This window comes from Sphaerodactylus townsendi, linkage group LG03, assembly GCF_021028975.2.
Source record: "Sphaerodactylus townsendi isolate TG3544 linkage group LG03, MPM_Stown_v2.3, whole genome shotgun sequence".
Lineage (NCBI taxonomy): Eukaryota > Metazoa > Chordata > Lepidosauria > Squamata > Sphaerodactylidae > Sphaerodactylus > Sphaerodactylus townsendi.
This window is the reverse complement of record NC_059427.1, coordinates 86,138,342-86,210,430: the sequence shown is the minus strand read 5'-3', so window position 1 is coordinate 86,210,430 and position 72,089 is coordinate 86,138,342. Positions and strand designations below refer to the sequence as shown.

The following is a 72,089-nucleotide window of genomic DNA, read 5'->3' as shown; positions in this document are numbered from 1 at the left end:
CAAACCAGACTTTCTTAGGGTGGCTGCAGGAGGGCCTCCCTGGTAATAAAGCACTCAAGGCTTTGGAGCCCTTTGCTTCTGGGGGTTCAATTTTATGGGCCCCCAAAAGACTTATTTTGTTTCCCCACTCCTGCACATGAAAGCTGTGTGCTAAGTGTGCTAAGGCAGGTGTACTAAGGTGTACTAAGACAGGCGTACTAAGGTGTACTAAGGCAGGTGTATTAAGGTGTATTAAGGTGTACCAAGGCAATGTGTAATACGTGCGTATTAAGGTGGGTATCTGCAAAGCAGGTGTATTAAGGTGTAACTCAAGGCAGGTGTATTTCAAGGTGTAATTTTAAGCCGCAGCAGTGTATTAAGGTGTACTTACGTGCACTAATTCGCGCAGGTGTATTAAGGGCGTGGTATTAAGCGTACAGGCGGTAGCTTAAGGTGTATTAAGGTGCACTAAGGTGTATTAAGGTGCACTAAGTACTAAGGTGTAGTAAGGTGTACTAAAGCTGTCTCCTGATGATTCGCTGTACTAAGGCAGGTGTATTATGGTGTATTAAGGTGTACTAATGCAGGTGTACTTTCATAGTATTAAGTTGTACTACAAGCGCAGCAGGAGCTATGTAAGGTGTATTCCCTTTGGCTAAGGAGATGGGGTTGCCACCTTTGAGGGTCCATAACTTTGGACCCTGAACCAAACTGCACTTCAAACATGGGGTGCCATCATGACAGTCTCCAGATGATACCCTGAAAATCTGGTGCTGATACATCCAAAAATGCCCTCCCTGCAAGAACATCCCGAAAGTTGCCCAAGAATATTGATTCTGCATTGAGTTTTCTGCTTTGCCTCATGTCAATGGGGGTTGCAGGCTGGGGGGGGGGCACATTTCTGAAGGTACAGTCTCAAAACTTTCAGGGTATCATCAGGAGACTGCTCTAGTGATAACTGCCAGGTTTGGTGCAGTTTGATTCAGGGGGGCCAAAGTTATGAACCCTCAAAACTGTAGCCCCCATCTCCTATTAGCTCCCATTGGAAACAATGAGGGATAGGGGCACCCACTTTGGGACTCCATAACTTTGGACTCCCTGAGCCAAACCTCACCAAATCTGGAGGGTAGCATAAGGACAGTCTCCTAATGATTCGCTGAAATTTTGGTGCCACTATCCTAAAAACTGCACCCCCTTGCAGGCCAAAAATGGAAAACCACTAAAATACCCAAAAATGAACCCAGCATTTTGATGCCCCCCACAAGGTGATGCCCTGGGTAGCTGCCCACCTTGCCCAATGGGCATTATGCCAGTGATGAGGTGTGACCCAACCCGGGGGTCTTCTAGCCCTACAGTGCTTTGATGTTTATCATTTAAAAAGGAGAGGTATACCAGTTGTTACGTCTGTTAACTAGCACACAGCTAGGGGGTAAAGAATAGCAGGGGAAAGCGATGGCAAACTACCTGACAAAAATGGCTTGCCTATGAAATCACTGCTTGCAGTCGTACCCCAGGGTCAGACACGACTGAAGGGGAAACTTTACCTTTTTTACTTTTGTTTTAAAAAGTTTAGACGTCGTTATTTCAGTGAAAAAGTGTGCTGTGGTTTTGTAAATGAATGGCTAAATGGTATGCAGAGATTGATCTGGCAAAATATTTGTTAATGAAGAACATACATCATAATTGAGTTTTGAGCCACTGGCACAGTTAATATTACATATCTCTACAGGTGCACCTGCCCACATTTTACATCATGACCCACCTGGAGTCTGGCATCCCTACTGGGACCCAGCCTGGGTATTCCACAACATAGAGGCACGGTGAAATTGCTGACAGTTCATCCACTAGCCACACTTACTCTGGCTTTCTGAGGTTAAAAGATCTTCTGTGGGTCCAGGATTTTTTTTCTGAAGTTCTTTCCTGCAGGCAGAGTCAGTAGTTACTCAGCCCCTGATACCCTGCCCTACACCCTCGAGTCCAGGGACATCCACAACCTGTCTCCTCCAGATGTCTGCACAGGACTATGATTCCATCCGGATTAGTATTGGAGGAGGTGGAAGTCGGTTTACCACTGCCTGCTTCCACGTGAACTGAGAGAGTTCTGTGAGAAAGCCCTATATCCTCTAGTCCAGGGGTATCCAACTCTGGCCCTCCAGATGTTCATGGACTACGATTCCCATCAGTCCCTGGGTGTGAGGGTGGCTTGCCACTGCCTCTTCCACATGAACTGAGAGAGTTCTGTGAGAAAGGTGACTGGTCCAAGGTCACACAACAGGCTTTATGTGCAGGAGTGGGGACTCAAACTTGGTTCTCTAGATTAGAGTCTGCCACCTGTTCTAAGTCACTGCAGCATCCTGGCTCCCAGCGTAAGCTGGGATTCTTTAAAAATGCTTTTCTGAAGTGAAGACAAGTGCCCGCTGGGAGCCACAAGCTCCTGAAAGGAAAGCCACGATAAAAATGGGGTCTGATTAAAAAATGTGCGCGGCAAATAAAACAGAAAGGACACATATACGTTGTTTTCTTCCCAGACGGTTGTATATTAGGGAACATCATCACGTATTGAAAATCAATAGTCTGGGAGAGCTGTCCCAAACAAACGTGAAGGTACATGTGAAGGAGAGCTGCGAGCAACAAACTAACTAAATTGGTAAACAAACTAACTAAACTAACGGTTCTCCAGTTGCACAGTGGCAGATAGGAAGGCGCTCCAAAGGGTGATCACTACTACACAGAGGATTATCGGCTGCCCCTCCGTGGAAGAAACCCCTAGAGCAATTCCTGAAGCTTCTAAAAGAAAGCCCAAACAATTCTGGAGAGACCCGTCCTGATCCAAAGCAGCACTCTCTTTTGAACTGTTACCATCCGGCAGACGATAAGCAGGTCTAATGTCAAAACTAGGACAAAGAGGCTTTGAGACAGCCTGCCCTCTAGAGCTGGGGCCATGCCAGTCCCCGCGCTTCATAGTTGATGTGTGGTGGTTTGGGGCTGTGTAGGGATGGGTGGAGGAAGGGTAAAGCTTTTGAGGACGGGCATGAGTCTGAAGTTCGTGCATCGAGGAATGCTGCCAAATGTCAAGCAGGCGTGCACAATGATACAAAATCGCTTATAATTGTAAAATTGACTGGAATCTGTGTAGACCAGATTCACTAAAGTAATCTCAACAAGTCACATTCTCTGTTCCTCAACTACCTCATAAATGTTCCCCTGAGGGGAAAAAAGCACAGAATGATGTAAGTTGCTTTTGAGTTCCATTGGGGAGAAAGGCAGGGTATAAATGAAGTGAATAAAACAGAAAGAATCCAACAGGAGTGGCAATTAAATTAATTGTCTCCCGTGGACGTTCCTGCCCTCCATAGGATTCACTCCCAAGTATCGAGGAGTTTCCCAACCCATATATGACTACAGTATCCACCATCCACCACCAGTGGCCAGGGGAAAAAAGTCCACTGCCTGTTTCTACATATCATGTGAAACCCGTATTGTATGGGACTCTACTGTAGCATCTGGCCCCCCCCCCCCCCCGGAAAAATACGATAGGGTCGTTTGGTTCATGGAATGAACTTGCTGGCATTTTGATCTAAATGCCAGAGCAATATGGCTTTTATAAAGAAGAAGAAGAGTTTGGATTTATAGCCCCCCTTTCTCTCCTGTAGGAGACTCAAAGGGGCTTACAAGCTCATTTCCCTTCCTCTCCCCACAACAGACACCTTGTGAGGTAGGTGGGGCTGAGAGAGTTCAGAGAGAACTGCGACTAGCCCAAGGTCACCCAGCAGGAATGTAGGAGTGCAGAAACTCACGTCGGTATTAGCAGCACACAGATTTTAAAAAGGGTTACATAGTTTAAAATTAATTTATAAAACTCCAAAATACAATATTATTAAGAAGGAGGAGGAGAAAGTGGTGGTGATGGAGGTGGAGTTTGGATTTATACCCCCACCTTTCTCTCCTGTAAGGAGACTCAAGGTGACTGACATGCTCCTTTCCCTTCCTGTCCCCACAACAAACACCTGGTGAGGCAGGTGGGGCTGAGAGAGTTCCAAAGATCTGCCAGGCTCTTCAGCAAGTTCTGTGGTGGGAAAAATTACTTTTCCCACCATAGACTTCAATGGGGCTTTCTGTTATGCCCAGATGGCTCTGTGGTAGAGGTTTCAACAGGAGGCACTGTGGCAGGGATCTTGCTGTGGGTGGGGGCATTTCCTGTAGCTGCTGGTGTGAGTCTCCTGAAAGGAACCAGCCAAATTTGCTAAAATATGTGTGGAAGAGGAACATGCTGTGGGCACCGAGTTGAAGGTGAATCTGATGCCCACAGCATCTGGCCATACGGCCATCACAGAACCCAAACTCTTTAGCAAAGTTGGCTGGTTCCTTCAGGAGAACTCCACACCAGCAGCCCTGCAGGAAATAAGTGCCCCGCCTGCTAAAGAAGACCACTACCACTAGTTGCCTCCTGTTGTCCTCAGTACCATAGAGCTGGTGATGCATAATAGAAAGCTCCCATTGAGGGGCCTCTTAAGTGGTGGGAAAAATAATTCTTTCCCACCATAGAACCTTTGCTGAAAAGCCTAACAGATTCTTGGGAATGTCTGAGTGTTTAAACGAACATGACCCCGCCAGCCACATTTTTTTTTTTGAAGATAGAGGTGCCAGACTTTCAAGGTGGCTCCAAGAGGCCTTGAGTAATAGCATCCAAGCTTGGTGAGCTTTGCTGGGGGGGGGCACTGAGAAGTTCTGAGATAACTCAGCCAGCAGGCTTCATGTTCAGGAGCAGGGAAACAAAATAAGCCTTTTGGGGGCCCATAAAATTGGACCCTCAGAAGCAAAGGTCTCTAAGCCTGGATGCTTAATACACCTTAATACACCTTAATACACCTGCCTTAGTGCACCTTAATACACCTGCCTTAGTACACCTTAATTTCCGCCACCTTAATCACAATTCCATAATAAGCAATCCTTAATCACACCTGCCTTGTAGTACAATCAACCTTTTAATACACCTGCCTTAGTAGCTAATCCTTAATCACACGCTTAATACACCTTTCCGCCTTAGTACACCTTAATACACCTTAATACACCATAATACACCTTAATACACCTGCCTTACTGCAGCTTAATACACCTGCCTTATTACACCTTAATACACCATAATACACCTTAATACACTCTGCCTTTAAAGTAGACAATCTTTTAATACGCAGCCTTATCATACACCTGCCTTAGTAATAAATTCCTTTTGGAAGTACGCCTGTCTTAGTAATGAACCTTTTAGTTAACACCGGTGCCTTAGCACACTTCTAGCACAACAGCTTTCTCTCATGTGCAGGGAGTGGGGGGAAACAAGAAAATAAGTCTTCTTTGGGGGCCCATAAAATTGGAAACCCCTGTGAAGTTAAGCAAAGGGCTTCCGCAAACCTTTGATGCTATTACTTCAGGAGGTCTCCTCCTGCATGCCACCCTGAAAGTCTGGTGCCTCTATCATTTCAAACAAATGTGCAGCCTGCCTCAGAAATTCCCCACTGGCTACAATGCTGGAGCAAAAGCTTTTCACTGCAAAACAGGAAGAATCTTGGGCAAATTTCTTAGAAGGGGTGCCTGGAAGGGAGATGTATTTTTAAAGTTAGTGACATCCAAAATTTCAGGGTATCATCCGTTAACTATTCTTATCATGCCACGCAAGTTTGATAAAGTTATGTTCAGGGGGGACCAAAGTTATGGTCCCTCAAATGGGTAGCCCCCATCTCAGGTTGGCTCCCATTGAAAACAATGGGGATGGGGGCATTCCATTTGGACGTCCATAACTTTGCTGCCCCTGAACCAAACATCGCCAAACTTGGGTGGTATCATCAGGACAGTCTCTGGATGATGCCCTGAAATCATGGTGCCTCTAGCTTTAAAAATGCGCTCCCTGCAGGCAAAAAACCCACCAAAAATACCCCCCCCAAACCCAAATACCTTGTCTTCGCATTTGTTCATTTTTGGGCACGACATAATCGGACAATTTTTGTCCGAATGTGCCCAAATTTGCCCAGATTCCAGCCAAATCTGCTATTTGTTTCATCTGAATCTCCAACCCTCAAAAGTGATGCTGTTTCTGGGTGGGAAAGAATCCACCCCCAAACAGCATCATTTTCAATGTTGTTTTAAATGGGGACCCCAGACTCTCCCTTTAAGGTAGATTTAAAAGAAGAATCTAGACTCCCTAAACACCATTGAAAGTGATGCTGTTTGGGGGTGGATTCCACTGGAGGTGTTTTGTGAGAGATGATGCTGACATTTGTTTGGTAAATGTTTTGCTGTGGGTGATTTGTGAGAGATTTACATGCTTAATACCCACCTGCACTGGCTTGGAGTTGTTTCTCAGGCTAACAACCTACCTCATAGGGTTGTTGTAATTAGGAAATTAGGAAAAGAGTTGGTGGGGAGAGAGCCATGTATGTTTTGATGGGAGTGGGAGGTGTTTTGTGAGCGGGTACAAAAATCATTGTTTGTTCATGGTGGGGGAGGGTGGCCGCCCATATGCCAGGTGGGGGGGGGGCGCCAAACTCAGGTTTTGTCCCCGGGCGCCAGTTTGCCTAGGTACGCCCTGGGAAGGGGTATAGGTGTGAGTGTGCAGAGAGACTGAAGAAACAGGGAGTGGGCAGTTATATAGCAAATAGAACTATAACTGAAAAGTACTTAAATGAGGAAATGGCCCTAGTAATTTTTGTGGGGAAAAATTCACTAAGGCTGTTGGAAGCTGGCACATAATGGTGGGCAAGACTATTTTCTTTTCCTTTGGGCACTTGAGAACTCAAAATACTGGAGGGTGGGGTCAGGTGTACCATGGAAATTGCAGGAAAGGATGTTTTCTAATTAAGGAAAGGCTTTCTTTGATGTAGCATTGTACTGGGTCCCAAGTGAGGCAAAACTAGTATCAACAGAAATTGTTTACAGTAGCTAAATTAGCAAGCATCTCATACAAATCTAAGACAAAAATACAGCTGCAGTACTTATTTTTAAAACTCCAGTTGAATGTTGATCCCCAATTTAGGCAGCAGGGACAAAGGAGGAACAGAGATGGGAGTCATAAGCCCTCTGGACCATACCATGTTCTGAATCCAAGGAGAATCTTTTCAAACATTTTCCTGTAGAAATTAAAAGGCATACAAGATGAAGGGAAACAAAAGGAACTCCATAGAATAATTTCAGTGGGACAAGAGTTAATGTCTCTTAGTAATGTCCTATGAGATATGGGTAGAGTTACTACAATGCAGATCCAGAAGGATACACAGTTAATGCTACTAAAAGCCAGTGAGAGGAATAAATATTATAAATCTTTGTTTGTTTATTAGATTTCTAACCCACTTTCCCTACCAAAGCAGGCTTAGAGCAGCTTCCAATAGTTATTGATAAAAACACATACAGGATGTTATGACACTGTTAAAAACTCCAACCAAGGGTGGAACACTTTAAAACGTTCACCTTGATTTCCATTCCTGAAAATTCAAGGAAAATCTTGAGTTCTGGCTGACAAACTTTTTCAACACAGTTAGCAAGGTCTGCAATGGTACTAGCATAACTTTCTGGTAAGGAAAATCAGATTAACTGCTGGGCAATTATTTCAGTTTCATTGAGAAGAAAAATTAATTTTGATCTGGAAGAAAAGCCAATTTATTTCCAAAAATCCATTTATCAAGTAGATATGAAGGAGGATATTGCCTCTGGGGCATACAAATGTGCATGTTCTAACATACCTGGAATTATATTCAGTGGTTGAAACTTAATACCACATACATTGGTTCATGTTAATGCCCACCATACCACAAATAATCAAATCCCTAGCAGATAAGGGCTGAAAACTGAAACCGTCCTCCACTATTTCTGTCCCCCCTTTGTTCCTTTCATCTGCTGTTTTGGTTGTGGGATATATATTTTTATGTAATCACTGTGCTGAAGGTGTTTTAGGACAGTGGTCCTCAATTCATGTGTGTCCTGTTTCAGACTGAGTTCCAGGAATCGGGTTGTTTGAGCAAACTGTGGGATATATGTTCTAGCAAAGCCTGAAGGTGAAATGAGACCTTAAATGTCCTTAGAAGGAGGTAGAAATACAGTTCTGTCCCTCCTGGAGCAGACTGCCAGTAGTTAAAGGTGGTTATGGTGGGGAGTACTCTGATGTGACTGAGGTAGTTCAGCACTTTAAGAAGCATGAGGGGTAAGTTGAGGAGTGACCTCTGGTTCTGGGGCAGGGTCTGAAGTGGAAGGTTCAGGGTCCAAGTCCAAATCCAAGCCAGAAGACAGGGCTGTATCCCAAGGGAAGCAGGATGGCTCAGAGTATAGGGGTCCTCCTGCATATCAGATGCAGCTCCTGGAGGTGTCTCAACTACCTGCTTCTAAGGTGGTCTTAGCTGCCCAGCTGCTTCCTCCTCTATGTCTTTAGTCTCTTTACCTGATGAGGAGCAGCCTATACTCTGCTCCATGACATCAAGACAGAATTCATAGGTTGATAATAGTCCCTCCTTTGCTGAGTTGAAAGCCCCTGTAGAACTACTATGCACATAAAAACAGGTGTTCCCAGGCACTATTTGCACATTCACTGAGAGAAGCAGCAAAATATCACGATGAGTTCATGCAGCAGTTGAGAGGGATCCGTCTTAGGGCTGACAGATTCAGAGACCCTTCCATCCACTCACTTTTCTGCAAAATCTCTGCCTTCTCTCTCCTCTCCAGCCCTGCCAAAAGCTGAGCAGCTGCATGAAAGCTCCTGCTGCCAGAGGCAGAGCAAGGGAAAACTCCGCCCAGGGAGCATGCCCTGCGCCCCTGCTGCAGCAGTGCCCGACCCCGCCACACCCGGTCATGCTCCCTCCGTGGCCTGGCCATGCCTCCGCCCAGGGCTTCGCACCCCACCCTGCCCTGTTGGCCTCTGCCTGCTGCCACTCACTAAACTAGATGAACCTAGATTTTCTGTCTACAACCATTCAAAAAACTGTAGCAATAATGTCTTCTGGAAAGTCAATCTGATTCTGTTCATTACATGGAACTTTCTTCTAAGCGTGCCTGCTTAGAATTGCTCCCTTTTGGCCTACTTGAACATCGTTCCACTTTCCCTATCCTGGTAAAAACAAATCTGAAATGGCATTCTGTTTTAGAGTTTTCCACCTTTTCTATTGCACCGTAGAAGAAACAGTGCAGTCAGGGTGAGGGCTGACTGAATATTTCATATTCATGTAAAGGCTTTTAGAAAAAAAATCCTGCGAGCTCATATAGATGGAAAAATCATACCACAATGCGTTCTCCTTATCTTATGCTTCTTCACACAAAATCATTTCAGAAAAGTTACATGGATGTATCCATTTTGTTGAATCCTTTAGAGATGTTTAGTCACATACAAGATCACTTTAAAAAGTCATCAGATAAGTGGAAACTATTAAGGAGAAATGAGCTTTGAGTTTCTCATTTACACCTAATTATAAGTATCTGCGTTGCTCCAACAGGCCGAAAGGGACTAATGAGTTACCCCAGTCACTTCAAGCCCAACCTAGAAAGTTCTTAGGTACAAATGAATGTAGAACTATTAAGTCCTAATTGGAAAGTCTGTTGCTTCCCCAAAAGGATGTAACTGTTTTAATTAATCTCAAGACTCTCTGTCTTTCTACTTTGCTAGTGAGCAGCATACCAAATTAATTCATGTGCTATAATTTTTCATGGTATCTTGGTTAGATTTCTCAGCAAGCTATGGACCAAATATAAGATAGGGAGTCTTTATTTCTTCTATGAAAAGGACATGTAGTCTTCAGAGGTGCTACATAATCTAGCTAATAAATTAACAATTAAATTGACTGGAGCCAAGCTTTTACTAAATGACTAACATTACTGATATGGCAAAGGTTCAAGTCTTCACACTAAGGTTGTTTCAGTAAAATGATGTTTATTTTAGTAAAATACATGCAATTTTACCCTCAGATCTATGTTGGCTATAAAATCTTTCACTGTCAGATGGCAATGAACTCTCCTTTCATGGTGAGAAGATCAACTATGATCCAATAGTGGAGCAAGCTGGTTGATGAGATTCTTGCAAATAATGACAGAGCTTCATCCTGCTTTTTAAATATACTTTACATTTTAAAACAAGAAATGCATCTTCAGGATCACTTTACTCAGATTAGGAAGGTGGGATATAAAATGAATACAATAAAAATAAATGAAATAAGTAAGTATTTTTGACTTTTAATTTAAGTAAATCAACCATAAGGATTCTGGGAAAACAAAGACCAAACAAGATGGAAATCAAGTTATTTTAATGAATGATTCTTAACAGTCTTCAACTTCATGATCGATCTCTCTGTATGACAGTGGCAGACTTTCTCCTGGAAATTACTAAATACCAGTAGATTTCCTTCGTCCTAACATGTATATCCTGTATTGTATATGCTTTTTAATCTGTTTTTTTTATTGTTGTACTGCTGTCTATGCCAATAAAGGCTTGCTTATAGGAAAAAACTTCATGATCATCTTAAGGTTGATTTACCTGGTCTTTGGACAGATACAAATTTGGAGAAGAAATAAAGATGTTATTGTTATGAGAAGAAGAGTTTGGATTTATACCCCACCTTTCTCTCCTGTAAGGAGACTCAAGATGGCTTACAAGCTCCTTTACCTTCCTCTCCCCACAACAGATACCTTGTGAGGTAAGTAAGGCTGAGAGAGTTCCAAAGAACTGTGACTAGCCCAGGGTCAGTCATGCTGGCAGGGGCTGATGGGTTTTGTAGTCCATGAACATCTGGAGATCCACAGGTTGCAGACCCCTGGACTAGCCCAAGGTCACCCAGCAGAAATGTAGGAGTGCGGAAACACATCTGGTTCACCAGATAAGCCTCTGCCACTCAGGTGGAGGAGTGGGGAAACAAACCCAGTTCTCCAGATTAGAATTCACCTGCTCTTAACCACTATACCAAGCTGGCTCACAGAAGGGGAGGAGAAACAAAAAAATGGGCAACATCACATTTGAGATTATCATAAAGTGATTGAGATCTCATCCCCACCCAACATACACTGTTCTGCAAACTTTAGTTAAAGTTCCTCAGTTCTGTGAATATAGAGCTGCCGGTGCCAATGGGGGAAGCTGGCACGCTCTGTCCCTCTGCTGGTGCTCAATGGAATGGCAAGGAAGGAATGGTGTGCACATCACATCTGGAAGTGACATAGTGTTGTTATGCAGCTATGTTACTTCCAGTTATCCAGTTAGAAGTGGCATTGTTGTGTCCAGTAAAACCATTTTATCAAGTCTCCGCATTCCCTTCTTTCTCTTGCTGGTTGCGATTGTGCACTGACAACCCTATGAATAGTATATATTGCCTTCTTGTCTAATAAATTTTAAATGTACTTTTGCTTTATTACTGTTTTACCCAAAGGCACCCAAATTTTAAATGTACTTTTGCTTTATTACTGTTTTACCCAAAGGCACTTCTATATAATTATTTCTCCACAGCTTTGATATGTTGTAATAACTCTGTATATGCTGTAATTATATTACCTTGATGTACATTTATTTTAAGGTCTAATGAAAAATCATGACTGACACTAAGATTATGAATAACAGAAAGAAAAATCCTAACTATAAAAGACATTAGGAGTAGAAAAATACCCTTAGTGGCTTACACACATACACACACAGTCAATCAGCTCTCACTTCTTTGACAGTTGGTTAAAAGGTTGATTTTAACTGAACAGTTTCTCACATGTAGTCAGTCAGTAGCATGTTGCAGCTTTGAACCCCAACCCATGATGCACATTTATCTGACTTAATGCCAGGGATGTTGTATCTGTGATACTAAATAGTGATTACGGTAGTCATCTACTTAATATTCCTTAAAAGGTTAGTACAACATTCTGTAGGACACTACTAAGAATCACTTTCTCCAGATTAGAAAGGTCAGCTACAGCAGTTAAGAATTTGAAGAATGTTTCAATTTATACTATTTATATTATGTATGTCACATTTTCTACCGTTTTTTTTTCTACCTTTAGGGGTAGAGCGGTCTATCAAATCGACTATACAAATACAAAATGTATCATCACAACAATAACTTCTATATGTTTTTCTACATAAAGACCCAAGGGCTACTGTGAATTAATGCGCCACCACTTCCCAGTGGCATAGCGCCAAGCCGGTGGGGGGGGGGAGGGGGGTGCGTGATGCACCGGGCACGTGCTGATGCAGGGGCATGTTGTGGTGGGGCATGTGTGGGCGTGGCGGGGTCACAGGGTGCATGTGTGCCCCAGGCACAGTTCCCCCTTGCTCCGGCCCTGCCACTTTCTTCCGAGCCTTCTTTTAATGATTTCCACAAATAAATTTCAATATATTTCTGCCATGCCAGTGGTTGGAAATCAGCTTCACAATATTTTGCCCCACTCCAAACCTCCTCCTTTCCTGTTCCTTTTCATCTATAAAATTGGTTGGGGGTGTTGGGATACACCCCCTGGTTTATTTTGGTGCTTTTTCAAACCTGAGCCCCAAGCAACTTATTATAGATTTCATAATCCTCAAATATCACTTGTTTGAAGGAAATTAAGTAATACAAGACTGAATGTAATCTCCATCATAAGAGGCTGGAGGAACTGTTGCGGGGAGAAGGGAGCAGAAACTTGTCCATAGAAACTTGTCATTTTGACTGAAAGTTGCAATAAAGGACAAGTTGCAGGGCTCAGTAGTGACATGAGCCCTCTCTGGAATCCTCCCCTGCCCCAATGTGCAAGACTTTGTGGTGTGTATGGACATAAAAGTGTGTGTTTTTTAATTCACATTTCTATCATACAAGGACAGGCCCATACCCAGCCTTGGGTGGGGGGGACCACACACCACCTTTTCAGATGGGACTTAATTGGAAATCATGTCTTTATAACCATTAGAAATACCTGCATCTTGGGACAAGTATCTGTTTTAAAGTCTAAACATTGTTAGAGGAAGAATTGGGTTTCCCCTGCCATCGCTTTTCTCTATCAGAAGTCTCAAAACAGCTCACAATCATCTTCTCTTCCCTTCAACAGATACCTTGTGAGATAGGTGGGGCTGAGAGATTTCTGAAGAACTGTGATTAACCCAAGGCCACTTATCTGGAATGTAGGAGTGTGGAAACAGATCTGGTCCACCAGATAAGACTCCACCACTAATGTGGAGCAATGGAGAATCAAACCTGGTACTTTAGATTAGAGTTCACCATTCTTACCCCCTATGTCACATTAGCATCAATAACTACAAGTTGACTAAGACCAGTTATTTTAAATTCAAATGCACTCAGGTCAGCTTACTTTGTACCATGGGAGAGCACGGCGATGGACAGCAGCCCTTGGTTTGGGTTGCTTCGGCTGTCATCTAATCTTTACCAAAGAATGCTACCCATTTAGCAACAGAGCACCTATATATAGGCAAGGGAGTAGCCTCAGGGGCTCCACCTGCATGAGCTATTGATATATATACATCTTATGATATACTAGCATGGCGCGGCCATGCGTTGCTGTGGCTTATTGTGGTGAAATGGGAAAGGAACAGTAGCAGCAAATCAATTGCAGAGGCCTGCAGTACGTGCTCATGCAAACACGAAGCCTGATACTGTGCGATGTCAGTGATGTGTGTGCCCGCATTCCTTGTGGGGGGGAATGGAAAGGCACCCCTCCCACACATCTAGGCTGGCTGGTCATGATCCTTTACCTGTGAGTAAGTTTGGTTGGTGGCAATGGGTGTCGCTTCTGAGGAAACCCTCTGAGGGGCGCGACACAGCCATTCAAAGTATGTCATGGTTGCTGTACTGAGCTTACTCCTGAGTAATGCGTGCCTGGTTTTCTTAACTGTAGCTGCAGTATTCAGGGAATCTAGGGTGCCTGGCCCCTCCCTCCCATCCCTTGCATGCCACCCCTCCCCCTCCCTCCCTTCCCTTTCCCTCCGCTAGGGTGGGTGGGTCATATCAAGATGCTGGGCCCCCTGCCTCCCCTCCCTTGCATGCCACCCCTCACTTGTCTTTCCTTGCATGCCACCCCTCCCCCTCCTTCCATTCCCTTTTCCTCCGCTAAGGTGGGTGGGTCATATCAAGATGCTGGGCCCCCTGCCTCCCCTCCCTTGCATGCCACCCCTCACTGTCTCCCCTCTCTCACTTCTCTTCCCTTGCATGCCACCCAGTGGTGGGATCCAAAAATTTTAGTAACAGGTTCCCATGGTGGTGGGATTCAAACTGTGGCATAGAGCCAATGGGCTGGGCAGGGCACGGCGGGGGCGTGGCGGAGTATTCCAGGGGCAGGGCATTCCTGGGCCAGGCTGTGGCAAGGACGCAGCCGCTGCGCCGGTCCTTGGGTGGGAAACGAATGCACGCAGGCGCAGGCTGCCACGCACGCCGGTGCACCTCCTGCTAGACTGCTTCAAGTTCTGTGCGCTACTTCTGAGAGGAGGGGTATAACAAAAGGCGCTTTTATATTCTACTTTTCACTGCCACCAAAATATAAAGTTTTTCTCTATAGCCTACTCAGACTGATTTTTAACGGCCACCACTCTTTTGTTTGGGGAACACACAGACACAGACAAAAATAATAATAACTGGAACGAGTTTAAAGTTGAACCAAAAACTGAAAACTTTTATTGCTGGCTTAACAGAGGCTTCTCAGGTAAACTGGAGAGGAAATAAGCATATTGGTTTCAGAGAGAGTTTGCTTAAGCTTAACGGTTTCAGATAAAGATTGGTTCTTAAAGCTTAACGGTTGCAGGAACTTCACTTAAGATACACAATGAACACACGCAAGTGTCACTTTGCTTATGATTTTACTTCATAAAAAGCTGTTTCATACAAGATGTTACTGTGGAGGTTTTACACTCCCTCATAAAATAAAAATCAGTCCGCTGTACCTCACCACAAAAATAAAACACCCAGTCTACGCCCAGTGGGATTCAGGCATAACAGCCTCCCTCTCCCACACTCCCAAAATCTGGCTTCTCTGCCACAGGGACTGGGTCTCCCAAGACTGATGTTAAATGTGTAGGACAGACTTTCAGACTTTACAGAGGTTTCCCTCAAAACAAAACAAAACACCTGAGGGTGGACACTCTCCTCCAAACTCAGGGTTTTAGTTGACCTAATAGCTTCTTCAGCTAATGCTACCACAGCAGTGAGAGATCTGGTCGGATTCTCCTCACTCTGTCACCAAAAAAGTACCCGAGGGCACACAAGCTCACACAGAGCCAAAAAGTCCAAAGACTCCAAAAAGAAGAACCCTTCAGCACTCTCGCTGACAGAATTTATAGAATCTGTGTTTTTTTTCTCTGGCCAATCAGGGCTGGACAGGGCTTAACTCTTTCAGGGGCGGTTCCACCCTGTAACCTGAATGCAGGATAAGTGCATTCGTCCCAAGGGGCATAACTAAGGCAAAAATCATGTGGCAAAATCACCAATTAGTAACTCCCTCTCGGCACACACAAATAATTAGTAACCTACTCTCAGGAACCTTTGAGAACCTGCTGGATCCCACCTCTGATGCCACTCCTCCCTCTCAGTGGCAGTGGCGTAGGAGGTTAAGAGCTCATGTATCTAATCTGGAGGAACCGGGTTTGATTCCCAGCTCTGCCGCCTGAGCTGTGGAGGCTTATCTGGGGAATTCAGATTAGCCTGTGCACTCCCACACACGCCAGCTGGGTGACCTTGGGCTAGTCACAGCTTCTTGGAGCTCTCTCACCCCACCTATCTCACAGGGTGTTTGTTGTGAGGGGGGAAGGGCAAGGAGATTGTAAGCCCCTTTGAGTCTCCTGCAGGAGAGAAAGGGGGGAATATAAATCCAAACTCCTCCTCCTCCTCCTCCTCTTCTTCTTCCTTCCTTCCTTCTTCTTCTTCTTCTTCTCCTCCCTCTCCCCTCCTCCTCCCTCGTGTGATGTATGTGTGTGTATGTGTTTCCACTCTCCTACTCGAGTTACTGCCTATGTACTGTTTTCACTGCTCATATTTGGCAACCTGAGTGAACATTCTAAGCAGTACGAACATTCTAAAAGTGACAGTTACACACAGGCAGCTGCATGTCCTTCACCAGGGAGCGCCAGGAAAAAGGCGTTTTACCTGGGCCAGGTATGAAATTTCAGGTATGTGAACATCTAAAAACACTCTTGTCTGACTGACTATAGTGGCTGGGAATTTTCAGAGGAATTAGCCCAGCAGTTACTGAGGTATACTGTCATCAACAAAAACACTGTTAGCTTTTTATATATATAGATGATATAATAATGCTTATAATAATATTGATATATATACATCTTATGTATATGATATAATAATGTTTAGCTATCTCTTTCAGAACACAACTCAGCTGTCTAAATTCCACTCCCATTCAAGCATCATCTCTCTCACATTTTGCACCAAAACCATCTGCCTGGAAATCACCATCATGGACATGTACTATTCCAGTCTCATTCACTTCTATCAACCCCTCTCATCTTCCCTGTCTGTTTCTGATTTAATCTCTGTGCTGAAAATTATGGGATTTTGCTGGTGATCATAATATACATAACTTTGCCTGCAGTTTGAATGTTTAAATTCACAGAAAACAAATACCTTGTTTTCAACAATCAGTGCAAATGAATAACTTGTGTGATGTGCTGAAAAACTTTAATATCCAATTGTACAGCATATTTTTTCCATTCAATTTTCTTTATTAAATCAGAATGATAAAAACTCAGTAGGCTCTTGTTTAGTCAATATTTTACTCTCAGTGCTGCACATTATGTCATTTGTTTAGCAAGATGTACTATCTGGAATGCCATGTGTAATTACAAACTTTTCTTTCGATTTCATTTCCCAAACATGCTCCCAGTGAGAAATGCTTTTTACCTTTTGAACTTTCCCAGAACTGGCCTTGTATTTTTGTCTTTAAAAGAACACTGTCCAAAAGTTTATTACTGTTTAATTTTTTAGTTGCAATTCCTTTGCTCTTTGCAGGAGATTCATAGTAGCCTTTGCCTACTTCAGACATTCTACCATTTTCAACTGAGTAAATATTATGTCCAAATTTAGCCAGTAATGGGAACTTCCTGTCAGGATGAAGTTATGGCTCAGTGGTGGACCATGAGCTTGGCCGGTTCAGCCAACTCCTAGCAGCTTTTTAAATGGTCTGATGAGACCTAAATATGCCCCAGAATAGATGAAACATTGGAAGCATCAGGATGTTGGGTAAAGTGGGATGTGGAACGGAAAGAGAAGGGGAGAAGACTACTGAAGCCCTGAAAATTTGCAAAATCATGAAGGGAAGAGTTTCAAGTTCTTTTCACATCCTCAAGTTCTTTATGGCTCCCCAGCATGTTGTTACGTCTAACAGGAAAGCAGCTGGCCCATGCAATCATAATGAACGCAGCAAAATCAGGTGATCCATGGATAAAGTAAAGATCTCTGCATATTAATGGGACTCTCCAGGCATGCAGAAAAATAATGGTTTACTTAATACAATACTCACCCCCAAGGAGCTCAGGTTGGCATACATGGACTCTTTCCTTCCTCCATTTTATCTTTACAAAAGTCCTGTGAGGTAGATTGACCTTGTAAGTTAACTCAATTAAAACAAATAAACAAACAAAAAAACCTTAAAAGCCCGGTCTTATGAGAACAAGATATGCTCCAGAAAAGCTTAATTTGACCAGCTGCTGTGGGAGAGGGTATGAAAAAGAAATAGATTATTTGACCTGAAAATGCATTGAAGGGAATGACCTGGAGTCTATATATTATGTAATACTTCTTGGAAGTGAAGGATTTTGTGCTGTCTCCTAACTCGGACTTCAGAGGGGGACTTGACTACAGAGTCACAAGACACTGGGCATCCTTTCTATACTGATCTGACACTATCCTTTTGATGTGTGGTTGCTACTCTCATGGAAACTTCCTTCCTTCCTTCCTGGTTCTTCTCCCACCTCCTCTCATGTGTACATCTTGCCATCATGTGGGGAGGGCATAGGCCCCTCCATTCTAGTTAGTTAGACTAGATTAGGACACTAAATTCACTCTATCCTATCTAGAAATGGAATTCCTTCAATAAAAATAGTTGACTACACAAAGGCTCTGAGTTGTGTTGTACCAGTAATGTTGTGTTGTACCAGCACACACAGGCTGGATAGCACGCTGCTCCACACACAAAAGTCATGTGGACTCTGCTAAATTACTGGATCAAGAATCTCAGTGGTTCTTAAAGGACCAATATCTTTGAATATCCAACAGTACTCTACTGAAGATGGATCAGAATGGTGCAGGAGCCACTATGTTGACAACAGCTCCCTCTTTCCATACTGTGCCTTGCCAGATAGTTGAAAACTTCCCTGATGTTTTCATCCTTGACGGGCAGCAGCAAGTACATAGAACTTTTGGTCTGCTGCCATACCAAAGTTGTGCTCCACTTGGTGGGTTACAAGATGTCTGCTAAAGGGTAGTTTCTGTTCTCACAAGTTTGTGACCTTTGCATCTTGGAATGTTGGTGGGGCTGTTCTGTGTTGTATGGTATAATCTTTACCAAATGTCTTTTTTCCTGTTATTTGTGATTGGGGGTGGGTGAGGTTTGTTTGCCACCCAAACAACACATGTTGGGTTGATTTAGGGAGCTATAAAAAGTGAAATTCCACTGAAGAACAATTAAAATCTTGCCATATTCAATTAGGCTGGGGATTTGTACCAAAATAAGGGCTGACAAAACAAAATCAGGATAAAACAATGGTGTTAAATGCTTCGGCATCCACCTTCATCATTAACATAGAGCTGTTTCCAAATGTTTTGAGGCTAGAAATAAAACGTTCTGGGGTAAGAACAATGTGGAACTCTATGGAGGAACATTTTATTTCTTGTCTCAAAAGGTTTAAAATGTATTGTGTGGAGAAAGCATTCCTGTAAGATTATCTGCTGAACTCCTCTCTCATGTATCTCTTGCTGCTTTTGTCTCATGCAGCTGTGAAAATCAAAAAAGAACCAGTAATAGTCATTTTTATGTGTTACTAATTGTCAATTCCTTTAGGTCTTGGTATATTGAAGACATTAAGGAAAAGAAGCTATTTGATATGTTAACGACCAAATACACAGCCCTGCTTTCCTTGATTTCCACTCTGCCCACACTCACTCCTCCAGTTCTCATCTCTATTTGCCAAGGATTTAACTGCCCACTCCTGGCTGCTCTATTGCCAGACTTCCACATTCCCTTGCTTCATTCTTCTCATGGCTCTTCCCTGCTTCTTTATGTTGGACAGACTGCTCAATAAAAGCATAAACTCTGAAAGCAGAAACTGGCAACCAATTACGGAAACACCTAAAAAAATAACACATAGTACTTCTCACAAGTAGTAAACTTGCTGCCATTCTACTCAGGTCTATTCTATGGGGCTTACTCAGTGGTAGGATTAAAATAATTTAACAACCGGTTCCAGTAGTGGGATTCAAATAATTTAACAACTGGTTGTTTACAAGCACCATTTTAACAACCAGTTCTGCCGAAGTGGTGCGAACCTGCTGAATCCCACCACTGGGCTTACTTCCGGGAAAGGGTTTTTAGGATTGCACTGTAACTGTAGAAATAGTGTAGAGAGGCAGAATGAATTTAAGCAGCCCTGAGGCATGCACTTCCTGCTTGTGCATTACAATCAATTAGAAACTGAGTGAAGCAAATGCTACATGCCAACACAGTTCTAACAGCTGCCTATCTGAATTCTTATGTCCCTGTTAGCTAGCAAAAGGAGACAGTGTGGCCTTCACATTTTGAAACCCAGTGGCAGGGGGCAGCACACACAATTTATGGGTAAAATAACTTCTTGCCAGGATACAAATCAGAAAGAGAAAACAGAACAACAGATTAGCAGATGAAGATGACTGTGCTTAGGCAACTGAGTTATTAAGCCATGGACTTGAAGAATAAGTGAAAGACTGCTGCTGTTCAGAGAAAGATAAACATATATGGAATTTGGATCTGAAATTAAATGCACCTCATAACATGCACATTTTGCTTGCACAAAATTAACACTGAGCATGTTGTGTCTGAACATGAAAATGTTGCTATCAGCACTGACACCACAAGCTTATTGAACAGAAACACCAGAGGCTCAGATTCGTTCTTTGCATTTGTCTCAGGAATTTGTAGATTTTGTGAAGAAATTCAGATGATTTGTTTGAAACTTACTATAAAGATATAGACTTGAAAAAAATAAAAACAAACCAAAGATATGTTGGAGGGAGCAGGGGTAGACCTGGAGGAAAAGGCAGTCCTGGAAAGAGTCCTGTTTCCCCGCCCACCCACCCCCGGCATAACTTCTGATGGAAGAGGATTCTGATGGCAGCCAGAAGAGATTCACTACTCACATCACTCAGCCTGGAAGTGGTGGCTACTATGCAACTGGACCTTGCTTGGCACCAGCTGCCTGACTGGGACTAGAAAGGATCTCTCCCAACAGGGACAGGTCTAGTGATGGCAGCACCTGAGCAACTCAGCCAGACCTTTTCAAGGGGGGGGGCACACACCTGCTAACAGGAGATCAGATAGTTGGTTGATTGGTGAGTGGGAAAAGGAAAGAAGCAGGAAAAGTTGAGAAGTGATGGGGGCTGCCAGGAAAGGGAAAGACAAAACAGTAGGGGAGAGGATACAGTAGAAAATAGGGTGCCTCCCATAAGTTTTTAAGGTCCCCTATATGTTTGCACTATTTACAAATACTGAAGTAATGGAGCCATGGAGACAGAAGACATTCTCCCCAGCAGCAGTTTTGCTATCCTATATCAGATCCTCTGAGAAAAATCTTGAATCCCAAGGTGTTCAATTCAGCATTGCCTGTCTGCTTCCCCTCTCCATATTCCTTTTTTTCTTAGATATGCACCTGCCTCCTCCATTCATCTGGGCAGGGTCACTTCTTCCATGCAAGGATGGGTGCTTCAGAAGAGCCATCACTGGACCACCTTTGAACAATTAACTCCCATTGAGCAAACATCCACAGATGTTGAGGTGCATTAACATTCTTTTGTTACAGGTCTTGGCTCCAGTCCTCTTAGGACATGAGAACATAAGAACAAGCCAGCTGGATCAGACCAGAGTCCATCTAGTCCAGCTCTCTGCTACTTGCAGTGGCCCACCAGGTGCCTCTGGGATCTCACATGCAGGACAAACCAATTATAGAATTTTCATTCTTTATATAACCACACAGCTGCAGGCTTCCAGCAGCCTGTATAAAATTATTCTGCAGTTTTACACACTTTGGTCAGTGAGTCAAATTAAGACTGTCTGATGTCTTAAAGCACTTTAGAACCATTTAGTTAAAGTAATGTTTATCAGGACCATTGATTTTATTAGTAACATTTAGAATGCCCACAATTTCAATTTAGTTTCCTCAGCAGGGTTGTCATAATCTCAACAGGGTTCCTTTGGATTAACCTACCCAATATGGGATCACTTTCAAACCAACTAGGTCATCCTGGATTATAGTATTTATGGGAAGTCACCATCTAAATTTGAGGCTGTTATCAGGTTAACTAATTTATGAGGTTTGGCTTAGTTGTAATGGTTTATGATTTCATGTCCTAGGTTAATGCTGTTGTAGGTGTCAGGATGTTGTGACATTTGGTGTTATGCTATTATGTTATGCAATGTATTATGTATTATATTGTTATATTGTTATGCTATGACAAATTGTTATGAAGTGTTATGATGGTTATGTTATCAATTGTTAACCTGTGATAGGAATATTAGGTATTATTGTGTATTAAGCATTATTGAGCTGATGTTGGACTATGTTAGGGTTCATTGTAAATGAAGTGGTTATTATGCCTAGTCCTACTGTACTGATATATTGTTGTTCATTCATTATGGTTTATGCCTAGTTCTACTGTATTAATGTATTGTTGTTTACTCATTGTGTTGTACACCGCCCTGAGCCCTCCGAGGGAGGGTGGAATATAAATTAAATTTCAAATTAAATCAAATTATCCTTTCTTTCATTTTTCAAGGTTTCTTTTAGTCTTATACAACATTGTTTCACATTCTGTCTTTACTGGCAGAGGGAAGTTCAAAGATATCCTTTAAGGGCATGTTTCCTTTTCAGAAAAAAGAACGGGAGATTTATGGTGACTTTGTAATTATCTGTTCATTGACCAAAGATCATTGGTCCCCAGCATGCATGCTGGAACTGTCAAACACCCTACGTAAATCGAAAACTTATTTTTCAGCTCTATTGGCACCTACTCCCCAAGCACAGAGTTCACTGTGTTTTCAACTTAGACCCCTTCCGCACAGGCAGAATAATGCACTTTCAATCCACTTTGTAGTTGGATTTTCCTGTGTGGAATAGCAAAATCCACTTGCAAACAATTGTGAAAGTGGATTGAAAGTGTGTTATTCTGCATGCACAGAAGGGGCCACTGATAGGAATTCTGTACACAAAAGAAAACAGAGTAATGATTTCACATATGCACAACCCATTGCAACTTTCCAAAGCACATATTGTACATGAACAAAACAATGCTGTACCAGGGGATTGAGTTCTTTTGTGCTGCATGAAAATGCTATCCACGTACGACATCCATCACATTTGAAGGCACCCTCAGACATGGCAAACGTGTTTTAGTTCCCCAGTGTCCTGAAGATAAGGGGAACTTGGTATACGCTCCAAAACAGCTTGAGACAAGGAGCAGCCAAACTGCCTGTTAGTGTGCATTGTTCCCAGATCATACCAAAGGCATCTCTCAGTTTGAATAATAGGATATCACTGCCAGAATTACTGCAACTTAAATCCAGCTTATCATGCTTCTGCCCCATGTACTCCAAGTGTAAAACTATATATGAATAGAAAAGGGCTAAACTAAATGGTTTTCAAGAAATGTGTCTGCTTTGAAACCATAGTGTGAGAATCTGCCATGTTCTCAGTTTCAACAAGGTATATATTTCATGAAGTTGTTCTTAACATTCAGTTACATCATCAATTTTTTAGTCATTATTGGCCTGGTAGCTGGACCTACAAATGTGTGAGCTTTTTTCTACTGCCCATATAAATTTGATATCAACTGTTCTGAAAAGTCATGTGAAAGTGCACTAATGAATGCATAACTGAGCAGGCCCAAGAGACAAGAGATAAAGCCAGCAGCACAATTGCTATCAACACTGGCAGCCCAAGAGGACAATGCAGGCTAAAAGTTGTGTTAAGAAGTAGCAGTAATTGGTTGGCAGAGCTATGAGGCTGCCAAGAACAGTGTATCACCAACTCAGCGCTAACTGAGATAGCCAGTGATTTGATTGCATGTTGGAATGCTAAAGAGATCGTTAATCTTATCAAGATAAACATGGTCTCTCATTCCATAAGCGGGCAGGACAGTACTTCAAGTGCCATGGGTTTTATTAATACAGGTAGGGCAGAGCACAATGGATTCACTGCGAGAGAAACAAAACACATATATTAAAGAACTTTTGAGCTAACTGTTTCAAAAGCACATTGCATTTGAGTGGCTCAGAATATGAACTGAACCGTTTTTTTCCCCTTGTGCCATCAAGTAATAGCTGACATTGCAACTCCATAGGTTTCTCAATGCAAGAGACATTCAGAGGTGGTTTGCTGTTGCCTGCCTCTGCATTGTGACTCTGGTGTTCCCTGGAGGTTGCCCATCCCAATATTAATCAGGTGCGACCCTGTTTAGCTATTTATATCTGACTAGTAGCAAAGCCCATTATAGAGGAGATGCAATGGGTTCTAGCAAAGGGTAGGAAGGAAGCATCTCCTGCTTCAATGGGCTTTACTGCAGCAAAAGTACCCCCCCCATGCTACTAGTGTGACAGCTCCCACCTACGTGGTCGAGAGTCTGTGGCTTGGGTGTGGGAAAGGTGGGGATGTTGTGCCTTGGGGAAGGTGGGGAGTTGATGATTGGGGGGTGGGGGTGGAAAGAAGTGGCTTGGGGTGAAGGAGGGTTGAAAGGTGGGTATTGGAGAGAGGGGAGGATTGGAAGATGTGGCTTGGGGTGTGGGAGGGTAGAAAGGGGAGGGTTGGGATGGGGGACAGTTGGAAGGTGTGGCTTGTGGTGGGAAGAGAGTTGGAAAGTGAATATTGGCGTGGGGGAAGGTGGGAAGGTGAGGCTTAGGTGGAATGGAGATGCTTGGGGTGGGGTGTGGCTTCATGAAGCTGGCAGAGCAGCGTGCACCCAGATGCCGCTACTCTGCTGGCAGGGATGGGGTCTTGGGGATTGGGTGGGGAGTCGGGAGGGCTTTGTGGGGCTGGCAGAGAAGTGTACAGCCAGACACTGCTGCTCTGCCTTCGGGAATGGGCTGTTTGCGGTCAGATGAAGAGGCGGGAGGGCTCGGCAGGATTGGCAGAGCAGTGTGCGTATAGCTGCTGCTATTCTGCCAGCGGGGCCAGTAGAGCAGCATGCAGCCAGGCACTGCTGCTCCACTAGCCAGGATGGGTTCTTGGGGGTGGGGAGGTGGGAGGGCTTCTTCAGAGCTGGTGAGCAGGATGTGGCCAGGTGCCACTGTAGAGAGTAGAAGAGATTTGCTGAGATTTGATGGCATATGTACTACTGGAAGATGAACAAGTAAACGAATGCAAGATGGTATGGCTGAAAGGAAATTAGGCCTGCCTGCCTGGCTGCCTGCCTGCCATCAAGTCAAGTTTTTAAGGCAAGACAAGTTCAGAGATCACACCCCTGGTATTCCTTGGAAGTCTCTCATCCAAAGACTAGCCAGGGTCAGGGCTGAGTGTAGCCTGACTCAAGGTCACCTAGCAAGCTTTCATGGCATGAACCTGGGTTTCCCTGGCTCTAGTTCAACACTTTAACTAGTACACCACATTCGCTGTTGATCAATTAGAAAGCTAGGGCTTCTTAAATCCATGCTGGTGTCAGAATAATCTGGAACACAACATGGAACACCCCTATTAGAATGAAAAATAAGGTTCCAAATGTTCTTGAACAGAGTTCTTGAAAGAAGCCTAATTGAATGTTTGTGTGTGTTTTATTTTTAAAAAGTCAAACTGATTTCACTGAAGGCCATGAGAATGTCTTTAAGTAATAAACCCCCACAGGATTCTCAAGATGAGGATGCAAGCTGGGATGTGACAAAATGTGAGCTGCACTTCAAAGACCCATCTGATTCTTGTTGCATTTGCATTTCATTTCCTCCCTCTCCAAATTCAGGAGAAATCTCACAAGAATCAAAACAGGGATGCACTAGAATTCAGGGTAGGAACCCAGATAGCCTCCAGATGTTCAGGAACTACACCCTATCAAGCCTTCTGTCAGCAGCGGGCCAATTGGCCATGCTGGTAGGGGCTGATGGGAATTGTAGTTCCTGAACATCTGGAGAGCCGCAGGTTCCCTACCCCTGCACTAGATCAACCTATCCTCATGTCCAAAATTTGCCATAATGGCATGCCTTCCCCTAAGCGTAGCAATTTAAATTCCCTGTCTTTCAGGAATGGCTCTCAGTTCCTTTTCCCTTCACTTCAGCCCAAGTCATAGAATAACCCCCTTAAAACTTGCTACATTATAAAGTCTTCGGTTTTGGAAACACTAACTTGGATGCTTTCTTTTTTAAATCATTCGAACAGAGAGTCACTTTCAACTGTGCTTTATGGAACTAAAATTTAGGATGATCATAATGTTATGAAAAGGTTGTTGGCTTGCCACTTCCCCAGCTGTAGGAAGTTTCCAGGGTGTGCCTCTTCACAGGGTCTGTTTCCTTGTGACAAGAGAAAAAAATATAAGCATGTGTGTTCGGGTGGGAGTCTAATAGTCTTAATAATATCTATTTAATATGCTTTCCTTGCACATTTGTAACTGAAAGCAAGAAGGTCCTCAAAGCATTAAGCATATCTCAGGTTTTCAAAGAGCAATTGCATGAATCCTATGGCTGTTCTTAGTTGTAGCTATTTCCAGCTAAAAACTTCCAGCTCTGACTCTGGAAATCTTCACATTGAAAATGATTTGTTTTTCTGTTACCCATGTAATTATAAATGAAACACTGATCTCATACAGATTGTCACTTATTAAATCCAGTTGCGGAAACAACAGTTGACCATCTCTGAACATTAGCAATTAATTTAAACAAAGTATTTCCAGCTCAACATTACAATAATACTCAAAATGAATCCTGGTGATAGTGCTTTTTTTTTTAAAGATTCCTCTTCTGGGGTGGGGGAGAGGCTAGGGTGTGCATCTTTGCCTTAAATGATATGTTTTGGGATCACTACAGTTCATGGAGAAGAGCAGGTTTTCTGAATTATTGAGGAACAGGCTGTTATATAAAACCTTGTACAAAAAGTATTGACTACAGCATGCTGTTAATAGGCGTAATGAGCAGGGTGGGCTTTCTGTGTAACCTACTATAAGTTCTTAACTGCCAAGTCTCAGATTAAATGCAGAATCTAAGATATGGAAGCCCAGCGGGATTTACTTGTAGGACTTTTCCTCCTGGTTTAGATCTATAAAATAGAATAATTGTTTGGAAGGTTATTTAACAGCATTCATAACATGGAAGGTTGAGGGTGGACTTTTGACCAGTCTCACACTCTCAGTTTAATCTACCTCACAGTTAGATAGTTTCAGAGGGAAGCCATATTGGTCTGCAGTTTCAGATGTTTATGTTGGGCTGTATAATATCTGATAAAAGGTGATTTGACTCTCAAACACTTATACCGTACCAACATTTTGTTGGTCTGTAAGGTGCCATTAGACTGGAATATAGCTGTTTTATCTCACGGGGTCGTTGTGCAGATAAGATGGAAGAGAGGAGAAAGACAACAGTTGTTTGGGTCCCAACAGGAGAAATTCAGGGTATAAATGAAATAAATCAAGTCATAAAGATACCCTATAATATCTAATTTTGGTTTCCATAGGTATGGATTTTGGTTTGTTATTACTTCCTGCTTTATTCTGGCTTTGCTTTTTGTTGCCTTATTGCTGATTTTTATTTAACATATGGATATTTTGTCTTTTTGTTAAATTTCTTTTAGAACACTAAATACTAACAAAGTTATTGTAGACTAAAGTCTGCTTCATAAGATGCATGAGACTTCTTCTGATTTGGAAGTTATAGCAGGGTCAAAGAGCATTGAAACACAAAGTTAGACTGGATCTAGCCAGTTTTCTCATCCAGTCAGTTCCCCTCCTTAGTACAGCTCCATTCCATGTAGCTTTTATCCATCCAGGTCTCAAGATCTTCAGCATAGTTTTTTGGTGCTCAAAAGGAACCCTCTCTCTTTGTAGCAACATAAAATCCGGTTGGATGTGACATCCCTATGCAATGCTCAGTTACAGACAAGATGCATTGACAATTCACAACAGCAACAGGAGGTGATAGCACAATCTTCAAAGATATGCTAAACCAATTAAGATATGCAGCAAGATAGGAATGCATTGTCTTAATCAAGAGCGGGTGAGATAACATCAAGCTTCTTTCAGTCACCCAGGATATTCTGGTGCTGACCTGAAAAGTCGTCTTTTGTTGAAAACTTTTAGGTTAGCACTAGAGCATCCTGGCAGATAGAAATGCTCTCCCACTTGCCTCTGATCACTCTAGGGCTAATAAAAGAAGCAAAGATCTAATTATATGTTTTTAAAACAAAAAAAAAAGACAAATGCATATGTGCGTATGATGGGGTTTACAAACGTCAAGTGATCCAAGCAAGTCTACTCAGACAGAGTCCTACTAAAGTCTACTCAATGAGGCTTCCTCCCAGAAAAGTTACCTTAAAATTGCACTGGACAGCTCCTCCCACAGCTACACCTTTCTTCCCACTCTTTCAGCTTAAAAAAGAAAATAAACTACAGAAGGGAGTTAAAGAGCTTAGACATCTTATCCAGACTAGATTATTTCAAAATAACCCTTTCCCTCTTTACCTCTTCCAGCCAGGATTGGGTTGGAACAGAAAGGGCAATCTTCCTATATCACACGTGTTTTGTATTTATCCTCAAAACAAGTTTTGATATTTTGAAGTTAAAAACGCTCTTAGCATTTATATACAGCTTGCCCTAAAACTCAGCAGAAGAGACCCTCCTGATTGCCTTCTTCCAAGGATAATATCAACAAGCAAATGGCCAGCACCTCCAATTTCATTTCAGTGGGCTAGCCACATTAATCTGTGGAAAGAGAAAGAAGCAGAAGGTATGTGTCAGTTTTCTATTTCCAGTTTTCTAAAGGTAAATTGGAAGGCAGAACCCATCACCTGGAGTCTGAAGTGGTGTATTCAGTGGTGGGATCCAAAAATTTTAATAACAGGTTCCGATGGTGGTGGGATTCAAACAGTGGTGTCCTGCGCCCAGGGCGGGGTCCCCGCTGGGACCCCTGTTGCCAACCCACCTCCCCCCCGGGCGGCGCCTCGCAGGGCATGGAGGCGTCACTTCGGCCCGCGGCAGGCAGGGGCGCAAGTCCAGGGAGGGGGTGGGGGCTACCCCCGCTCCCGGACAAGTGGCGCCGCTGCACACAAGCACCTCCAGTCCCTATTGGGCAGGGAGGTTGCTTTCCTAACCCCTTTTCAGCACTCAGAAAAAATTAGTAACCACTTCTAGAGAAGTGGTGAGAACTGTTTGGATCCCACCTTTGGGTGTATTCCAGTCTATCATCTAGCTAGCGTTCTTAATGTAATTCCTAATATTCTGTACATTGCCTGGAGCTCTTTAGTTACGGGAAAAGAGGGCAGTTTCGGTGGGGAAAAAAGAAACAAACTTCATTAGGTGAAGTATGCCTCTCAATCTTAGAGACAAACACGTAATTTATTCCGCAGACACGCGACGGGCAAGAAAAGGCTCCAATACCGGCTTTCAAAGTGGTGCAGAATTTGACGCATGCGTACTGGGCAGCTCCCTCCCAAGTCAGAGACCATTCGCTTAGCGAACTTGGGCAAGTTAAAAGCGTAGAAAAGGCGGGACTGATTTGAGCCGAAGTTGTGAGAAGCGGCGCAAGCGCAGTACTGGCTTTGCTGGGGATTTGCCCGTTGCTCGCCTGATGCGTTCTACTCACATCCGGGGCCTTGCCGCGTCCCGGCCCGAAGCTAAGAAGAAAGGAGGTGGCGGAAGAGCCGCCTGGTTCGACGGGGTGGGGGCGCGCGGGGAGCGCCTAGTCCTGTCCCGCTGGGGCTAGGTAAGAAGTACTACAGACAGAGGGGCTGGCGGGCTGGGACCGGGTGGATGGACGGACAGGAAATGAGTACTTGGCCGGGACGGGAGCCTTGACCTGGAGAGTTTTGGGTAACGAGCTCTGTGTCGTGAGTGGGAAGTGGACTAAGGTTTTGTTGCGAAGGAATTGGAGTTGGGGGACAGCCCTTAGTGATGGGGCAGGTGAGGCAGGCAGGCGTGACTCAAGGGTTTTTTCCCGACCCGGGGGCTCTTTACTTTTGCGGCTTCCAATGGATGCAAATAGGAGGGCTTCAAAACCGGCACTGAACGGGGTGGCAGCAATACAGGTGCTGGACCCCCTCCCCGCCCTTTGCCTTTACTACCCCGTTGTTTGTAGGGCGGGCTCCAGAAGTAACGTCTTGGCTTCTAGAGGGAGATCCCCACCTCTTCTCCTGCCCGTTCTCAAGGTGACAGTAGCACAGGTGCAGTGCGACGGGGATGCCCCTTCTTTTGATGTCAGTGACGATTTGGAAACTCCAAGAGCTGCCTTGAACGTGGAACTGAGGGGGGGGGGGTTGGCCTTTGTCAGACCTCCTTCCAACTTCTAATGAAATATATTTTAATGTTCTGTTGCACTGATTAATGACACTAGGTTAATCTATCCTCAACTGAACTCGAACATGTTTTCGGGATGCTTCCAGAGAGTTGTCACCAATGATAAAAATGTATCCATAACCAATGTGGGAGTTAAAAGGTTAATATTCTGATCACAATAAATGAAATCTCATGGAAACTTCTTGGGTTTGAACTGTAGCCAATGAATTATGATTTTGTGGGTTTTGATATTTTCACACACAGAAAACAAGATTGTTTATAATGAGATACATGTTTTACTAAGTTTTCTTCAATGCAGCAGTGTATTCCATATCTGAAATGTTCCAAAGAGATGTCTGCCCATAATTTCAAATGCCTGAAGTACTCCATGATCCTTTAGGCCAGGGGTCATCAACCTTTACCACCCAAAGAGCCATTTGGACCCGTTTTCCACGGCCCTGAAGATCTACCAAGCTGGAGAGGCAGCTCCGCACTGAGCCGCCTCCAGTTTGGCCCCTCCACTCACCTTTCCTGGAGAGACGCACCCATGCTACCCTCCGACCTCCAGGCCACGCGGAGCCACAGTATAAGGCTGAAAGAGCCACATGTGGCTCCAGAGACACGGGTTGCAGACCCCTGCTTTAGGCTGTCTCTTCTTTCTGATTCCTGTTAGCATTATCAAAATGTTCTGATTGTTTAGTTGCAATTGGCTACTTTTTTCTTCTGCCTTCACTAACCATCAGAACCCATATTTCCCTGTTTTTTCTCTCATTGGGAGTTTAAGAGATAGGCAATAATTATGAATGTGAGAACACATTTTACCATACTGAAAAGGGCACAGAATTGTATGCATGTACTTGCTGATGCAGGTGTGCTGTGGAAAATCTGTAATTATTTAAAATAGCCCAATAAAAGAAAAGTTTTAACAGTCATAAGATGAAATGATATTTAGCAAAATTCTTCATTTAATGCATTTAGTACCTTTCTTGTTTTGTTTTTGCAAGTATCAAAAGCATGAAATACCACCATTCCACTATATATGTCTTATAACCATGCTTTGTACTGTGTGGATCAAACAAAAACTCTGCACAACAAGGCACTGCAAATCTCTCCAAAGGTCCCATGAGATTTCAGGTGCTGTTTTTGGTTGTTGCAACTGACAACAATATTGTGAGGGCCATGTTTCAAGTTCAGTAGAGCCTGTGCTTTGTTCTGTCTCCCAGAATCCAGGTTACCTACCTGGCACCTGATGTTTGGGAAGGAGGAAGAAAAAGAATTGGTTTTTATAGTCCACTTTTCTCTTTTGGAAGGAACATAAAAGCAACTTACAATGCCCTCCCCCCACCCCCAACAGGCATCTTGTGAGGTGAGTGGGACTGAGAGAGTTCAGATTGAACTCTGAGTAGCCCAGGCTCACCCAGGAAGTTTCATGTGTAGGAGTGGGGAAACAAATTCAGCTCACTAGGTAAGAGTCCACTGCTAATGTGACAGAGTTGGCAATCAAGCCTGGTTCTCCCACTACTCTTAACCACTGCACCATGTTATAAATCCTTCAGGTTGTTATAAGTGCCATCAGATCACTTCCATTTTATGGCAACCCTATGAATTCATTTCTGCCAAAATGTCCTATTGTAAACTTGCTCAGATCTTGCAGATGAGGGCTGTGGCTCCCTTTATTGTATCATTTTAGCTCATGTTGGGTCTTCTGCTTTTCCTACTGCCTTTGACTTTTCCTAGAATGCTTGTTGTCTCATAATGTGACCAAAGTACAGTAACCTCAGCTTAGTAATTTTAAGTTCTAGGGACACGTTTGGCTTGTTTTGATCTAGAACCCACTTATTTGTCTGTTTGCTTTGTATTTGTAAAACTCCCAACACATTTCAAAGGAATCAACTTTTTTCTGTTCGCTTTCTTCATCGTCCAACCTTTTTGGGCCTAGTTTTTCAGCAATGGTTTTATTGTGGTGTTGGTCATCCTTAGTAGAAGTACAAAGCATATTTATCGTTTCACTTAACAATGTTTTGTTGTATGACATAAAAATGCACATGAATGAAGTTCTTTTAATTACTTGTGTATACCATTCAGTCATTGTAGATGAATTCTTAATTAGTTGCTTTCTACACTAGCTCCCTATCCAATTTAATGAAGCTTTTAAAGCAATAATGGAATTATGAGAAATTGGGAAGAAATTAAGTTAGGGTTAGAGGTTAGCTTTTTGTTGTACACCAGGCCTGTCCTATATTGATTACTACAACACTTTTGTCATTAGAGTGAAGTTTTGTGGTAGCAATGACTAGAGATGTAAGGATCTGGGGGGGGTGGGGGGTGGGCTGTATTTGAAGAAAATAAAAGAAATGTTCCACTTTTTTCCAGGGACATTTATTCAGTATTTCTCCAATGAAATGTTAGGAAATTCTGAGTAGAATTGGGGGGGGGGGGGGACCCCTTTTGGAATGAGTAAAATTCTTGATAACCAAATTTCACTCAAAATGTGTAATATGAAAATTTGTATGTAAGATGAGCTACAGATGGTAATTCCTAATTTTGTTGTTGACATACTGAACAAAATTTTGAGAATATGTTTATGTTAATTTTAAAAAAGTTTTGACAACAATATGGTGATAATATGTTTAATTATATTGTTATCAGTATTTAACTGAAACTTGAACTTGAGAACCAAAAATATAGTGCTGTCCTGTGCAGAGTCTAAGCCCGTTGGAATCTATTAGTGCAGACTGTTGTAACTCTTCATAGCATTACACTGTTATTTTACTTTTTCTCTTTGGTAGCCTTATCTTTTGCTTACTATACAATTTTGTTTCTACCTTTAAGTTATATCACAAAAATTAGTACAGATGTTTAGATAAGCATAGGATGAAACAATTTGCAGCTTTCTCTCAAGTATTTTGTGTACTTGCAATTTTGTTTGTAGAAAATCAAGGTGTTTATAATTTTAAATTCTATGAATATGCAAATAGTACAATTGTATGTTCTAACAAGTTATAAATTATGACCTTGTGTTGTTAAGGCAGTGAAATAAGCCTTGGTTTGACTGTTGGGAATTTTCCAGATTGTGTGGCCATGGTTTTGTAGTTTTTGCTCCTAAATTTCACCCACATCTATGGTTGGCATCTTCAGAAGCATGTCACAGTAAGATATGTTTCTCTCTGTGGCATGTCAGGAGCTAAAACTACCAGATCATGGCCACCCAATCCAAAAAATCCACAACAGCCATTTGACTCCAGCTGTGAAAGTGTCCACCAGTACACATCTAGGCTTGATAAAAAGTAAGTACTACATATGTTTTAGTATATTTCAGTTCTTCCCAGAAATTCTTCTTTTTCCAAAAAAAAACAACCTTTAAAATTTCCAGCAATATTGGCTTATAAAAGTCATTAAAAAGTCAAGACCTGCAGTAAATGTGAGACTCTAAAATTTGTTAGTATTTAACAAATAGAAGTTTAAAATATGCTTGTACCACAGGCATCAATGCAATGCCCATGGTATAAACATGTGGAAAACAACACCTGCCTTTCTTTCTCACAAGTGTGGTGTTGGGCTTGGACCAGATTCAAAACTCTTACAAGGCATGCCACTTGATAAATGGCCTTCAACTCATTCACTATCTCTCAACCTTACAGCAAAGACGGTATGACGATAGAACAAGAGAACTCATGTATGTTGATTTGAGCTCCTTTCAAGGGTAGCATTCAAATAGGCTAAGTGTGGGACTAGAATTCAGGCTGTTGCCTCTTAATTTCACTATTTATGTACTGGAAAAGCTAAGTAATCCAAAGAAATCCATATGTGAAGCACTTTCTGTGTGTATTAGTAGAAGAATATTTTGTAGGGAACTGCTTTGGAGGCCCCCTGTGTAAGAATCTTTATGGGATGTTTGATGGGGGCTCCTACTATAAGGGGAATACTGATGTCCATGTGCATGCAGAGAGCATCATATAGGATGATGTGGATCTCTGCCAGTATATTCAGTGCTTCAAGGAGGTTTTTCATATCTTTCAATCATTTCAAATGTTATAGATAGATACAACTATGAACTTCTGTCAAGATTTCAAAAATATAATCTTTGAAAAAGTGGGTTCATTGCTCATACCTAGTTTAGATTTAGTATTTCTCCAGCCATTCTGAATTTTTAATGACTAGCTCTCTTATACATTGTTTGCATCTGTATGTAATAATATGACTGTTTCTGTATTTCATGACTTACCATACAGTCCTAAATACAGATACCAAGTTACCTTGATTTCATTGCACTTAGAAACTGTGAAATCAGTCGTTTTTCAGACAGGTGGGCAAGTCCATGTTCAGCCAGGAGGCGATGGGGCAACAGAGACATCTCCACACAGTCTGGAAAGCAAGATGAGGCCGAGTGATGTGATGGGCAATGGGAATGGGCAGTCCTTCACTGTCTCTGTCTAAGATGTGGAAGCTGGAGGGAGTCAGACTTGCAGTGCCTGAGGTGCTGAACTCGGCCTGCTATCTCAAGCAGAGCCAACAGAATGGAGGAAACTGTGTGGCTTGAAGGAGTACTGCCCAGTAGAGTCTCCTTCTTTGGATTTTTAAAAATAGAGAATGGATGGCCATCTGTCCGGGATGCTTTGAATGTATATTCCTGCATGGCAGGGGATTGGACTTGATGACCTTTAATGTCTCTTTGAACTGTATGATTCTTTTATTCTGATTCACTGGAGTGAGGGAGGGGAGTGAGGGAGGGAGGGGTGGCACGCAAGGGAGAGGAGGGAGGGGGTCCAGCATCTGGACATGGCCCGCCCACGCTAGCAGAGGGGGAGGGTGGGTGCCATGCAATGGAAAGAGTGTGAGGGAGGGGATGGGAATAACGGGTGGCATGGGAGGGAGGGGGCCCAGCATCTGGACATGGCCCGCCCACCCTAGCGGAGGGGGACAACAGGGTGCCATGCAAGGGAAGTGATGTGAGGGAGGAGATGGGAGTGACGGGTAGCATGCAAGGGAGGGGAGGGGGCCCCCAGCCCCCATGAGAGAGTCATGATCCACTTTCGGGTCATAGTTTGAGAAGCATTGGCTTAGCTAAAAACATGGTAGAGGAAGTATGACTTTGGGGTTTCACCTTTTATTTCTCTCCCCCTGTATACTAATTATAGGAAAATGCCTCCTAGAGTTGTAATTTACAGTTTGTGGAATATTCAGAGATCACCTACTTGAACACATTAAATTATTAGTGTACTTGAACATTTGCTTCATTATGATAATACATCAAGAGCCCTTGTAGAACTTTGACCTATAAAAGCATTTGTCATTAAAATTATGCTTGCAAAATTGAGGTGTGTTTTGTACAATTTCTACGTAGTGGCAATTTTCCCATTAAAGATCAAGCATTGGTCAGTAACACTGATAATTTGCTAGAAACAAAATCATTGTTTTATCTTTAACTTCGATTGTGTACAACTGATTTTTATTCACATGATTTAAGCAATATCTGTTAAGTAAGTTTTCAGGAACAGCATTTCAGGAACTGCCGTCAGAGGTGAGGTGAGGAAGTCATGTGCGCTACAAATGGAAATACTCTGCTAGATCAAAGCCTTGATTCCCCCCCCCCCACCTGTTTCCTGTGTCCACCACAGAGAAAGGGTCCTTGCACCTTCATATTGATATGCAGTATGTACTGTTGCAGCTATAATATCCCTAGAAATATTCATTCTATTGTTTTATAAAGCTTTTAAAAAAATGGTGACCTTGTAATAACGTGGATAAATTTTGCTGGCAGTTTTACCACTTGGCCAGTGAGTACTGGCAAGGTTCAGGACTTTGTCTGCCAAATCTGTATGCCTTCTGACTGATCAGCAAGTTTGTGCCTGCCAGGGACTATCAGCCTTAACACAGGATTTTGTCAGATAAGTGGACAGTGGTTTTCTAGATAAGAGGCAACATCTCTGAACACTGGGTTGATGGTTTTGGCAGTAAACAAATTTAGATTTTTTTCTGTTAAACTGTGGCATTCACATGGACATTTCTAGTGTTGTTTGGACTTCTCTGAGGTGCATGGATCTTCTCTTTAAAAATTTAAAGTATTTGAATGTGTCTGCTTAATTGTAGTCTTTAGACTGCAACTGATGATTTTATGTTCTCCAGAACTCTCTACAAAACTCTGGAAAAGAATGAGCCAATTAAAACATGTTTCATATACTTAATTTCTGTCCATTTTGTGCATAGTAATAGCCACTACAGGAAACTATCAGGGAAACGGATATTCTTATACATCATTTAACATGAGTGTTTCTGATACGTGTGTGATCAGAATTCTTGTGTTGTCAGCCATGCATTTGTTCTTAGTAAGATTTGTAGTACTAGTTATCTCATTCCCCTTCATCCAGAGCAGGATAACTGAAAATTTCCCACCCCTTATTCCCTTCTGTATAGAAAAAAAGGTAGGGGACTGATTCTCAAACTGTTCTGTTGGAATGGAGTAAAGTTGAAGTAATTACTCCCCTTCATCCCACCCAGCCAGAATTTAACAGGCCTGAACAGAACTCTGCACTCTTTGCCATTTCCATAATTGGAGTCAGCAGATCTAAATAGAAGTCTAGCAGTGCTGTCTCTGGTTAAAGCAAGTGCATATGTCTGCACTCGTTGTCTGATGAGGATAGTGGCTGGATTTGTAAAGTGGTGTAAGTGGTAGATTGTGAGTGGAAATCCACCCTTCTTTGTAACAACATAGGGATGGCTGGCACCATTTTGTTTTGAGTCTTAGCCATCGTTTTGCCGTAACTCCGCTGATGTAAAGTAGACCTCAGATCTCCATTCAGTGGATTGACTCTCTGAGTGGCTATTCTGACATCTCAGAGTTCTTTGAAGATTGCTTCTGCCACCCTTGGAAGTCAGACTGAAGGTATGGCATGGATTCCTTTGTGTGAATGATCAGACCAACATTTTCACAAAGCAAAGGTTAGTTCAAGTTCAGGAAAAGTTTGTTCTTAATGTGTTTAACTTAGTTCCTTGGAAATGACTTTGTGTACTTTAACATTTTTAAAATCAAAAGTTGTGATGGTGCTGCCTCTGGGGTCTGTTGAGTGGATGGAGAGGAGAACATCTAGTTGCCATTTTTCACCAGGATGTAATCCTTATTGTAGTGCCTGCTGATGTGCTCTTGGAAAGCCATACTCCTTCCTTTTACCTTTCTAGGGTCTATTCTTCTTTGTCCTCCCGTTCTCTGTTCACATTCCCTTCCCTTCAGCTCTTTCCCTTGTCACTTTCACATTCCTTTTTCTTCACTTACCCTGTTCTTCTTTAGCTAGGTTCACGGCTGTGATAGGATTAACAGATAATGGTGCAGTTATGGGACTGGCTGAAGGGGAGAGCCAATCTTGAGTTGTCAACCTGACAGTACTCATAGCTTAAAGGGTAACTCATAGGTGCCTGATCTCACTGGTTGGCTCTATTTGGGGGAGGGTATCTTCAAACATGGGTTATTCCTATTGGCTGCTCAGGGAGACAGGACAAAACTCTGAGGGTTTTTTTGTCCCCCCTGTTGGGCCAGTGCAGACCAGCTTAGTTCCTGCCTCACAGAGGGAAACAGGACTCTTCCAGTGGTTACTTCTTTTTTTTTCTATCTTCTAACCCTGCTTTCTATCTTCTAACCCTGCTTCTATCTTCTAACCCTGCTTTATCAGATCTTTATTCCTCTAATCTATTTTTTCCTTCAGCCATCATATCAATCTATTAAAAAACCTTCTTTACTACCTTTTCTTGGTCTAAGCCAGATGAAGGGAATAAAGAATTTTTCCTGAGGGCCACCTCCCCAGACAAAACCTCAAAGCTGCCATACTGTTCAGACAGGTGGCAGCCATATCTGTAGCGGTCCTGCAAATAGCTAAGGCTCCAACCTCCAGGCATCCACACATGCTGGCCTTCTTGAAAGGGTTTGCTCTATTCAATCCTCCCACGATCCACAGATTGCTGTCCTGGAAGCTACGCATAGTTCTGTCTGCTCTAAAACCTTTATTTGAGCCCCTCAGAGAGGTACCCTTGAAGTGGCGAAGGCTGAAAGTTCTCTTTCTAACTGCTGTCACTTCAGCTAGAAGGGTATTGGAGCTGGGGGCCCTCTCTGCCAGACAAGAGTTGTGCATTTTCCACAAGGTCAAAGTAGTCCTAAAGCCAGATCTGACCTTTATCCCCGAGGTCAATTCAAACAAGAGCTACACTTCCCCTCCTTTTGGCCCAATTAAGGGCATCCAAAGGAAAAATCATGGCACATCTTGGACCTCTGCCTTGAGGATATTTCTAAGACACACACAGCCTTTAGAAAATCAGAAACACTGTTCACTTCCATCTCTGCCCCTAACAATGGCAAGAAGATGACCAAAATGGCCATCAGCTGTACCATCAGGCAGTTCATCACCCAGGCCTACAGATCCAGCAACTTTCAGGTATCTCAGGGCATTACGGCTCACTCCACAGAAGTGTGGCCTCCAACAATGCATTTGATAAACAAGCCACAGAGTAGGAAATCTGTTGTGCTGCCGCCACCTGATCTTCCAACTCCACATTCATCAGACATTTCAAGATGTACATTGTAGCTTCAGCAGACATGGCCTTTGGCCAGAGTGCTACAGCACATGATTGAAAGTTAATCATCCCAACCCACATTGGAAAGATACCGCTCTTGGACTCCCCCACATTTGAAGATGCCCTCCCCCTCAAAACAAGAACAGAATCTCTGCTCTGAGGAAGGGAAAGCATCTTGCTCACCTGGGCATGTCAATCAAGCAGAAAATGACCTAAAGACTTTCAAGAGAGGAAAGAAGCATCTGATCCCATAAACAAGAATCCACCACACCGAGTAACAAGCCTGTTCTGAACTTGAATGACCCTGACCTAGGCTAGTATCTGAATGGGAGACCTCCAACAAATACCAGTGTCATGTTGGAGAGACAAACAATAGCAAACCATCTACTGGAATCTCGTGCCTTGGAAACAGAACTTTGATTTCTTGCCAAGAAGGTTCCTTGTGCTCTGAGGAAGGGGGGGCATCTTCAAGATTATAGTTATTAAGGTTACGTTTATTGTTACCCATCTTGCTCAGAAAGAATTAAACTGGTCTGCAGTAGCCCAACAGGGGGACTGAAAAGCAGAGTTTAGTCCTGCCTCCCTGAGCAGCCAACAGGAATAACCCATATTCGAAGAGGATAAAGGCTCTGATAAAATTTCTAGTGATAACATCTAGTGATCCTGTATTCGGTTACACATTCCTCTCAGCATCATCAGACTTATATAGTGGAATCACATGCAGTTGTGGATGTGTATTTTGTAGACGTGCATTGGCAGCAGGGACAAAATTCTCTTTGCTTATTCACTGGTAGTGTCTAGTCTTTAAAGTATCATCCCTCTTGAGTTTCCCCTGGTTCATACCTTTATTCTTCTTTAGGCACCTGGTGAAACAATTTCTTTTGCCCAGGCTTTTAACTGAGGGGTTCCATTTTTTTTGGTAGCTGTTTTATAATCTGCTCCTTGATTGAGGAATAATGTATAAATATCATTTTTATGCTGTTCTTTATTTTATCCTTTTTGTTTGGCCTGGCTTGTTTTGTGAGCTGGGAATGTTGAGGTAGAGGAACAGAGGAATGAGGTGAAGTTATTCAATAAATGCATCACCCCTCAGGAAGGATGGAGCTGCAGGCAGAAAAGAGGAGAATTGGCTGAGGAAGCTGCTGGTGCCTTCCCCAACAGAGTTCAACACCACAATTTTCTCCATTCAGTGGACACCATAATAACACCTTGGCCACCATTGGGGAGTTACTAATTTGTCCACTGAGGTGGGGATAGCTATAAACATTTCTATCCAATTTCTCAGACAGGCATAGCCTTCCTGGCAAAGGAGATGCTTACACATGTGCTTCCCACAGTGAATCATACCTCATTTCTTGGCATCAGCCAGTCTGTCACAATGGAAGCTTCTGATTAATTTACCTCAGATGCTTAATAAAGCTCTTAACTGAATCCTGTATCTGGATAGGAGAGCTTTCTGTGAACTGAAACGTCTGAGCAACAAACATTCCCAGGGTACACTCAGTATGCACACAGGGCAGGGGGATACACTGCCTAGCTATCAACAGAGAATGCTTGGAGTTTTTAAATTAGAAATTATTACTGCATGTTATGTAGTAACAATCTAACAGTCTATTGACATTGTTTTTGAAGATGCAGCTTTCATTTTTAAAAAACAAGACTAGCCTTTCAATTAGTTAGTAGTTAGGAGAAATGTGCTATCTACATGTTTCCCCTTATAATTTGTTGAGTAAAGGGCTAGTAGCAATAGAACATTAGAATGTAAGTTAACAGTAGCAATCATTGATTTCAAAACTCAAAAAGGTTTTGTGGTGGCAAGGCCAGAAAAGTTGCAGCTACTGCTGCAGTAATAGCTAGTTGCGCTGTACTGTGCTGTTGTGAAGCAGCATAGTGTAGTGGCCTGTCAGACTGCCATGGATGAGAAACAGTCAAATTAATCATCAGGAGAAGGGCTTCCTGTTCATGAGCAGCAAACAGAACATGAGCTGAACCAGCTGCTTTTCAAACATGCTCTCCCAGCACTATGTCTGTCACAGTACCTATGTCACTCGGGTTAAAGAAACAGCAGCATGTTTATAATTCTGCCTCTTAATGCACTTTTCTGTGATACTTGTTTAGAGATGCACACTATCTCTCCCTATGTCTGGGGTCACCAACTTTTCTGAGCCTGCAGCACCTTTGAAATTCTGACACCATGTTCTGGGTGCAGCCATAAAATGGTTGCTGCACAATGGCTACTGCAGGAGATACAACCCTCCACAAAATGACTTCTTAAACTTAATTTTCAATCACAGAGTGAAGACTCTTGTACTTTGCTGGCAGATGCTTCCAAAGTAATGTCTTTAAAAATCTGCACTGCTGTGACTAAGCAGAAGTGTTGCTGACCAAAAGCCCCACCTGGCTCTACCCACTTTCTAGAAACACCCGGTAGGCAATAGGAAAGGTGTTGATGGGCCCCACAGCTCACATGGGCATCACACTGGGGACTCCCACTCTGATGGCTTTCCTGAAAAAACCTTGTTGCACAGATTGCTTTCAGTTGAGAAAGTAGGTGTGAAAACTGCAGTGTTATATCCAAGAGGAATGCTGTATCTGTGCATGCTTATACTCAACACAGGATCATCTGGAGCCAGTAGTTTTCCCCCCACCCCACCCCAGGAGTGACAACAAAAAATTAAGGTTGTGGCTTGGTTATGTAGTTACACAGGATTGATGGGCTGAAGCTGTGTCTCTATCTCAGGAGCCATTATAACTTTCCAGAATTTATCTTAAACTTAAAAAGACAATATGTTGCACCAGGAACGGAAGTGACTTTGTTATTGACATCCTCCTTCTTTGTTTAGTGCTTGCTTTTTGCCAGCTGCCTATTGTCTGTCTGTATTTGTTGAGTATTCTTCAGGGATTTTTATGAGGTCTTATCAACATGTTTCCACAGCACACCAGTTCCGCTTGTCATCATTACTCCTTTTTATTTTTAAGAAATGATGTGATCATCTGCTAAGTATAAAAAGTGCAATACGTTACTGTTTAACTGCATTGTAAAAATATATCATTTGCTGCAGAACACCGACAGGACCATTGTACTGTTTTGTTGCATCTGTTTTGATGCATCTTTATTAATTGTTGGAGTCACAATCCATTTTACAAGGCCTGAGAAACATTTTGAGACATCACAGTAAACCACAGTTGATAAACCATGATGTGATTAAACTTCAAATGTGGTATCTGACTACCAGCTGCCAAACCAACTGTGGCTTCTTGGTGGGTATTAAACTGGAATTCTAAACCATAGTTTATTCTTGGCTTGTTAACTGTGGTTAGTATTGTTTAGTTTTGGTGTGAAGTCCAAATGCAAAAATCCCAGCTTTTTCTAGCAGCACTGCCCATCCCAGTCCCTGCCTACAGAGACGTTCACATAGAGCAGGAGGAAGATTTCACTGCCTTTTACCTTTTCTCTGTGTGTCTGCCACCAGCCAAGTGATGCAGAATTGCAGGTCCAATCTTTTCTAAGGGAGAAACTTAAAGGTACTGGGGCAGAAGGTCTCTTAGTCATATTTTTATTCTCTTTAACAATGCATGCAATATAAATCACACACAAAATATTGTTAGAGTTAAAAACAGCTGATAAATTATCCACTGCCATACCTTTCCTCACGCAAAGAGTTCTCCTTAACATCCTAGAAGATGATGAGTAATGATCTGACCATTGTCACATTTTTGGGGAGGGCGGGGGGGGGAGTTTTTAAATTCCCTTTTGAGATAAAACATAGTCAAGGAATATGGCAAAGCAAAGTGCGTGTATGTGTTGGTGAGGGCTCTAAATGATCTGTTGTAATTTGTGATAGTGTGACACTGCTGGACACTAATCAGAGTGGGATGTCTGATAATCCTAAACCAAGAAAGACATAATTCGACTCCCTCTCCCATTCACGTCCCAGTTGTTATAACTGACAAATAGCCGAAAGACTGCATATGTAATGATGCTTCACCAGCAGTTGGTCAATGCAAGGGTTAGAGGCATGAAAGCAGACTAACTGGCATTTACTTAATTTTGTAGACTAGCCAGGTTTCATGCAACAAGCTAGGTTACACAAATCACATTTATTGTGCAGCCAGGATTACAGCACCCCAGGTAAGTAATAGTAAAAGTAGTGGTTGTTCACTTGTTAATGCCATCCTCTTAATGTATTATGCAGCTCCATTATTTTTGCCTAGTTTTTATTAGTTTTTATCTTGTGTTGCATGCACAGTTATCAGTCACAAGTGTGCTTTCTTAAATTATCCTTATGTTCCATTTACAAACATACTTATCTGAAAAAATATTTTTTTCATGATGCTCTCAAGATCTTACAAAAGATTTTTTATAACCATAGTAACAAGAAAACTGCAAAAAATGAAGCAGCTGTATTGACTATAGAACTCTTTTGCTTGAGATTTACTTTACTCTTGGCCGCTTCCGTGACGTGGCTTAAATATGACGTCGCGGAAACGGGTAAAAGAACCGGGGCCATAGCGTGAGCTGTTCGCGACGCGCCAAGAGCGGCGGAGGTGTAAAGCGCGATTCGCGCCGCCGCTGAAACGCTTAAACCGGGCGCTAAGACGCCGGTGATTCAGAAAACGCTTTAAAACCACTCTTTTTCCCCCTGTGACGCATCGACGCCGCCAAGACTCGTGCGTAACAGCCGCGAGCGTGGGAGCCGCTCTTCAAAAAAATGGCGACCGCCAGGACGGGCTAAGCTGGGTCACCTTGTCCCCAATATTACTAATAACACACATCGCTTTGTCTCTTGGTGCTGTCCCTGCATTGGCTAAGCACCTTTCCTCAGACCCATGCACTGGGACTGGACAGGTAGATGGGAGGGGAGGCACTGGACAGATGTACGGGACGCGGGCAGGACATCATCAGGGCAGCTTCACGCTTTGTCCATCGCGACTAAGCTTTCGCGCGGGTAATGACATCGGGCCTGCACGGCTTCGTTAGCGCGCAGGCGCTAATCGCCGCTGGTAGATCGCCCGCCTTCCGCAGCGCTTCAGTGCTAACCGTTGATACATTTCTGCTGGGCTGCGTGACTCAAGTAGAAATTCCTTCGTCTGTGTGAAACGCTTTTCGATAAGGCCGCAATTTGCGACGCCATCAGCTATTTGCCTGCTTTTGGCCGTGCGGAAACGGCCTCATATATTTATTTTAAAAATCCATTCTTAGTGTCCTGTGAAATCCAGTAATATTACTGACTCAATTAATGTAAGGTGCAAGAGCTTATTCTTGAAGGAGTGCATTGTCAGCTCCACCGGTATGCTAGATTCCTGATAGTGTCCATTCTTTTTCTGAGTGGACATTCTGACTTAAGTTCTAAGGCTTGCTTTTTTGGGGAAGTGTTTCTTCATTTCTAAGTGTTTCTGCCAGTGCAGGACCCAAAAGTGCCTGGTGTCAGGGGAACATGCTTGGCAGCAGAAGACTGCTTCTACAACAGAGTGTAGAGCAAGCTGAAACAGAATCCAAGCATGCGTGTTATGAAAATGATTAAACTTTAAAAACTAGATTCAAAGTTATTGAAGCCTGTAATGGATTTTAAAATATGCGCTTCTCCTGTATGTATCCCCCATCAAAATGACATGGCTGTTACTAATGGAATGTAATTATTTTTAACAGGCCTAAGTAAGAAGAATATTTGCCCTGGATTTTTTCAAAAAGTTTTGCCTGCCAATCTGCAATTTATTTCTAAAAATTGCTTGAAGACTTGTCAAATGACGTCAATGGCTAGCCTGTTTTCTTTTACTAGCCCAGCCGTAAAGCGTCTGTTGGGCTGGAAGCAAGGAGATGAAGAAGAAAAGTGGGCAGAAAAAGCGGTCGATGCTTTAGTTAAAAAACTGAAAAAGAAAAAAGGAGCAATGGAAGAGCTCGAGAGAGCGCTGAGCAGTCCTGGACAACCCAGTAAATGTGTTACTATACCTCGCTCATTAGATGGACGACTTCAAGTTTCTCACCGCAAAGGTCTCCCCCATGTTATTTATTGCCGCGTGTGGCGTTGGCCAGATCTGCAAAGTCATCATGAGCTAAAACCACTGGACGTTTGTGAATTTCCTTTTGGATCCAAGCAGAAGGAAGTCTGTATCAATCCTTATCATTATAAAAGGGTGGAGAGCCCAGGTGGGTTTGAGTGGGATGCTCACTCACCTCCGAAATGTTCAACCAGTATATTTAATTCTCAGTGTGGCCAAATCTGTGGATATGTGATTGGAGCTATGAATAGACAAGATACCTTCCTGCAAACTTGAAAAATGCCCCGAAATTCCAAATTGTCAATTTGATCTTTCTCATTAATTCTCTATCACTCTTTATAATATAATATATATTCAACGTATTTCAGAGTAACATTCTGCAGCCTTCTGTGTAGTTTGTTTTGATTCACTCTTATGTGATTAGACAGTCATTTTTTCTAAGCCCCAAACCTGTGTCTGGATATACCTTCCTCTGCCAGACTTCTATTGTTCATATAACTGGATTTTTAAGACTATGAAATACAGTGTAGCACTATGACAAGTCTGCTTTTGGCTTATTTCTCTGTGTCCTCTCTGCTTATAAAGCTAGTAGCATATGTAGGCTAACAATAAGGTGTTTTGGTTATATTCTCTTGTTTTTCAGTTCTACCTCCGGTTTTAGTGCCAAGACACAGTGAATTCAACCCACAGCATAGCCTTCTGGTTCAGTTCAGAAATCTAAGCCACAATGAACCACACATGCCGCAAAATGCCACATTTCCAGATTCGTTCCAGCAGCCCAACAACACTCCATTCCCCATTTCTCCAAACAGTCCTTATCCGCCTTCTCCAGCCAGTAGTACTTACCCAAATTCTCCAGCTAGTTCTGGGCCATCCAGCCCATTTCAGCTACCAGGTAAGGGCTACCTATGTGTGATGTTTGTTGAAAAGCAAAATTTTGATAATAAAGCCAGATGGAGTACTATGTCTTTATCATACTATGCTTATCTGTAGCATGTATAGCAAATGTTATTTGAAGTTTTGGGATTAGGCTGGAGACAGCAGTTTATATCTTTTAATGTGCCCCTGTTGTCTTATACTCCTATCAGAGCAGAATAAATCATTTGTGCAGAACAACTGATAACTGTAGCAAGAGTCCAACTGTGGACCAAAGTATCTGTAGATACTTTTCAGTATCTACGTTCTGAGAAGAATGGCAGGGTTAAGGAAGGGTTCAAGGAAAAAAAGCCCCAAACATTAAAGGATGTAGGGTGAGTAAGAATCCAAAAGAATGAAATTTGAAAATGGCAGTTGGAGTACATGCATGATAGCTGGGAGGAGACTACATTTACGGACACATTGCTGAACATAATGGAGCCAGTACCATGCAGTGGGCTATATATCTATCACTCAGTGAAATTTACATGGTTGAGTTGTAATGGTTCGGTTGACATAGCTTAGGGCTACTTAAGAGCAAATTTAGGAACATTGAGAAGCACATTATTAATATTGTAACTACAGTGTGAAGGTCAGCGACGAATGATTTCAGGCTCAGAAGGATGTTAGTCTTGCTTTTAAAAATGCTAAAGTTGTGGCATAGAAAACTGATGATACCAAAAGTATCTATTATTCCATTAATTCTATTAATCCTATTAATTAATTGAATTTTGCTATAGTAACATCAATAAATGTATAAAAATCAACAGCAGTGTGCTTTACCTCACTGTATTATATAAATGGCAAATAGATACATTGATACACTCTATTAAGAGATTTGTATTTCATGTCTCTTATTCTTACAACAGTGCAGTTGGTATCAGGTAGGCTTCTTTAAAGTAGTAGAACACACATAGGAAGAAAGGAACCAGGAAGAAGAAAGTTGCTAGCTGCCAGGTATTTACTTAAAAATTCTAAAAGTAGATACAATTCTTTGGAAGTGTTTGTGAAACTTGTCATCTTTTGTAAACAATTCGCTCCTTACGAGCTAAATGTATTCTGCCACCCATATTTGGATTTCTATAAGATCTTTGGCCTTCCATTCTTTGCTGGCAGACACTGGGCAATAAGAGCAGCAGAATATATAATTAGCATTCCTCAGAGCCACTCAGTGCCCACACTGTTTTGAATGCAGTCAGTTCAGTTTGAACACAGTTTGTGAACAGGAAGAGTCCATAATTGGGTTTACCACTGCAGACCAAAATTTCTTAAGGCCCTAAGGAAGTGTACTATGTAATTAAGATGAACTTCATTTTCATTACACCTCCAGCAATTTGAGCTAACAAAAGTTTGATTTATAAGATAATAGGTAGACAGTGGATTGATAAGGTAGTTATCTTGTTGCAGCTGTCTTGGTAACAAATCTAGTGATTTAGTTATTTCCTTCTGTGTTTGGCTCTAATAAGACAACTTGATTGGTTTTTATTTAAATACATATATCCCACCTTTCTTTTCATCCATTGCAACTTACAAAGCGGTGCTATCCAAGCACTTTACAAAAGAATACAACTCATCCAGTCCACAGTTCTCCCAAGTACTCAGCCTTTTGTTTAAATAAAGGCATTTGCAGTGTTTTTGAAACAGGTCCTTATAGGAGCCCTCTTAACCAACTTTAGGAGGCTGTTTCTGGCAGTTGGTACTGCAGCTGAAAGAAGACTTCATTCAAGCTATTGTAATCTGTTTGATTTAACATAAAAGTTATGAAGAGATCTAAAGTACTGGACAGGTTCATGCTAAGAGATATGGTCCTTCAAGTATGGCCATAGTAAGACTGAATAGTCTTATAGTCCGCATAAGAGGACAGAAGTTGGCTGAAAGAAAGACAGTAAAGAGACACAACAGGCCTGGGTGAAGAATCAACAGGTGTTTTGAAACAAGAAATGGGATATATAGCTGCCAAGCATATTACAAAGGCCCAAGGAGTGAAAGAGGAATAGGGGAATTGTAAATAACGGTTGTGGAAAATTAGACAGGATAAATACAAGGAGATGTAAGAATTAAAAGTAACTGTTCTAAAATGTTCCTAACAAGGAGTTAACTTTTATTTATAGTTTGAACATAATATTGAAGAAGGGAAGGTAGAGGTTATAATGTTTCTTTTCCATTGGACTTTTGAACTGTTCTCTATTCTAGTATTTGGAATCTTTTGTTAGAAATTGATGTTTCTTTCCAGTTATATTTAAGTTGTTCTTTGCCACAGCTTCAGTCAGTCATGCTGTCTACTTTCCTAACTCTCTAACTCCCAACTCTCATCTGCTGTTTTTCAACTAGGTCTCCCTAACATTCTGTCAGCTCTCATTAGCTACTCTTAGGGAGAGGGAGAACCTACCCCCATGGTTGCGAACCTTTGGCACTCCAGATGTTATGGGCTACAATTCCCATTAGCCCCTGCCAGCATGGCCAATTGGCCAATTGGCCATGCTGGCAGGGGCTGATGGGAACTGTGGTCCATAACATCTGGAGTGCCAAAGGTTCGCCACCACTGACCTACCCTGTCCATCATACCTATTTTCCATTATGTAAAGTATATTATATTATATTACAGTATATTATGTAAAGTATATTATTTGTGCATGGAGGGCTAAATGAAATGGGAAAATGTGAGCATAGGAGAGAGAGTAATTGACCAGCAATGAATGCTTTTATATTCTTTATTGTTATGACCTTGTGTGTTTGGATGTGCCCTTGGAGATGAACTGCTCATATACTTCTGGCCCAGTTCAGGGTTCTGGTTTTGATATGTTAAAGTGCTTCCTTTTGTAAGACTAAGGTTCTTTTAGTGTCACTCCTTATATTAGCTCCCATTGCCAGTTGCATCCTAACTGGGCCTAGTTGATATTCCAGTGGTGCTTCTGGTGAGAACTGTAACAACTGGAAGTGTGGCCTTTATAATGATGGCCTTAAGATTGTGGTGTGGTTTTTGCTGCTCTACTTCCTTACTTGCCTTGGGAAAGGCTGGGAGATTCATCTTTCTTCTTGGCCAACAAGGTAATGAAAAGTTCAGCAGACATTTCAGTGATGTTTGCATTTATAATATTTTACTTGAATATTTGTCTTTATTTTCCTAAATCAATAAATCAATTTTAGTTTCTGAAAAGTGACACAAAATGTTTAACAAAATACCACTAATCTCTAAAGGAAGCCAAAAATGGAGATATGAAGAAGGAACGAGAGTAAATGGGAAAGTGGTAGGCTGTATAAAGTGTACTCATTTTATTTTGTTTTTTTTATTAGCAGACACACCACCACCTGCATATATGCCCCCTGAAGATCAGATGGGACAAGATAATTCGCAGTCTATGGACACAAGCAGTAGTATGATTCCACAAATATTGCCAAATATTTCTAGCAGAGGTAAACTAAGATTCTTAGAAGGCCTGTTATTAAATTTGACACAAAGGGAAAATCTATCTATTTGCTATTGTAACTTTCTGCAATTAAATCTATTTTCACTGAAAGCTAGCTTTATTCATTTCATCCCCTTGGAACTTGTCAGTACTATCAGCTCCTGATGGGGAACATAGCATGTTTTCACTCTGTTTCTATATATCATTAGGAAGTAGGGTTGCCAGCTGAGCCCTTTCAACTGGCAGGAGAATTTTGGGGCATGGAAAATGTAATTTTCATTGGTTTTACCATACAGTTTCAGAGAAATTCTAGACCATTGTTGTGATTCAATGACCTTATATTTGGGTATTTGAATAAACAACAGCTGAGGCAGCCCTAATATCATCAACCACAAATTCCAGAGACCACCTGTACTGGATTGTGAGGAGGGTGTTTGAGGTTTCGAGAATATCTATAAGTATTTAAAGGAAGGGAAATGTTGGAGCAGAAAAGGAGGTGTGTTACAGGCAGCCTGAGAGAACTGATTGGACAGCGATTATCAGAAGCAGCCCTCAATTGATCAGACTTGAGCAAAAAAACATTTTGAATCAAATTTACAAATTTTGAACAAAGTATTTATTGATATGGAGGTTAGTGAAGTAGACATTTTTTTTGTCTAAGCACACCTTGGTTAAATTCTGAGAGGTCCTTATCAGCAATGTGGAGCTAGGCAGTGAGGAGACATTAACCTCTCTCTGGATCTGCTTTTATTTCCTGATAAGTGTAATAAAAACAAGGTGAATATACATCTAATCCTGCCTTCTGTCCTGGTTTTCAGCTTTTTGGAAATGGTCTGAAACATGCTTTAGGGGCCTCATGGTTGGCAGAAGATATAGTTTCAGTGCCAACATGGAGGGAAAGAGAGGATGATAACATCAAAGTTTGATTATAGAAACCTATCTGATCAGTTGAGGAGTTTTGTTATCGGGTGGGAGATTTCATGGGGTAAGGCTTGTTAACAGAACCACACGCAGGACTTGAAATAAGGTTTCTTCCCTCAAGACTCCGCCTTTTAAAATTGCACTTTGGTGTGTGATGGGAGTGGGTTACTTTGAGCTTGTAGAACAGGGCAGGGTAGAACATTTGGATGCCTGTTAGAGACAAATTTTGAGATTTAAATGGCTTTAAGTTGAATTTAAAACACTGGAATAAACTATTTGTATGAGGTTGTAATATTCTTACCACTAGGGAATTGCAAGGAGAAAAAAATTCAAGGTTATGCCAAGGAGAGCAGCCAAATTTGGATGAGTGTATAATAAATATAAAACATGAATTTTATACTTTGCCTATTGCTGTTGCTACTTTTTGAAATTATTTTAAAGGAAAAATGCCATTATTAAGGTTATATAGATCTTATGGTCAGCATTCTAAGATACTAGTTGTATTTTAACAAGCGTTCTGTGAACTTGGCAGATTAATAACTTTTCATTTTGAACTTAAAAATTGTCATTGATAAATGTAAGCAATTTGAGTACATGCTGACTTGAAAGTTCCTTCAGTGGTATGTATCCTACCCTTCTCAGTGAGAAGTTTAGAATCTTCCAATAACTTAAGTGACTTATCCATTTCTCCTGTCTAATGGTGGATACATGGCTGTATTTTTGATGGCATCTAAAAAATGCCATCAAAGTACACACTTTCAGAGTTATGAGTTTGATGATGCAGTAGTTACAAACATGAGAGATGAGCTGAATTTCACATATCATCTGAATTGGAAATTCACTAGCTTTTCAGGCACACCACTCTCTGAGACCCAACTCCTCATCTGTAATCAGAAACTGATGACATTTTACAGGATGTTTTCTGAAAGGGGAATGATTGTGTATTATTAAGATGTCCACAGCTAACTTTTCCTGCAATTTCTTAGTTTAATAGTAATTATAATAATAGTAGTAGTAATAACAACCACAACTTATATGCCATCCTCCTCTAATCAAAGCAGGGCTTAGGGCAGTGTAAGACAGAGTAAAAATACTATCAATACAAAAATTGGAATATTAAAACAAGAACTTACAACATTTAAAATGGTGCTCACTGATCAGTCAGTCACCCATTTATGAGCCTAATTATGCCTTAAATCGCAATTATGCCTTATATTACAAAAACAGTAATAGAGAGAGACATTATTGGAATTAGTTATTTGTAGGAAAATTTATGAGTTCTAACCATGCCTTAAAATTTGAAATGGGTAACTTGGTTTACAAGTTATAGTTTGAATTAGAAAAGCTAAGAAAAATTGGTTTTGGTCATCTTGATGGCATCATAAAAAGCTTAAGTTACCAATCAGGAAAACATAGAGAAGTTTTGCCACCTTACCTGATATTGATATCTGGGCCTACAGACTGTAAGGAGATGTGCATGAAGAGATCAAGGGATACACAAGGAGAGTGATATATTAATGTTAGGTATTATGTTACTGTGTACCTCTTTGAGATACTAAATATCACTTTATTTTGTTTTTCATTTCATAGATGTTCACCCTGTTGCCTATGAAGAACCCAAGCACTGGTGTTCAATTGTGTATTATGAATTAAACAATCGAGTTGGGGAGGCTTTTCATGCCTCTTCCACTAGTATCTTAGTAGATGGATTTACAGATCCTTCCAACAACAAAAATAGATTCTGCTTAGGTTTACTCTCTAATGTTAATCGCAACTCAACTATTGAGAACACCCGGAGACATATTGGAAAAGGTAATAGCAGCAGTGGCGTAGTGGCTAAGAGCAGTGGCTAACAGCAGGTGCACTCTGATCTGGAGGAACCGGGTTTGATTCCCAGCTCTGCCGCTTGAGTTGTGGAGGCTTCTCTGGGGAATTCAGATTAGCCTGTACACTCCCACACACGCCAGCTGGGTGACCTTGGGCTAGTCACAGCTTCTCGGAGCTCTCTCAGCCCCACCTACCTCACAAGGTGTTTGTTGTGAGGGGGGAAGGGCAAGGAGATTGTAAGCCCCTTTGAGTCTCCTGCAGGAGAGAAAGGGGGGATATAAATCCAAACTCTTCTTCTTCTTCTAATAGAATGTGCCTTGCAGAATCATAAACAATTTGCCTCTGTAGACTATTCCTTAAAATTAAGCAACGGATGCAGTTTACAGGAATGCACAGTAATTCTTTTTTGGTAAATTCATATGATTCAACTAGAAAATACCTAGCAAATCTATAATGCAGTTGATTGTACCATAAGACTTTCAGTTGTTGCCAGTTGTCCTGATTTGTGTTCATGTACTGAAGTGTTTTTCAAAACTTGATTTTTGATGCACACATTTGAATGTTTTTGTGTATGTCGCTCCCTGATGCTTGCATAGTTTGTTGTCTTGACAACAAAAGGAAACACTATTGTGTAAGTGTGTTTGTGGAGGGGGCGGGATGCTGGCTCCTGGTTGTAGGCTGTTAAAGGAAGAGGGAGGGACTTGGGATGTCAGTGTTGGGAATGTATTTTCCAAAATGAAGAATGCAGATAGGAAAAAAGATATAGTATGCTTGGCATAGTACAGTTAATTAAATCTTTTCATTCAGATTACCATTTGACTAGGTAATTTAATCCACTTTGTTATACTCCTTGTGACAAAATATTGAAAACCAAATACTAACTTTAATAAAATGGGCCATCTTTTAATACTGCTTTGTGTTTACATGTTGAAAAATGCCTTACTGTAGTTTATGAGAAGAGGACATCTAGTGGCTGGTAAAGTGCAGGATATTTGAAGTGAGAGTATATTCCGATTTAAGGCATTTCTTACTCTGGGAATCTAAAGTGGCTCATAGAAAATACCAATACAACTTCAGTCAACAGAATGCTGTTTAAGAAAAAAAATAAACCAAATTCTAATCTGATCATTCAGTGCCGCATTTTGTAAGCTGTAGCTTATGGGCCAAGAGTTCGTTGGCCTTTAAATAGAAATGAGCCTAAAATATCAGGAGTGTTAAGTTTTTGAGATTTTTTTTCATTTTGGTGTTTTAGGTGTCCATCTCTACTATGTTGGTGGGGAAGTCTATGCTGAGTGCCTGAGTGACAGCAGTATATTTGTACAGAGCAGGAATTGCAACTACCATCATGGATTTCACCCTACAACTGTATGCAAGATCCCCAGTGGCTGCAGCCTAAAAATTTTTAACAATCAGGAATTTGCTCAGCTTTTAGCTCAGTCGGTGAATCATGGGTTTGAGGCTGTGTATGAACTTACCAAAATGTGCACAATTCGAATGAGTTTTGTAAAAGTAAGTGCACTTTATTTGTTATCATTTTAGTGTATCTCTGGTCATGTCTTGAGCAAAATTGAGTCACCACAGCTGTATGTTTCTTGGGTAACTGGGAAAAAAAAGATTTTGAAAGAATTTTTTTTATTGCTGAGACCTAAGGACAAAAAGCTACAGACAACAAAACCAAAAACCACACTACAGGGGAAAGATAAAAAGAGGGCTCCCAACTTCCTCTGTGCCAAATATAAACAGAATTAAAATTTTACCACTTGCTCTCTAGTTACAGCTATAAAATTAATTTTTAATTATTATTACTAATAAGATTTGCAATTTGCTCTATCATGTCTATTTTCTTGTTCTTCTAGTCCTCAGATCCACAAATCATAAGTTTCATTTTTTCTGTTTTACACAAAAAGTCTACAAGATAAGTTGTTTTCTTTAATCAAAAACGTAAGCTTAGTTACCTCTGCCAAATCCAGGATCTTCACAAATCATTCTTCTATTGTAGGAATCAATGAGGTTTTCTATTTTTGCCTATATAATATTCTTGCTACTGCTGTCATGTATAAAAACAAATGTTTCCTTTTTTTTTACCTTATGGTCTGTCCTTAAGACCCAAAAGAAGAGCCTCTGGTTTCATTTGTATATTAGTCTTCAAAATCTTCTGGATTGTTGAGTGCATTCGTATTCAGAATTTTTAGCTTTAGTACAAGCCCTCCATAAATGATGGTAACATTTCAACACACATTCAAAACTTTTTATACATCTTTGCCAATTTCTCTGGTGACAAGTAGCAATGGTATATCATTTTATAAAAATTATCTTCAAGACTGGAGCTTAATGTAAATTTAAGACTCTTTAACTACGTATTATCTCATTGCTCTATCTGTGTTTAGTGTCCAAAGTTAATGTTCCATCTCATCATACAAACTATCACTAGTTCTTCTTGTGTTTCAGATCTCAACACGAGCTTATTTGTTTTAGTAATAACATAATCATCATTCATGCATAGCTACACTTCAAATGTAATTTAGAATATTTGAAACCATAAGATATTTTATCTGTTTTAAATCTTTCTAATAATTGTGCATAGCAGAACCAATGACAAGTATTCCTCTCGGCCACTAATTCTTATAGAATAGTAGAAGTTGGAAGAGACCACAAGGGCCACCCAGTCCAACCCCCTGCCATACAGGAACACACAATTAAAGCACTCCTGACAGATGGCCATCCAGCCTCTGTTTAAAAACCTCCAAACCACCTCTGAGGCAGTGTATTCCACTGTTGAACAGCCGTTACCTTCAGGAAGTTCTTCCTAATGTTTAGGTGGAATCTCTTTTCTCGTAGTTCAAATCCATTACTCCGTGTCCTAGTCTCTGGAGCAGCAGAAGACAAGCTTGCTCCTTCTGCAACATGACATCTCTTCAAATATTTAAATATGGTTATCATGTCACCTCTTAACCTTTCCTTCTTTAGACTAAACATATCCGGCTTCCTGACAGGCCAATCTGGGGTGGGGAGTAGACCTACCTGAGGAAATGGCATGTCTTTCTTGGGGAAAAAAGTATTCTCTTAAGTTTCTTTTTTCTTTTTTCTTTTTGGTCTCCGTATGTGAACCCGATCCAATTGTCTACCAAATTAAAAAAAAAAAGCTTTTGGCAATTTACCTTGTGGTATTTTTAATATTTTTCCCAGAAAATATGTCATTGGCATTTATCACTCCACTCCATCCCCTAACAGGCATCAACTTTCATGGAAAAAATCTATAAGCTTATCAGTAAGATGTTTATGAAATACTCCTTTGACAACATTTGGGGCATAAGTTCCCAAAACCAAATTTTTAACCACAAGCAAGTTAACTTCCACCCCCAAATCTCTCCCATGCTTATCAGTCAATACCAATTTAGGATCTAAATGTGATTTGATGTATAACACCACCTAACACCACCCAATTTTTTTTAATACTACCTGAAATAAATTCTTTATCTAAAGATTTATGGGACAGATATTTTACATCCTTTTTTTCTAATGTGGATTTCTTGCAGACAAATTATATCTTGTTTTCATTTTTTTTTCAAATGATGAAATATTTTTGTCATTTATGGAGCATTAACTCCATTTATATTCCGCGTTAAAAGTGAGCAGCAGTGGCCTGGTGATTAAGAGCAGGTGCATTCTAATCTGGAGGAACCAGGTTTGATTCCCATCTTTGCCGCTTGAGCTGTGGAGGCTTATCTGAGGAATTCAGATTAGCCTGTGCACTCCCACACATGCCAGCTGGGTGACCTTGGGCTAGTCACAGTTCTTCTGAGCTCTCTCAGCCCCACCTACTTCACAGGGTGTTTGTTGTGAGGGGGGAAGGGCCAGGAGATTGTAAGCCCCTTAGAGTCTCCTACAGGAGAGAAAGGGGGGATATAAATCCAAACTCCTCCTCCTCCTCCTCCTCCTACTACTACTACTACTACTACTAAAAAGGTAAAAGTAGTCCCCTGTGCAAGCTCCAGGTCATTACTAGCCCATGGGATGACATACCATCACAATCTTTACTAGGCAGAGTATGTTTATGAAGTGGTTTGCCATTAGGTTTTTCCAGTTGTCTACACTTTACCCCAGCAAGCTGCAGACTCATTTTACCAACCTTGGGAGAATGGAAGGCCGAGTCAGCAATGAGCCTGAAACTGAGGCCCCTTCCACGCGGGCGGAATATGGCGGCCTGGGGACGGCAAAAACGCCGTCCCCAGGCCGCTGTTCGCACAGGGGGCGCAGCTGCATTGCAGCCACGCCGCCCTTGCGCCGCCCGATCGACGCAGAGCCGGTGTTTCCCAAGTGCGCTGGGAAGCGCACTTTTGCGGAGACGCCGGCTCGAAGCGGCTTCAAGGTGCCTCCCCCCACTCCCTCCCTGCACTTACCTTGTCCCCGGGCCTCCGGCACGTCGCCGAGGCCTGGGGACATGCCCCCCTGCCCTGCGACGCAGGAGCAGGCGCGCAGGGCCGGGGGGGCGTGTCCTCAGGCCTCGGCGACGTGCTGGAGGCCCGGGGACATGCCGGATTGGCCGGGCGCCGGCGCTCTGTGGCGCCGGCGTCCCAGCTCATGCGAATGGTCCCAGCGTCGTTGGGTCGGCGTCAAGTACGCCGAACCAGCCATTTCCGCCTCCATGCGGAAGCAGCCTGACTTCCAGCAAAATTGAACTCAGGTCATGAGCAGAACTTTGACTGCTCAACTGCAGGTTAGCCCTTCTTGCTGATGCCCTTCAACTTTTTCTCAAGTGATTTTAAGTTCTAGTTTTCCTTTTTCAAGTTCCATTGTGATTTTAGTGTCTCAGAGAAAAGGATCATCTCTCCGAAGGCTGCTGTCATCAGCTCAGATGAAATATTTCTTTTTCCGTAAGATTATCTTCCAACAGAAATGGGAATGGTCACGCTTAATTTCAAGTTATATTCCATGGGCCATGAGTTGTTGTTTGCAGTCCAGCCTCCTAGTTGTTAACCCCAGAGTGAGTTGCAAAAAAATCTATTTTCATCTTTTACTCAAGAGGAGAACTTCTTGAAGCATCACGAGTTATCTATCTTTATCCAGAGTGATAACTTGGGTGGTGATTTACACCTACCAACTGGCGTCATAGCCACAAAGATTCTCCATAGTTTGCTGAGGGGTCAAAATGCCATAGATCCCCACACTGGAAACCCGACAAATTATTTTTGACATACATTTATTTGATACTGATTTAAATATACAGCTATACTTCTGTAACAGTTTTTGAATTCAGACATCTTGATTTTTTTTCCAAATGTTAAAGTTGCAAATCTGGTCATGTCTTTCACTATGTCTTGGAGAGTTTGCATGCTTAGATGTATTTTTTTTTTTTGCAACATATTCTGCTTTTTTCAGTATAGACTACTTAGAAACAGGTGCTGACTAAAAAGAGAAACTTCTCCTTTGTGTTATACATATGGCCCTTTCAAAGCATGATGAGGACTGTAACATGCCTTCAGGTGGTTCAGTGAGTTAATAATCTTCTCGTCCTTCCCTACCACCTAATATGTAGTAATTTCAGTATCTCATGAATCCTGACACACAAAGACTTAAATGAATGTTGTCTCATGTAGTGACCACATTGTTAATAACCTGCATTGTGTGGCATGAGATACATGCATTATTCTGCCATCCCTTCCTGCACTTTGATACATTCCTTTGACTTTGTTCTGCTAGAGATTTCGAAAGGGAGATTTATTGATTTTTTTAAAGTTAGGAATTAATTGTATTAGTGATATATCATCAGTTGTTGGTTTTAGTTTTAATTTTGAAGCTAATAAATATGTATCTCTTTGTAGGGATGGGGAGCAGAATATCACCGGCAAGATGTTACAAGCACCCCATGTTGGATAGAAATTCATCTTCATGGGCCTTTACAGTGGCTGGATAAAGTACTTACACAAATGGGTTCTCCTCTAAATCCGATCTCTTCTGTTTCTTAGTACTCTTCACCATAACCTTAGTGACCATTTTCTATTTCTACAGCATCTTCCAGCATGGATACTATGAAAATGGATGTCATATGTTAGCTTCTGTCATCTGTGCCCAATTCCATACTGATGCTGGTTTGTGATACTAAAGAAACATTCAAGTTTGCGGGACAATAACTTTTATTTCCAAACCTTTTTGCTATGCATATGTAACAAAAACTTTGCCTTTACTGGAAATGTCCTCTAGAGCAAGATTGGGAAACTGACATTAGGGAATAATCACTAGGTGCAGCTGCAACTAGCAAGTCTTATGTTAGTGTAGCATAATTTTTGGGGTGGTAGAGGTTCTAAACAAAAATAGCTTTGTTACACCTGAGACTGCCTTTTGTTTGACCAATAATTCACATGCTGCTAGAACACGGCCATACAGCCCGGAAACCACACAGCACCCAATTCACATGCTGTTTTTGTTTGACCAGTATTCACATGCTGAAAAAACACTTTTTACATTTAGAATATTTGCCTTCTTGGCAAGGTGTCATATACAGCAGCAGTGCTAACCTTTTGATTTAACTTTACCCATTATTTTGAAGAGCTATTGATCTGCATAGCTTTTTATTTTTTAGGCTAATTGTTGTTTTCTTTTGATTTACCACTCATGCTATGTGTGGGAGTTTTCCAGATGTAGCTGCTAAAGCAATCCATGTGTGGAACAAAAAGTCTTCTGTATATAACACTTCATAGAGATTCACTGTGGTTTCTGTCTATTGTGTTTTGCCTCCATGTAACTGGTTACCTTGAAGGCTTCCTGACTTCACTGCTGTTACCTTGCAGTATTAGTTGTGATCTTTTTTTTTTTTTTGTATTTCACTAACAGGAATATTTGGAATTACACTGCATTTCAGTGTTCATGGAAACTTCTGATAGATTGGATCGATTAATAAAGGGTGCAAAATGATTTCCTTCTAGATTATCAGGGAAGACCAGTCATTGAATAAAACTAACAAAAAGATAATCAATATCTGGTGATTGCTATCTACGTGATATAAGTAACAGAACTTAGTCCCCCACACATGAATACTTGGTGGTGTAACGTACTACTAGAGTAAGCAGTCTTGTCATGCAGGTAAGTGGGCCTGGGCCCACTGATAGAATTAATGCTAATGCTAAGTTGCCCCATATTAAGGCAAAGCTATTGTAGGTGCCAACTGAGAAATATTTCTGGCCTCATTCCAGAAGATGTATGTGTGCCTGGGTCTCAAGCATTTGCCAGTGCAATTAATCAGAGGAAAATGTAATTACCTTAAATGTGTTATGCATGTTATTCAGCTGCTCTAGGCAAACAATAGTTTTACCAACATTCAATTTTAAACCACCTGATCTCTCTTATTTGTCCATGTGGCTAATAGGGCAGGTTTCCCTATTCCCTTTTCCCAGAAGACTTGTATGCTGTTACCATCTTGTTTAAATAGCTTTAAAATTGTTTTAACAGTAAATTAGCATTTGATTAATAGCCCTTGGCTTTTGTCTAGTGTTGGCAGTTAAAATAATAACCTTGCTTAAATTTATAATCCTCTGTGGATTTCACATGAATCCAGAAAAACTGCAATATTAAATTTGAGTGAAGCCTTCAGAATTTTGAAAACTTCTTTTTTAATGGAAATGGGATGAAAATGAAAACAAATTTCTCATTCTTATGGCTGCGAAAACATAAAATATTGAGCCTTTTGCACCCTCCTTGGCCTCCCGTTCACTAGCAGAAATAATTACGCAATCAAGCAGATGCCTGCCGACCTGAAATCTTGACCAGAGCCAGTGTTCCATGATGTGATGTGTGGTTAAATTATGGCTGTAGCTGATGGTGGCATTGTTTGTAAAAATCTTGTTTCATATGATTCCATAGCAAAATCAGAGGCTGTTTCCGCACGGCCTTTTTATGGCGCCCTGGGGACGGGAAAAACGCCGTCCCCAGGGAGCCATTCGCTCAGGTGGCGCTGTTGCAACGCAGCAGCGCCGACCTGACTGCGCTCCCACTCCTCCAGGGCGGCTTCAGGCCGCCCTAAAAAACAACCCTTTAAAGGGTTGTTTTTGCCGCAACAGCATGTTCCCGGCGGCGCGGTGCGAACAGCACCGCCGGGAACACGCTGTTTCCCTTCCCCGTCCCACTGACCTTGTCCCCGTCGTCGGCCTGCTGGCCTCTGAAGGCCGACGACGGGGACAAGGTGAGTGGGATGGGGAAGGGGGCAGAGGCGGCTCCATGCGGAGCCGCCTGTCCTCCGCCGGCCTCCACCCCCACGCCGGCAGAATTCTTGCCGGCATGGGGGCGCCTCGGGGGCCGTGCGGAAACGGCCAGAGTGAAGGGGTTTAAGAAGGCCAGATGGTAGATTATGGAGTACCAGTTCTGTAGTCTTTGGTGAGGGTATTGATGGATATCAGCTCTGTTCTGATCCAGCAGGTTGTATCCAGTTCTTGACTGCTGTTAGAAAACAACTGTGTTGATTCTCCCTTCATACAGCATGCACCCCAGATTGTGCCCAGCAGAGTTCCTGGGAGGAATGGACACTGTTCCCCCAAGCCACTATTGTGTGGTATTGGTGTAAGAGGCAGTAAAATTCCCATCCATTTAAAAACCATTGGATACAACCCAACCTGTTTTTTTAATGTGTAGTCAGACTCCCTTAGCAGTCAAATCTGAACTAATATATGCTAAGTGTCCCTGAGTATGCACTTCTGCTATAGACATTTAAAACTCATTGGTGTGCAATGGAGATACTAAGAGAAAGAATGGACACCATAATATTGAGCTCACTCATCTCTAATTTAAGGCTTCAGCCATTTAAAAACCTTGTAGGATAGCATCTCTGACTATATGCTATTTACAGCCTCTGGATAAACAGTAAAGGAAGTGAGTATTAGAACAGTCCTACATCTTCTTAGAAGTAATGGTTGTATATATAGCATTGACTAAAGCGATGATGATCATATGAAATGGGCAGCATATGTGACCATTAAAACTGTCATTACTAAGTCACCTTATGCAACATGTTTGAACAATGTTTTGAGGGTTCTAAAAAGGTTATTTTGTAGTTGGCAAATATAGACAAAAATTAGGCTGCAAAATTTGCTGTGTGTGTTTACATGGTAGTGCTGTCAGCACTGGTAATAAGTTTAAGGAGTAAAATTGTTTACATATGATAAATGTGTTTGTTCTAGAATTGCCTTAAAGAGAAAAAAAGCAGAATGTATTAACTTCTACAAATGCTGTTTTACTAATCTGTTTTACTAATTTAACTTGATCTGATGAAAAATATTTTCTCCAGCCTTTATTTAAAGGAGAACAAAATGGAAACTTTGGAGAAACATGAGATGGTATTGTTCTGTCATCTCATTTCTTAGGGTCATTCTGCTACTTTATTTTTTTTTAAATTGCTCTTTATTAGTTTTCAAATAATAGCAACAACGAAAAAAACATAATCACTCTGACGAACTACAGCCAAAGATAGCTAAATGTGCTGCAAGCGAAGGACAGAATCACTGGAAACTCTCCTGTGCCGTGTACCAATGAAATGAATAGGAGCTTCACAAAAGCATCCAGTAGGTTGTTCCTTTTATTCTTTGTCCTAGAAGTCCTGGGCTTACACTCACTTCTATTTTACCTTTGTGTAACATCAAAGTATAGTTGTCTTTAACATGCTTTGGCTCATTTGAATTTAATCTGCCTGTTTGCCTCATTAAGGCCTTTGTAACTGACGCTTATAACATATAGCCTTAAAAGCATTTTCAGGTACCAGTACTAATCAGACATCTCAGTGCCTACTGTAAGACAGAGATGAATGTGCAGTCTTGATCATGCAATATATCTTCACTAAAAAAATACTATTAAGAACTCACAGAAGGTGTTGGAATAGATCTTTCCCATACCATTCGCTGCTTGATGTAAATGTTCTGAGAGTTGGGAGAGACTTGTGAACAAAATGTAGCATTGTATCACTGGTTGCAGTGGAGAGGGGATTTGGGTGAAATTGTCATTTCCTCCATCTTCAGCACTTGAGAAAAGAGGGGCTGATTTTACTTGGCTACTCCATCCTCACTATAGTTAATTGCACTCTGATGTGTTTTGTTCACAAGGGTTCCACAACCCTTGAAGATAATTTTTTGGGAAACCAGCAGGTTGTTGGGGGAAGGAAAGGGTGAGGACAGACCTTCTTTGCCTACTTCTTCCGTGGGAACAACCCTATGATTTCTCTTCCCCCCCTCCGCCCCGGTTTGATTTTTTTTGTACATTCATATTCCTGTTTCCAGTTTTTTAGATTTGCTTTAATTGCTGTAGAGACATCTGTGCTTTGGAAGGTTAGTTAAGCTGTGCTTAGTATTATTTGGTTTAGTTTCACAGCAATGCAATTGTGTTTCTCTTTTGCAGAAAAACCATAAGCTAACAGATTTACACTACGTTTTATATAAAAAATGAGAGTAGACTGTTTCATCAGTCATAGTATTCCATTGTCATAGATATTATTAGCCTGTATAAAATTAGTAGATAATCTTGCACATTGTTGCACTGTTTCAGTTAGATGAGCAAGCAAGGGATAATTGTGGAGAAACTAAGCAGGATATACATATCCTGAGCGGCTTTATTTTGTTCATTGCACTTCCTCTAGGTATTCAAAACTACTAAACTGATTAACTTTCTGTTTCTATTCTGTTGCTAATTAAATCTGTTACAAATGTGAATTGCCTAAATTGTATGAGGTGTTGCAAGGACCAAAGTGTCTTAAATAATTTATCTTAATCTTTATAATGCTATGTCATTTTCACAAGAGCCCAATGAGATCCTATTACACAAAAAAACTGACACTATAATGTGAAATTTGGATTTTGAACCTCTCCACGCCCAAAAGTTCTACTCTCCCACAGCATTATACTTTTTATGTGTTCAGGTAATTAAATATGTAAAATATTGGCTGATAAAAATAACCATAAGTTTTATCTTGGGATTTTGATTTTTTAAAACACAAAACAAAGCATGGATTTATTTCACAGTATTATGTTTATACAGGTAGGGTGGAAGACATCTTTAAAAGGGCTAAGATCTTTCTTCCTTACCTTGAAAAATAATAATGTTTCTGTTGACTGAACTGTTGCTAAGTAGCAATATTGTTTTAAAATAAAATCTTTACAATGTATTCCATAAATGGAAGTACCAAGACTACATGTATATCTCTCTGGAAAAGTCCAGTTAAATTCACTTTCACAATTTGCACCAGTGGCTTATACCTTAAGTGCATTTATTGTGTATTGGTCAACAAGTGGTGTTTGCGTGCATGTAACCTTTGATCCTCTTTTATACTGCAAGAGATGTGGCTCTAGCATCAGGTTGTAAGCTTCTGTACGGTATAAGATTTAACTGTCTTAATGTGTTGAAATAATTTTTGTATACTTTTGCAATTTAAATAAAAATCTTTCCAAGAGTGAATTTTGTAGTTCAATAAAAATAGAAATCCCAGAACTGCCTAAAGTGTAGATGTTCGGGTTTAATAAATTTGTTTTTAACCAAATATATTTTATCCAGGTAATTGTATTTCCCCCCACTAATGAATAGAAACACTTTCCATAAAGGATGTATTGTATCACATTTTAATTTCTGACTCTAAATGTTGGGGTTTATATTTGTGGATTGTTTTCCTGGGGGAGGCAAGTAAGCCCATTTTCAAATGTGTATCTATTTTTCAAATGACAAAAAAGCTTCTCTTGGTTTGTATATTGCATCATTTTTCAGAAAAGGTATTGATTAGGTTATTTATTTACTTCTCCCTGGTGGGTACCCAGAGCACCTTACATTGTTCATCTTTGGTGTTCTGTGCAATTCCACATTTGAACTGTGCAGACCAGCTGTGGAAAAGAATTTTCTAGCTCAAGAAAAGGGACACTCCCGCCTGACAGTATGCAGTGTTTTCCCAGTAACATGCAGTAAGAGAGGAACACTTCTGTCTTCTTTGCCACCATCAAAAGAACATCCTAGCCTCTTGTTCTGTTTTTTTTCTTCACAGCTCTTGAATGGTCAGTGTGTTTTAAAATGTTTTAGAAGTTGTTGCTGTAAAAATGTACCCAGAGCACTATGAAAAAGACTCAGATGGATCAACAATATGTCTTCTTTTCCTGAATTACTTCCACAATGTTTCTGCTTGTAGCCTTGAGTTATCCTTAAAACTCATCACAATCGAGCATTCAGTGTGGTGGGAAGAGGCATTGTCTGACTCCCTGATTGCAGAATCATCTGCACTGGAGTGTACTGCTTGGGCCAAGTCTGTTGTTTCAGTCCCATCAGTTCTGACCTTGGATCTGTCTTGTCAGGAAGGCAACAGAACACCCCCCTCGCCCCAAAACCAAAGACAGAAATACCTTATGTACACAAACAGGAGGATCCTGTCTTGGAGTAAAAGTCAGCAGGAGGGTATTGCTTTGCATCTAGTGAAAGCTAAGAAATGTCTTCCTGTTTTTGGGAACCACCCAAGTACATGGCTCCTTGACTTGCACCTTTTCCATTGTTGCCTTACTGATATTTTCTTTCTCCAGCATATGGAACTGACATGGGAGATTACTGTTATCCTATGGAGCAGTTAGTTTCGCCAACATCCACCTCAGCAGCTCAGAGCCATCTATTGATTCCACCTCCCACTTCCATTCTATACTCCCCTTCCTTCTCAAGATATTTTGTACATCAAGGAGGAGGATGATACTCCTGTTCCAAACATAGTTCCAGGTTTCCTTTAACTGCATCACCTGATAAAGGGTGGGGAATCCCACTCCTCAAATGAAAATCTGTATTGGAAGCAGATACTATTAATAGCTAATGCTGAAGGATAAGATCCTGGGCCCCTTATATTTTAATTCTCTGGACTTAGTAGCCTTTCCTGTGTACAAATGGATATTGAATGGTTTTGATTCCATTTGAAAGAAATACCAGGGTCATGATGCTGAGGCAGGCATCAGCAAGCCACCTCTGAGAGTGTTGCTATGTCAGCTGTAACTTGACAGCCAAAAAAACCCAAAACCCTTGAGACCTTTTGCCTAACCTCAATCTCATAATAGGAAGCAGAGGCCTAAATTAAGGCCCAAACTTTAACCTCAGTAACTGAAAAAGCCCCAGAGGTCATTAGTTTGATTGTCCTTTCCCTAGACATAGAAGCCTGCTCTTTTTTTAGGCAGGTTACCTCCATGTTTTTCAGGGTAGCAATCTACCACTTTTGATAGTTGGATTTTATCAGTTATCCAATGTTGTTACCATTTGGAATTCCAAATATCCAGTTCCTACTGTCCCTTTTTCTAGTTCTCCCTTTTAAATCGGTTTATATAGTTTGCATAGAGAGCTTTGCAGTTGGTTCCTCACCATGAAGTTCGTTGTAGTTTTTAATCTAGGCATTAGCAAAAAAGATGGTGCAAACAGGCCTCTTCTAGCTATATGTGATCTTAATTAAGTTCTTGTAAGCTTTATTTTATTAAATTTGCTATCTCACCCTTTCCCATCCAAGGCTGGGCTCAGAGTAGCTAACATACATAATTAAACACTGTACAAAACAATACCAAACAGTCATGAATAATAATAAGCATTAAAACATGAAACATCAATTTCCAATGGCTGCAACTCACAGCTTAAATCATTGATATGGTACCAATAAAAGATCCCAACATATTCTAAAAAAAAAATCAAGTTAATTTCAAAGCATTTAAAATTCATGCTTTATCTGATGCTGTTCAGTTGTGAGAAATACCATCATTTGCTGTTCTTGACCTAAAAGAAACATTTTCAATTTTCAGTCATCTGAACTACAGGAAGTCTCATTTCCCTCCCTTTCCCCTTCATAAGACTATAGCAAAGGTGGTTTCCAACCAGTCAATGGTGATCCTCACAGCCCCTTATTAGCCAAAGAGGTTTTGGTTTCTCACCCTCCCCAGAATATCTTGGGAATCAGGGTCTTCTGGGTAGACCTCTTTCATGATAGCTGAGGGTTTCTGTCAGGCCCAAGGTCATCCAGAAAGCTTCCATGGCAGAATAGGAATTTAGACCTCAGTCTTCCAGATCTGGATCTGACACTCTAACTACTACACAATACTGACAGAAGTTTCAAATGACTATAAGCTGTAATTCACATTCAACCAATATCAGTAATGTTCAGTCATACTAGATCAGGGGTCGGCAACCAGCGGCTCTGGAGCCGCATGCAGCTCTTTCGTCTGGTGCCTGGGAAGGAGAGGAAAGGATGCCAGAGGGAGGCAGGGAGGAAGGAAAGAAGGAGGGGCAGGGAAGGAGGTGTGCTCGTGTCCCAAGTGCAACTTGCCATCATTGGTGTCACCGCTGCTGTCTATCCCGCCCGCTTGGCTGAAGGCAGGGCTTGGGGAGGCCGGGGGGCAGGGGCGGGGCTTGGGGAGGCGGGGACAAATGGCTCTTTAGGTTCTAAAGGTTGCCAACCCCTGTTCTAGATGATATATAGAATCAGTCTGGTGTTTGGCTTGATCTGTACATACTGAATACATATGCATGGGTGTCATACAGAAAGTGATAAATTCCATGTTGTAATTCCATAGTATGAGATACCATTATTTATTTATTTATTTATTATATCGCCCCATCCTTGAACGGCTCCGGGCGGTTTCATTCACGAGAATGAAGCAGTTATTTGGTCAATGAAGAACAGATATATAGGTACTAGGAATGCTTGATGTTACATTTCAGCCTCTGGCTACCCTTCATGTGTTTTTTCTGTACATTTTAAAATACATTTTTTTAAAAATAAAGGCTTGAGTGTCCTTAGCCTGTTAAAGCTCAAGATCGAAGACAACAGGGTTCCTAATGACAAATTATTATTTTAGCTTCCCTTGGCAGAGAGATCAGCTGCTAATGTTGCTGTACAAAATGGTAATTCAATTTAGGTTTCATAAATGCCAGAATGTTAGAAACCTGCCCTTGACCTTGTCAGTGTGATAACTTGTAGGGGTATTAAATATATTACAGAAAAAGCAGACGTTCCTACTGTGCTGTTTTTTTCTCACACAAATCCTCTGAAACTATTTTGTCTTCAGGCTATTTATTTGGGCCTTCTCATTTGCTTTTTGCTGCTTCGTGGCTGCTGTACTGATGCCCTTTTATCCTGTATCACCCAACAACACTGCAACCACTGACAAAACTACTGTGTCTTGTGGACAAAGAGATTCAGTCCTGTGGTGCTTTTCTCCTCTGTTGATCTTCCTATGTCTGCTCCTGTGCCTGCTCCAACCATTTACAAAAAAAAGCCAGAAGAGGATTGCATAACAGTTAAACTACCTGAAGATATTCCTACAGTTTACTGAAGAGGAGAGCACCCTCTGAGCCCTTCTGGTTGGAAAGCTTGTTTGTCCTCATATAACCTGATGAAAGCTATCTCAGATAATCATACAGAGGGAATATAACCAAATATGTTTTCCCAGTCCATGTTTTCAGAAAATTCAGATGATATTGAGGTCTTTAAATTATTGGACTATTATTAGAGAAAATAAAACCAAATACCTTGAACAAGAGGACAATAAAACAATTACTATTGTGAATGGTGGAATATTTTCAGTATTGTTGAATGGATGAAGGGACATTCTTTCATGAGGAAATACTGTTATTGAGAATAGAGGTTGTCAAAATCAAAAGCATTAAATTTAAATCCCTTTTAATTGATCTTCCTTTTCCTCTTCAAAGGAATAGCAACTGTTCTTCCAACTTGGGTAATTTTGTAAATGTTCACGTCTGTTTCACAGTATTTTATATATATATACACACACACATACAGAGAGAGAGAGAAGAGAACCAGTGCCTAAGAGCGGACATTTAAAGCTGGATGACACACTTCCCAGCACATGAAAAACATATCTACTCTCCTTCTTTTGGAAGGGAGGTATTTTTTGGATTTGAGTTTATTGGATCTGAATTTTTTTTTTGGCAAAGCCAACAGAATTCCACATACACATACTGGTATGTTGTTTTTAGCTCCATTCAAGTACTCTGTGCAGTTTCATTCATCCCAGCAATTTAGAACTGTTTCGGCAGGAAGAGAGGTGTGTTTGTGGGTGGGGGGGGGGTATTGAACTTTGTAATTTAATAAACTACCATCAATAGACAGAAATGAATTAACAAAATATTTACAGTGCTGCTTTTTCATCTCAATCCACAGCCTGCAAGTAAAACATTAAAAGAATGTAGCCTGTCAATGGCTTATACTCTCTCAGAAAAACACTTTAGTAGGGTTGTATATTCCTCTCATGCCAGACATTCTTCATTGTAGAATGCGCTACCTGGGTCCAAGTACCTATTTGCAAAAGGCAAGTATTGATAGTCGTTCAATGAACTATAAATGCTCTTTCATCAAAGTACCGTGCTCAATAATGCACAAAATAATGGTTTTGACAAATGAACAATAATTCCGATATTCATTCAGGACTATGTTCTAATATGGAAGCATACAATTTTCTCAACTGCTGAGCAGCAAATGACCACACTAACATCTTTATCTGAGACAGAGTATAGTAAGCTAATCACTTTTCAACTGGGTTTTCAAATAATTGAACTTCAGGCATGTTCAAGACATTTTAGCTCTCTCTGCTTTGTGTTGTGCTAATTTTTGTTTCAAATGCAGTATTTATTCTGATTGGTTGCGAGGAGAAGTGTGAGCAAGGCTAAAAAAATAAAGCATTTGCCTAATTGGAAGCGTGTCCAAATGGGAGTACCCTTTTCCAATGGATACATTTATATATTCTTTTAAAAACAAAATCATTGTGCACAAATGAGTCATATAGCATCATTTATCTTAAGCTGCTGGAAGGGAGCATTTGTTTTTTTGTTTTTTTTGCTATCTAGGAGTGCGAGGAGTGCATCATACTCTGAATGAGAAATTTTGATTTGATCTTGAAGTGAAATTTTGCTGCGAGGCTGTCAGTTTGAGCACACAGGTTTGGAGTTGAATCCCTGCTGAAATTAAGAGGTTTATAGTTGGGTCATATACATGTACCTAGAGTTGTCAACCTCCAGGAGGCACCTGGAGATCTCCCACTGTTAAAACTGATCTCCAGAAGATCGAGGTCCGTTCCCCTGGACACTATGGCTTCTTGGGAGAATGAATTTTTTAGCCTTATATTCTGAGCTCCCTCCCCTCTCCAAACCCCACCTTTCCCAGGCTCCACCCCCAAAATCTCCAGGTATTTTTCAACCCAGAGCTGACAACCCTAACATTATCACTTCATTACTTACAATGCCTATTCATTGCTAGGAATACTTGAGCATTCAGAGACTCACATTCTATTCCTGTGGTGGTGAACCTTTGGCACTCCAGATGTTATGGACTACATTTCCCATCAGCCCCTGCCAGCATGGCCAATTGGCCATGCTGGCAGGGGCTGATGGGAAATGTAGTCCATAACATCTGGAGTGCCAAAGGTTCGCCACCACTGTATCTATTCATTAGCTGTGAATGTGTATGTATTTAGTGCCGATAAGTCACTTCTGACGTTTGGAACTTTATGAATTAATTACCTCCCAAACATTCTTTTGTTCAGGTCTGAGCACCATTGCTTCCTTTGTAGAGTCAATCCACCTCATGTTGAGTCTTCCACTTTTCCTGCTGCCTTCTACTTTTCTCAACCTTATTGTCTTTTCCAGTGACTCTTGTCTTCTCATAAAGTGACCAATGCACAAAAGCCTAAATTTAGTGGATTCTGACTCCACCCACCACTGATGGTGGTCTCTCTTCCATGAACAGAGATGATGCCATTGTTTTTTTTTCACCCAGAATGCAACTCTGGTGGAGGTACAGTTTTGTAGATTAAACAGATTTGTGAGAGAAAAGCACTGGATTCCAGTAGGTTGAGAAAGAGGTGAGAGGGCTCTGTAAATATGTCAGTAGCCTTGTCCCTCTCTCTAGTCAGAGAGTGATTACCTTCCCCTTGACTGTGGGAGTTGAGACAGCAACAATATAGCTGTCAAATTCAAAGTGATGCTGTAAATCTTATGAAACATCAAGGAAAATGAAACAAGAAGGAAAAATGGAAAGTCTTGCCAGATACCTATGCTTCAGTCAGCGAGAAATTGAACTCTGCTGAACAGATGAGCATGCTGTGAGTTTATGCCTGATAGAAACTGCATCATAATACTGGAATCACAATTTTGAGACTGAGAAGTTTTTAATTGGAGCAGTAAAACTGGCCTATAAAGCAACTCTTATAGTATGAATAAAAGAGTTATAAAGGCTCAGAAAAAAAACCTTACATACTCTCCAGTAAAAGAAACGTTTAATGGTGAACATTAAAATCTGGGGGGGGGGGGGAGGAGCAGTGCAGAGAAATCACCTGAATAGAACTGAATGGGTGGAGGTATGAGGACATCTGGTGGTGAATGTGCAAAATTACAAAAACTTATTAAAAATTGTAAAATCATAAGTAATCATGGCTGATACAAGAAGAAAGGGAAAGGCAGCATTGGATTCTCTGACCCCAAAACCACTACAAAAAGTTGAGCTTCTGTTAATTGCCATTCAGAAGGATAAGCAGCATTAAGGGAGTCCCCTTGTCACTGGCCTTCCATGCCCATAGCCTGGGGGTTCGCCTGGACTCGTCATTATCTATGGCATCCCAGGTGGCCCACATGGCATGGACAGCATTTTTTCATCTGTGCCAGGCATGGCAACTGGTCCCATACCTCTCCCAGACTAACCTAGCCATGAAACGGTCACCTCCAGATTAGACTATTGCAACTCACTCTACATGGGCCTTCCCTTGAGGTTGATCCAGAGGTTGAAATTTGTCCAGAATGCAGCAGCGCGGCTTTTCACAGGTAGTTCTATGTGAGATCACATCTCTCCTGTGCTATGCCGACTGCACAGGCTCCTGATTGAGTACCGGATCATCTTCAAGGTGTTGTTGATGACTTTAAGGCATTCTGCGGCCTGGGGCCCTCATACCTCAGGGAGTGTCTTTTCCCCTATGTCCCCACTATGTCCAATTTGCTGGAGGTCCCTGCCCCTCCATGATTCAGTTAGCTTCCACCCAGGCCAGGGCCTTCAGTGCCTTGACCCCAATGTGTTGGGGAACACTCTTCCACCAACCATTAGGGCCCTGTGGGATCTTGGTCAGTTCCATGGGGCTCTAAAGACTGAGCTGTTCCGCTGAGCATCTGGAGGAGAGTAACTGTTAATTGCCACCCATATTTTTCCATCATTGGACCACCCCCATGATAAAGAGCTGAATTCTATTGTTTCTGACTTTAACGGAATTTTTATTGCCATCTGTAATCTTGTTCTGTTTTTATGTTTAATTACGGTTTAATGGTTGTTGTGATTTTAATGTTTGCTTATTCTGTTCCCCGCCCAGAGCCCTTCGGGGGTGGGCGGTAAAAGAAATTTAATCAATAAATAAAAATTCTGTAGTTCTGTAGAAAAAAATTTAAAAGTCTCATTTTAGTCATTTTAGCTTCTAGGAACAATTCAGCTTGATTTGATCTAAAACCTACTTATTTGTTTTTAAGGTACTTATGATCTGTAAAACCCTCCTCCAACACCACATTTCATTTCATTTCTACTTTGGGGTGTTGTATGGTTTCTGGGCTGTATGGCTGTGTTCTGGTAGCATTTTCTTCTGGTGTTTCTCCTGGTGTTTCAGAGGGTTCTCTGAAGATGCCAGCCACAGATTCAGGTGAAACATCAGGAGAGAATGCTGCTAGAACACGGCCATACAGCCCGGAAACCACACAACGCCCCAGTGATTCCGGCCATGAAAGCCTTCGATAATACATTTCTAATTTCTTCATTATCCAACTTTCACACCCATACATAGAAATGATAAACACTACAGCATGAATTATCAATAGTTTGCTAGTGACACATCCTTATATTGAAGAATCTTTTCTAGCTCATTCATGACTGTCCTTCACAGTTTCAGTCTCCTTTTGGTTTCTTGGTTGCAGTTTCTTTTTTGGTTGAGCCAAGGCATAGGAAATCTTTAACAATTTCAGTCTTATCATCATCAGCTGTGTAATTCCTGAGCTGTCATCACTTTTGTCTTCTTGTTTAGCTGTAATCCTGCTTTGGCATTTTCTCCTTTAATCTCCATCAGCAGTCATTTCAAGTCTTCTCTATGTTCTACTAGCAATGCAGTGTCATCTACCTATCTCCAGCTGCTAATGTGCCTTTTGCTAGTTTTCACTCCACCTTTTTCTAAATCTAATTCAACTTTCCTTACGGGATGTTCTGTATAGATTGAAGAGACAGCAAGATAAAATACTCCTTGTTTCACACCTTTGCCAGTTGGAAACCATTTTGTTTCTTCATATTCTGAACATACAGTAACCTCTTGTCCAAAGTATTGTCTGAGCTTCAAAAACTCAGTTGTGCAACATCTATTTCTTTTGGCACACCAACTACAGCTTTCCAAGATCCACACAGTCAAAATCTTTGCTGCAATCTATGAAATACATTTTTTTCTGAAATTCTCTCTTATACTCCAGCAATCAGTGTAAATTTGCAATATGATCTCTGGTGCCTATTCCTTTTCTGAATCCAGTTTGAATATCTGGCATTTCTCTTTCCATATATGGTTAACAGCCTTTGTTGTAAAGTTTTGAGTATCACATTATTGCCTGAGAAATTAATGTGATGGTCATATAGTTGTTGCAGTCTTTAATGTCTCCATTTTTCAGATTTGGAATGTCAGTTGAATGTTTCCAATCTGTGGGCCATTGTTTTGTTTTCCATATTTATTCCCTGCGAAGATTTCTTTTGAAGATTTTGATAGACTCTGTTTCTGTGGCTTGAAATAGCTCTATTGATATCCTATCTACTTTCAGTGAATTTTTTCTCCCAACTGCTCTTTGTTCACTTTCCAAAACTGTA

At 41.4% G+C, this 72,089-nt stretch overlaps 1 protein-coding gene across 2 annotated transcripts; it reads left to right on the top strand.

Moving 5' to 3' along the window:
• Positions 1-28,887: 28,887 nt before the first annotated feature.
• On the top strand, positions 28,888-59,223 carry SMAD5 (SMAD family member 5). 2 transcript variants are annotated; one of them, XM_048490295.1, is made up of 7 exons: positions 28,888-29,040; positions 43,819-44,316; positions 44,812-45,063; positions 48,381-48,497; positions 51,002-51,223; positions 52,491-52,747; positions 57,061-59,223. In XM_048490295.1, exons 2-7 carry the CDS (start codon positions 43,914-43,916, stop codon positions 57,202-57,204), a joined length of 1,395 nt encoding a protein of 464 aa, XP_048346252.1. In that variant the 5' UTR covers positions 28,888-29,040; positions 43,819-43,913; the 3' UTR covers positions 57,205-59,223. The 2 variants fall into 2 exon arrangements, with proteins under 2 accessions (XP_048346252.1, XP_048346251.1); XM_048490294.1 differs by having other exon boundaries at positions 48,378-48,497.
• The last annotated feature ends 12,866 nt before the right edge of the window (positions 59,224-72,089 follow it).

Excerpts from the sequence above, each read along its gene's own strand:
- SMAD5 (XM_048490294.1), top strand. The coding sequence starts at position 43,914 with ATGACGTCAATGGCTAGCCTGTTTTCTTTTACTAGCCCAGCCGTAAAG. Across the intron at positions 44,317-44,811 it reads TAAAAGGGTGGAGAGCCCAG|TTCTACCTCCGGTTTTAGTG; the intron begins GTGGGTTTGAGT and ends CTTGTTTTTCAG. Across the intron at positions 51,224-52,490 it reads CCGGAGACATATTGGAAAAG|GTGTCCATCTCTACTATGTT; the intron begins GTAATAGCAGCA and ends TTGGTGTTTTAG.